This window comes from Rattus rattus, chromosome 7, assembly GCF_011064425.1.
Source record: "Rattus rattus isolate New Zealand chromosome 7, Rrattus_CSIRO_v1, whole genome shotgun sequence".
In the NCBI taxonomy this organism is placed as follows: Eukaryota; Metazoa; Chordata; class Mammalia; order Rodentia; family Muridae; genus Rattus; species Rattus rattus.
This window is the reverse complement of record NC_046160.1, coordinates 98029619-98099259: the sequence shown is the minus strand read 5'-3', so window position 1 is coordinate 98099259 and position 69641 is coordinate 98029619. Positions and strand designations below refer to the sequence as shown.

Sequence of the window (69641 nt, the reverse complement as noted above, 5' to 3'; positions counted from 1 at the left end):
TGGCCCTTCCATCCTGCCACACATCACTCGTGTTTTGTTTTCCACTTCTCCAAAGGACCCCACACACACATCCTCTCCTACCTCCTCAGCCTCTTGGGTCCCCACCCCCATGCGTGCCCCTCCCCCTCAGCCCTCCATACTGCAGTGAGAAAACAGAAGCTCCAGCAGGAATGCCTCATCCCCAGTCCACCTTTTCCCACAGCCGCTCAAACTCTCAGATTCCCCCATGATCTCAGCGGCCGCCCTCTGGTTGTGTCTGGGATGCTGTCCACTAATTTTCTCCAGGGATGGTGTCCCACACCTACTTCCGGCCCCCTCTCCTATAAACTTCTCTCTGCTGATCCTCCTTGGGTCTTCCCTGCTCTGGGCTCTTCTATTTTCTCACAGCCCTGGGTCCCCAGCTGTGCGAGCTAAAACTTTGTTCTCTGCCCTGGGTCCCTATAAAACCTGTGGGAAGATGCTACAGTGGCTGATTGTGTCAAATTGATACAAGCTTGAGTTATCAGAAAGGAAGGAGCTTCAACTGAGAAAAATCCCTCCATGAGATCCAGTTACAAGACCTTTTCTTAATTAGTGATCAATGGGGGAGGGCCCAGCCCATGGTGGGTGGTGCCATCCTTGGATGGTGGTCCTGCGTCCTATAAGAAAGCAGGTTGAGCAAGCTATGAGGAGAAAGATAGTAAGCAGCACCCCTCCATGGCCTCTGCATCCACTCTGCCTCCAGGTTCCTGCTGTGTTTGAGTTCCTGTCCTGACTTCTTTCAGTGATGAACAGCAATGTGGAAGTGTCAGCTGAATAGACACTTTCCTCCCCAGCTTGGCTTTTTGTTGTGTGTTTCATCACAGCCATAGTGACCCTGACTAAGACAGTGTTGTACTTCTCTTTTGTCCATTCCCTGCTTGGCGCCTTCTGGGAGGTTTGGGTTGGCACCGTACTCAAGGACTGCTTCTGTCCTGAGTCCCAGTGTCCTCAGGGCTATAAGCAAAAGGCCTTTTGGCTGACCTCTTATAGAAGCCAATCAATCATCAATCCCTTTCTTTCTCTTCCTCCTCCCTCATAGTCTCCCTCCCTGTCCCCTTCAGCAACAGTACCCCTGATCACTTTTAAAAGTCAATCCTCAGTAGAGTACAAATGATTCCATGATCAAATGATGTTTTAATTACCCTTCTATGAAAGCTTTGGTTCTAACACCAGGTAGACTGACCTGGGAAGGGAGTTTCAGTGAGGAACCTACCCTGAGTCAACCTAAGGACTTGCCTTTCAGGGAATTTTTTAATTTCACTAATTGAGGTGGGGATCTACAGCACGAGTGTAGGTGGCACTGTTTCTTGAGCCAAGCCTTAGGCTGTATAAAACCAGAGAGCTCAGTATTAGCATACTTGAATTCTCAGCTCTTCGAACCTGACCATGAATGTGACGTGATTCACACTCTGCCTCTGTGACTTCCTGGCTTCGCTGGAGTGTGAGCTAGAACTATGAGCTAAAGCAAGCCCTTTCCCCATAGGTTGCTTTTGTTGGGTGTGTTTTTTATCTTTAATCACAGCAACAAAAAGGAAACTAGGCTATCTACTTATCAAAGGAGAAGACAGACGTGTCAAAGTCGTGGAGTGGGAAACTGGCCAAAACAAACCTCGCACTTCAGACTTCTCTCTAGATGCATCCCACATGGCCTCCACTTCTCTAAGAGCACTGATGCTTCCAGATACATCAACTCCTGATTATAAAATTATAAAATAAACAAGGGTTGCCTGCCCAGCCTGTGCCATGCTGAACCTAGAAAGCTCAGAGCAGCCTGGTCTCCTGCTGTTGACTCTCAAGTCCCTCTTTCACACTTTACCCTGTGCTTCCCATAGGGACACAGGGACATGGGGACACAGACGGCAGAGAGCTGCTGAGCATATCATTTGAAAGAACACTGGCTGTCGATGGCCCTACCTCCTTCTTTCCATCTATTTGTATCAAACCCAGGGATCTCAAATCGGCCTGGGCTCTTTGGGAATTAGAGCGAGAGAGGCTGTTGTCAGTTTGCTTGTTCTGTGAAATGGAGCACACATGTGAGGCTTAGATAGGGGGCCAATGAAACTTGAGGGGATCTAACCTCAGGGTGGCCACGCAGGTAGTTCACGGCTTCTTCAAAGTACTCAATGCGTATGGTTTCCATGGTCTTGGGGAGGTCGTCGTAGTTGTAATAAGCCAGAGCCATGACGGCAAAACCCTTCCCAGCCAGCAGACTCGCCCGGTACTCCAGAAGGCCGCCTCCAACTCCAAAAAGGTCTATGATTCCAGGAAAGGGCCCAGGTTCTGGGGAAAAAGTAAAACTAAATATTACTAAGAACTCAACAGTGTCATCAAAGGCTTTCTTGTTTATGTGAGTATGACAAGGTTTAAACAGACAGTAAAACATGATGGAAGAGCTCCTTCAAGCATCTGGGGGATAGCCTGGGCTAAATCTGCATCCCCTTCCATACCTAAAACCTGAAAGCTCCATAAGTGTTTACAAAGACATTAAAGGGACATTTAGACATTAGGGAAAAAAATACGTGCCTAGCACGTGTGACCCGAACACACATACACAGACAAACAACCTTTATAATAACAACAATAAAAACACTGCCCTTTTCTGTCTCCCAAACCAAACAATGTCAACTGTCACCGAGGATGTGCAGCAACCAGAACTGTCACACGATGCTGTGTTGCATCCATAGGACGGTGCATTATGAAGAAACAGAGAGGCCTGATGGGTAGAAGACCTCATGAATCTCAAACGTACTCTGCCAAGTGGACGGACAGAGACTCAAAAGGCTGCATGCTTTTGTGTCCTAATGTTTCCCCCATTTGTATAAGGGAGGTTATCGTTCACATGTCCAAATTAAACGGTAACCCCACGTTATGGTTAATCATGATTTCAAGCTGGTTGGATTGAGAATCAGTAAGACACGTCCCTGGGCATTTCCAGAATGGATTAAATGAGGAGAAAAGACCCTCCCCCCAAGGTGGGCAGCACCTCCTACCCGCAGTCCGGATACCAAGCAGTCTGAGGGAAAAGCCTGGTTTGCCTGCTCTTCGTTTGCTGGTAAGTGCATCTACCCTGTGTGCTGCCATCTTGGCTGACACTGGGAACCCAGGTTTTGAGGCCTTCCAGCATGGCTCTCAGGAATTCTGCAGGCTTTCATGGTCACACTGGGATGGCGGAGGCATGCAGTGGGCTTGAGGAGCAATGATATGCTATCGGCCTCTCAAGTGCAAATGGCCTTTATTGGAGTACACAGCCCATAGCTAATCTAATAAAGCCCTTTGCACAATATACCGTCTGTCGATTCTATTCCCTGACTTAGGCTCTCAGCAAGCACTCCATAGGCGCTAAAAAGCCCCACTGTGGCCTGTTCTGCACCATTGTGGGTTTTATGTGCTGATGTCCCTTGGCAGCATGGCCTCTTACATGTACTCTTCACATTGTTTGTTTATAGCTACCAAGGCACTTTCTGTCAAGCCTGATGCCCTGAGTTCAATCTGCAGGACCCACATAGTGGAAGGAGAGAACTCAAGCAAACTGTACTCTGACCTCTGAACGTGTGCCCCACACACAGACTGAATAAATAGATATTTTAGCTTGCCTCCCTCATCTTACAGATGGGGGGGATCCACCCTCCCCCTCCACACACTTACACACATGCTGTGGGCATGGCCAGGTGATAAGCACTGTTTAAGTCTGTTAAAATTGATGTTACTATTAATAAGTTCCTTATATTGAGGAATATAAACTTGGTGTTCTCCTGGTGTCCATTTCCCATAAATGATCAACAATATCAGGGATAGGGGAATCTGATTCCCTAATCAACACCCATTGAGCTTTATTTTTTACATCTCGGCCACCAGGAACAAAAGGAATAATGGTCTAACAGGTAGCCTACCCTGCACCAGCAAGACTAGCCAGGTATCACTGCTCCTGAAGGTGTAGCTGTGGTCAGGGCCCTTTGAAACAACTTGTACCAGACCTTTTCTTGCAACCATTCCACTGCAGTGTGTGTTAGTGTGTGTGTAAGAGTGTGTGTGTGTTTGTGCGAGTCTGTATAAGAGTGTGAGTGTGTGTGTGAAAATATGTGTGTGAGTGTAAGAGTGTTTGTGAGCATGAGTGTGTGTGAGTGTGAGAGTATGTGTATGTGACTGTGTGTTTGTGTGTGTGTGAGAGTGTGTGTGTGAGTGTGTGTGTGTGCGAGTCTGTGTAAGAGTGTGAGTGTGAGTGTGTGTGAGAATATATGTGAGCATGAGTGTGTGTGAGTGTGTGTGAGTGTGAGAGTATGTGTGTGTGAGAGAGAGTGTGTGTGTGTGTGTGTGTGTGTGTGTGTGTGAGAGAGAGAGAGAGAGTGAGTGTGTGTGTGTGTGTGTGTGTGTGTGTGTGTGTGTTTGTGTTGGGAGGGAGGAGACACTTCCCCTGCTAATCTGGTTGTTGTACCTCGAGGTAAATCTGTGTTTGGTCTAAAACACATATCTCAGTGCTTGTGATTGGTACAAAGAGGCTAGGCTATAACTGATTAAATAAACTATGTAAGCAGGCTGTTCGGCAAGTCCTTGGGAGACACTCTTGGTAGTGCTTCCCCACCCCAGTACAGCAACATTAGGCCAAGGCTTCTCTTGATCCTCTTTTCTTGCCTGCTTTCAATGTAGGCTAAGCTGGTAGCAAAGACAACAGGGAGCAGAGAAGCAGAAAAGGCAGAGCAGTGGCTGTGAGCGCTGAGCACTTAGCAGACCAAGTCCTGAAGGCTAAGGTAGGCTGCTGCTCGCCCCTCAGCAGTCCCAGCAGTCCTGTGTGGTGGTGTGTGCCCAGCACCTGGCACCCAGTTCCTGAATGGATAGCTCAGCTTCCAAGCGGCTGGCACGTGTTTCAGCCTGCAATGCCTCCTCAGAGCATAGTCCTGGCAAAGTGCAGTCTTCCCAGGTTGCCACGGCAACAGGCACTGTGCTGTGAAAGAGTTCAGGCAGCTGGAGGAAGAAGCAACTGAACAACAGTTTAAGAGTAACCAGGGGAAGAAGAAGAGTGGGGATAAGGAGATGACAAGAGACAGCAGTGAGCCCAGGCTAAAGAAGAATAAAAGCTTGGCCCTCCCAGTGCTGACTCCAGACAGCTGTCAGTTCTGACGAGGTACACTGCCCAGAAGTGAAGGGACCTGATACCCAAGACCTACAGGACTGTGACACCAGAGGATGCCACCAATTTCTGCTCCTGTCCACTGCTGCAGCTCACCGGTATTGAATGCTAGGGGAATGGCCAGTGACTGCAGAGCCTGCCTCCCTGTGATTTCAGTTGGGTTGAGCACAAGACCCAGGCAGCTATGGGTCAATTACTCTGACTTCTAGAGATGCGACTCTATTATTCATCGGCTCCAATACTGGGAGTGTTTGCACTATTTTCAAGCATGTCTGGGGGCAGACATGTCACAAAAGGGCAGAATTACATATTCATCTACCTAGCTAAAAACTAATTGCTTCCCAGAATAACTGAAGGAAAGCTTCCTCTCTCTCTAGCTGTGTACTGAGCAACATTTCTCCAAGCAATTGACATTAGCTGGAAATGGCGGGCTTTGAAAGTTTTGTCACTCTTGAAAGCTGCACAACATATCCTGTAGTTTTGTTTTTTTGTTTTGTTTTGTTGTTGTTTTTTGCAGGATGCTTTTGCATTTGTCTTTGGTTACTAATGAGCCGAGACAGCAATCTCCTATTGCTGGTCTACAGAAAAAGGCCTCACTGTTCCTTTAACTGCTAGTCTTCGTAAATCTTAATGTAGTGCAGGAATGGAAAAAAAGATTGAAGAAGCAAAAAGGTCTCGTTTTGAAAAGGGGTTTTGCTGTGTTAACCAAACTGGCTTGGAGCTCCAAAGTCAAGATGCCTTTTGCTTTGGTGTCCCAACCTTCTGCACAGCTCAAAACAGATTAACATCTAAAAGAATATTTAAAGATTTGGAGACAGGGTTTCTTGGTGTAGTCCTGTTTGTCCCAGAATTCACTCTGTAGCTGTTCTGTGGACTAGAACTCAGAGATACGCCTGACTGCCTCCCCCAGTGCTGGGATCAAAGGTGTGCGGCACCACACCGGGTTTATAACCTCTAGTTTTCATTTTATTGTTTCAAGGGTCTTGTCCCTTTCCTTAAAACTTAAGGAAGTAACTTATCAGTGGGATTCTTCTTGTAACTTAGCAGTGGAAATGAAAGACCAGCTTCAGGGAGGGAAACAGCATCACCGTAGCAGGCCCCTTCCAGTCCAGTCCTGTCTCCTTCCCACTGAGTCCTAGATCATTGAGCTACCCTTTTCTTCTCTTAAAATCACAGGGGAACTTTGAGCAAAGGGACTGTAGGAGGCTGCTCACCTGGGGGCAGGAAGAGCGTGGCGCGCACCCGGCCCTCGCGCACGGGCACGCGCCGCACCCCGGGAGCCATGAAGTGACGCTCGTGCACCGCCCGCGCCAGCAGCCGCCCGCCGTCGGGCTCGTGTCCGTCCAGCACCTCCAGCTCCATCACGAAAGGCGTCTGCACGTCGCGCTTGACCAGACGCCAGAAAGGCCGCTCGGGCTCCATGGCCCAGATCAGCCCCATGGGCTCAAGACCCGTGAAGCTGCCGCCCAGAGCGGGCGCGCGCGCCAGGTCCAGCTCTCCGTGGGCATCGGCGCCATAGAGCGCGTGGGCTCGGAAGAGCGCGCCCTTCTCGTCGCGCAGGGCCGCGCGCAGCGTGACGGGCTGCTCCGGGGCCAGGCCACGAACGGTGATGCTCAGCGGCTCGTCCCAGCAGCTGCGGCCGGCCGGCTCCAGGCTCAGAGTCGCCTCCATCTCGAGCTGGACTAGAAGGAGGGTGGACTAGTGCTCCTGGAGTAGTAGTCGCGAGGCGGGACCACTCGCTGCAGTCCCATTGGTTGGCCTCCGACAGGCACATCCTAAGAGTTGTGAGACTTCTTTGTGCAAATCGTGGTTTCCCAATTGAAAGGAAGAATGTTTGCTAAAACATTCAAAGATTCAGCTGGACAAAGTGTATCTAAGTCGAAGCACAGTGACAGCCAAAGCTGAAAAGAGTAGAAGCTACAGTTCCTCCCTGAAATTCATGTGGTTTCCAAGAAACATGCTTGATCTGGTTCCCTCTTAACCCTCAGTCTTTGTCCAAGAATTTCCCTAGAGTTCTTGGTCTCTATCTCGCTTTCCAGGACCGCTTAGTGTTTATGGGATTTAGAGAGCTGGGTGCGGCTTGATTGTGCTTCTGGAATATTGAAGACTTTTTTTCTGGATGCGTTTCCCTTATCTGAAAGACCTGCTGGGGATATTAAATCATAGTCAAGCTGGTCCCTAAAACCCATTTGATGTCTGAGCCTGGATGGAGAAATCTCAGCAGAGTCAGGGATGGTCACTACATGATCCATGAACCAGACCCTCACATCTCACTGTTCCGACGGTCAAGAAGCCAAAGAAACGAAGCCAGGGAACTGCCTTTCGGCCTTGAGCTTTACACAGTTGTCCTCACTCCCCACTATCTTTCTGACAGCGTGACCAACCGTGTTGCTTTCTCACCACTTTCTTACTTTGCTATGTAAAAGGATACACTGCTTGAAAGTGCGTGTACCTGCTTTGCTTCTGGAGTTGAGCCACTAGTGCCGCAGTCCTGTCAGATGAGTGTGACCTCAAAGCCCCAGTGTGCTCGAGGTATCCCGCAGGCCATTTTTGCCATCTGTTAGAAGCATGTGAAACTAGATCATGGCTGTTACAGGGATGGCTTGAATTTGCTGTTGTGGTTTTTACCATTGGGTATTGTATTTATGATGCCTCAGGGCTTATGTGTCAATGTATTGGAAAATTTCCATTTTATCTGACCAATCTCTTCCATGTTACAAGCCTTGATTAAAGGAAGATTTTTTAAATATTTATTTATTATGTAATTATGTAGAAATATACTGTAGCTGTCTTCAGACATACCAGAAGAGCCTCAGCTCTCATTACAGATGGTTGTGAGCCACCATGTGGTTGCTGGGATTTGCACTCAGGACCTCTGGAAGAGCAGTCAGTGCTCCTAACCACTGAACCATCTCTCCAGCCCCAGATTTTTTTTTTTTTAATAATCTTAAAAAAAAAAAAAAGCAAAAACAAAAACCCATGCTCCACTGATATCCTGGGCTTCACTTGGGGGAGGAGTGTCAGATCCTCTTCCTCGACCCCCCACCCCCGCCCACCTCCCACCCCATCCCCCACCCCCTTCCTGCTCACACATCTAACTGCTCTCCTAGTCAGTTTGGGTTTCTACCACCAGGGTCTGAGTTCTAACTAGAAGTGGTCGGTGCAAACTGGACAACAGGAATCCCTTCGCAAAGGGACTACGGCCTTTTTGATTGTTTGTTCTGTATTTGTTTTTCTTTTACAGAGGCGAGGAAAGATTATAAACAAAAAGAAACACCAACTGTATTTGTTGCAGAACTGTGGCCTGCGACCTAAAGGAAAGAGGGCTGCCAGACAGGAACTGCAGCTTTCTGAACCAGAGACAGGTGACCTCGGCTGGAATGCCTATGTAGGCAGACTGACTGCTCCACTCTCCTTTGGTATCTTACCAGTCAGTGCCTCTCCTTGGCTGAACCCAGCTCTGCAGCTCTAAAACCCGAGTTGGGAGAAGCAAAGGTATGTCAGTATCTGACAAACAGAAGTTCAATAAATATTTGCAAAGTGAAAAAGAAGTTATCACACCGGACCCCAGGTTCAGGTTTTAGTGACCTTTCTCCCCATTCCTGCAAATGAAGCAACTGCTGCTGGGTATTTGAAATAACTGTTTCTAGGTAACAATAGCCTCTCATCTCATTCTGGGACCACTTGGTTTGCAAAAATAAACAAACAAGAAAAACCGGTTCCTGGCTCCCCAACCCCCAACACAGAAATGGAAATGTGCGGGCAGAATGCAGAAAAGCAGATTCTCTTTCCCTCCCATGATGCCCCAGATGATGTGAAGAGACACACACATGACTCTCTAGTGCATGAAGGAAAAGAACCCGGGGTGACGGCCTGAGACTGGCTATAGAAAGCAAGTCCACCCTTCGAGGGAGCCCCTGCTCCTCAAAGCTGAAACATGTTGTTGCTTCTCGGGCCCTTGTCAAGAGTACAGCGTCCATAAGGAAGTCAGCTGCCACTAGAGATTCTTTGTGCCCATGAGCGGTCAGTAAAACTATAGACATCCCAGTGTCTACACTAGTCAATGCCACTGACTAGAAGGAGGCTGTGCTCAGTACCCAGATATATGGCATGTCTCCAGGATTAAACTGAAGCACTGTTTTCTGTCCTCTTTAGGGCAAGGATTTCATGGAAAGATAAAATTCTCTGCCTGATCTAGTAATTTCTCTGGCTATCCCAAATTAAGGACATTCACTACATTCACTGACAGGTTTTCCCCCTAAAGTCCCCTGAATTTATATCCCTGATTAATGACGCAGGCTTTCAGTTCTGCGTCATTTCAATATGGAAATGTTCAACTATAAAAATTGTGGCATCTTGGTCGTCACTGTCAGATCCTCCTGCGCCCTCCTCCTCCCATTTACCCCCTGCTGAGCCTTGCTTTTTTTTTTTTTTTTTTTTTTTTTTTTTGTTGTTGTTGTTGTTCCTAACAAAGGAACATCCTGGCCTTTCTGTTTAGCCCTGGCGGTCAGGGGGTGGGGTGGGGATGGGGGTGGTGGGGTGGTGTTTTTAACACCTGGGCACTAACATCTTTTGGTGTCAGCTCTGGGCTTCAGTTTCTGTTTTCCTGCTGAGAATGTAAACTTGTTTCTCCATTGTGCTTCCGTGGTGGGCTTGGGGTATATATTCTGTGAACCTCAGTAAAAGCTTTGGCATTTTGAGTTTGTGTTTTCTTCTAAACCTCGCAGAGCCTGGGTTTGGGTTCTCTGGTTCTCTCTGTACTGTGATGGTGTGGGCGTTGTCAGGTCACCCCATCCCTACACTGATCTGGGTTTAAGGCGCTTGTTTATCTCTCCCTTGGCCAGATTATGATAAATGTGAGGAGACTTGAAATTAATATCTATCTTTCTTATCTCTCCATCTCTGTCTCTCTCCTGTAGCTGGGGCTGCCAAGACAGGTATGCAAACACAGCCTTGGACTCTAGATCCCCCAAGCCCCACCTCCTCATGCACTGAGATTACAAGGGTACGCCACCATACCTTGAGAGAGTTGAAATTTCTTAAAGCTAAACTTTAGGGTGAATCACTGACTGCCAAGTGAGACAACCTGCTGTTGTAAAATACAGAGACCAGAATGGGCGCTCCAGCAGCAACTGGAGGCGCTAGGTTGAAGCCATAGGAATCTGACTTTGGACGGGCATCTGCATTAGATCCTGCTCCCTTGGCCTGTGTGTCTGTTTGTCTGACGGTACCATGCTGTTTTGTTACCATGACTCCATAGTAGGTCTAAATTTAAATTTATTTTGTGTGTTTGGATGATTTTTGTTTGTTTGGCTGGCTGGCTGTCTTTTCACGTTTGTGGGTGTTTGGCCTGCATGTGTGTCTATAACCACATGCATGCATGGTGCCCAAGGAGGCCAGAAGAAGAAGGCACCCATAACTGGAGGTACAGATGGTTACGAGCTGCTCCCTGGGTGCTGGGAATCGAACCCAGATCCTCTGGAAGAGCATCTGGTGTTTATCAAGCCAGAGCCAACTCTTTAGCCCCTCGTGACATGTCATATAATACTGTATTGTGTTGCTGCCAAGATTTCTCTTAGTTTATGATTGGTTATTTGGAACCTTTTGTGCTTTTAAGGATTTTTTTTCCTAGTTGTGTTGTTAGGAACAAGCAAAAGGAACTTATTCTAAATACTGCCATTTCATTTTCAGACTCTACTTAATCACAGGGAGAAGCTAAATTCAAAGTCCCAGGCTCCAAGGGAACGTGGGACTTCTTTATAGCTGAACAGCTTCTGTTATAAAGCGTTGTCTGAATCCAGACATCTCAGGGACCATTTCTCTATCTTGCTGGCAGGATCAATTTCATGTTCCCAGGACTAGGAATAAACACTTACCCCACTGATCCAAATGTTTCTTTTTTAAAGTTGACTTTAAAAAAAAAAGATTTACTTTATGTGAGTACACTATAGCTGCCTTCAGACACACCAGAAGAGGGCATCAGATCTCATTACAGATGGTTGTGACCCACCATGTGGTCACTGGAAATTGAACTCAGAACCTCTGGAAAAGCAGTCAGTGCTCTTAACCGCTGAGACATCTGTCCAGCCCTTCAAATTTTTTTTTAAATTGTCTGCTAACCAGTAAAGAATATAGAAATTGGGGGTTGGGGATTTAGCTCGGTGGTAGAGCGCTTGCCTAGGAAGCGCAAGGCCCTGGGTTCGGGCCCCAGATCCGAAAAAAAAAACCAAAAAAAAAAAAAAAAAAAAAAAGAATATAGAAATTGTTGTTACCTTGGTCTAAACCAAGGTACATAAATTATAAAGCTATTTAACCAATTGCCTGTTATTCCCTAATTAACTACACACAGCTGACCCACTCCTGTGTCCTCCTTGTCACTCTGAGCTGCAGACTAAAGTCTAGGAGAAGATTTAAGGACCTTGAAGCCAGATTTACTGGTTAAGGCCCAGTACTCCCTTGCTTAACCCACAATGTCAAAATACAATCGGACAACACTGCAGCTCCCCACAGCTCCCCCTCACATGGTGTTCCCATCCTTTAAAAATGTTGTACAATCTCCCTTTGGGGACGCAGTTCAGATCCTGAATTGGCTGCCTCCAGGAGAACTCAGAAAACAAAGTTTTCATTTTAAGATTCCCATATCTGAAGTGAGTTTTCTTGGCTTCCACTCTGAAGCCAGCAGTATGAACGGCGTCACTGTCATCTTGATGGAGATGGCGTTGGCTCTGTACCTCACTCTCTAGACTAGACTATTGGTACAATCCTAATTCTCCTAACCCGTGAACACACAGGCTTCTCTATCTTCCTGCATCCTTCACTCCTGTCTTCAGTGCGTTTTACAAGGTCTATTGTAGACGTCTTTCCTCTTCCTGCTTAGCTTTATGCCTGCATTATTCTCACACCTTTAAGAAGAGAATCGTTTCCTAATTTTTCTCCCGGGAGGCTCAGTATTGACCTCCTACTGATTGACAGGCAAGACTGAGCACGGCTGTAGCCACAATACCAAGGAGAAGAAGCAGAAGATTAAGGGTTTGGGTCCAGCCTGGACTACTTGTCTGAGATCTTTCTTAAAAAAACAAAACGAACAAACAAACAAACAAACAAACAAACAAAAAAACACCCTGTACTTATTTTTGCACTTTGTTTTTATATTTTACTGTTCCGCTGAATTTGTTTCTTGGTTTGAGAGTCTCGCAGTAAAGTCCTTAGGATGTTCTAAGCACAGAATTAGGTCTGCACCTAAGGAAGATGTGACTCTAGCTTTCATGTTTGAATCCCATTCTTCCTTTTGGCCAACTGCTCCGGCTGAAATTCTAAGTGTTTCATTGAATAAGAACAGGAAGAGGGGACAGCATTCTCTTCCCCTCACTTTAGAGGAAATTCTCTCACTGATCCCTCATTCACTGTGATGCAGCCTATTAATTTGTCATGAATAGACTTTGCCACGGCAGGCACAATTCTGTACCTTATCTTTAAAGGACTTTCATGCGGAAAAGATTTTGAATTTTATCAAATGTTTTCTACATCTAGAAAAATGATTGTGTAATCTTCACCCTTATTTTCTTTGTGCGGCCTTATATCTAATAATTTGCATGTATTTGACCACTCATCCATCCCGGGAATGGAATCCAGCTGATAGTGATACATGTTTTTTTATTTGTTTCGTTGGGTTTTGTCTTTTGTTTTCGAGACAAGGTTTCTCTGTTTAGCCTGGAATTCTTTCTGCTGCCCTCAAACTCAGAGATCTTCTTGTCAGTGCCTCCCGAGTGCTGAGACTAAAGGCGTTGCCACCACTCTCCCACAGATGCATGATCTTTTAAAGGTGCAATCGAATTTTATTTGCAAGTATTTTGTTGAGGGTTTTTGTGTCTGTGTTTACTGTGGATATTAGTTTCTGACTTGCTTTTTTCCTTCCTCTCCTCTTTTCTTCCACCTCCTCCTCCTCCTGGTGCTACTAACACCAATAGTTTCTCAAGGGGAGAAAAGTCCTTCTGAGGGAAGAAGTGGGGTCACAGCTAGAGAAAGATCAAAGGCTGAATGCCCTGTTTTGAAGCTAGCGCTCTCTCTCTCTCTCTCTCTCTCTCTCTCTCTCTCTCTCTCTCTCTCTCTCTCTCTCTCTCTCGACTTGTTTGCCACAGAGGGCACAGAGTCTTAAACAACACAGGCTGTTTGTTGCCTTGGTTCCCCACCAGAACTAGATAATAGACCATATTGCTGAAGAAGTCACAGACTCTGGTTGCAGGACACAGAGAAATCACACAGGAACTGAGCTAGAACTTTCTTCAATGCTGGCTAGCAGGCAATCACAGTGTTGTTCTATATGGACTACACACTGCACACCACATCATCAACCTGTCAGGCAAGACAGGACCACTGATGCAAGAGAGCCAGCACTATTCTGAGAGTAACTATCTGCTTTGTAGTTGTATCATGGATTTGCCCCAACAGGAAGAAATTCAGGCCTGGGACTATTAACTCAGTCAAACATCCACGGCTGGGGAGGTTGTAAGCCCTGGGGGAGAGCCTACCATTGTTGTTTTGCTATATGGACATGTAGACATGTCAGTCTGCCTTCTGAATGTTTTTGTTTAGATCTGTAGATTAGTGCTCCTCTCAGTCTTGGACAGAGAAGTTTGTAGTGTCTGGCAGTTAATTCAAAGATTCATAACTGGTCAAAGTGCTGAGAAGAAATGAATGCTCTGCCCTAAACTAGGCATTAATATAAATCCCCTTCAAGGCTCAAGGAATATCATGGAAGAGGGGGCAGAGGAAGGTAAGACCCGGAGTTGGAAAGGTGTGCTGTGAAATGCTGTCTTCTGGATGTCGTGGGTGCTGCCCTCTTGAATTCAGACGTGGTAACACAGATCTACAGAAGGCTGGACCCGTCAATCTTCCACCCTGTACTGGGAGCTCATAAACCCTCATGTCTTAGTCAGGGTTACCATTGCTGTGATGAAACACCATGACCAAAACAAGTTGCAGGGGAAAGGGTTTGTTTGTTCACCACTGATAGAAACCAGGACAGGGACTCAAACACAGGGCAGGAACCTGGAGGCAGGAGCTGATGTAGAAGCCACGGAGGGGTGCTGCTTACTGGCTTGCTCCTCATGGTTGGCTCAGCCTGTTTCCTTTTAGAACTCAGTACGCCCAACCCATGCTTAGAACCACTCACAATGGGATGGGCCCTCCCACATCCTTCACTACTTAAGAAACCTCCCTACAGGTTTGCCTACAGCCAGATCTTATGGCGGTATTTTTTTCTTCTTTTTTTTTTCTTTTTTTTTTTTTCGGAGCTGGGGACCGAACCCAGGGCCTTGCGCTTCCTAGGCAAGCGCTCTACCACTGAGCTAAACCCCCAGCCCCATGGCGGTATTTTCTTAATCGTGGTTTGTTGGCTTATGTTTTTCGAAATCTACTTTAATATGGGTTCTTAAAAGCTATAACCTCCCTTTAACCTCACCACCCACAGGAGATAGTGAAAAGGAAAGGTTAATAAGGCAAAGGAGAACGGGGACCTGTTTAGAAATAGTTCTTCAGGGCAATTCTAGTCTTCATTGTCAGGATATCAGTAGTTCAGTTCACTGGAATCAGCAGCAGTAGCTCGATCCATCCTCAAACACCATTCAGGAATCAGCAATGGAAGTTTGATGCAGAAGAAACCACGAGGCTCTACCAATTGGCCTGAGTCTACAGAAGCAGCAAGAAGCTGGCAGAACATCACCGGAAGTTCTTTGGTGCGTTTCTGTCTATAAAGTCAGGACAAGTGATGGTCAGCTAAAAAGGCAAGGTCAACCAATACCACAGTGTCATCAGTGAAGACCAGGGTCAGCAAAGCCCAGTGGAGACCAGCAAAGAGTGGCAAGGCAACCACTGCCACACAGTGTTGTCCACTGTCTGTTGGGTTATATTTATTGTACCCTTTGCAAACATCACATGTTCTCTCAATCACCCGCTCTTGTAAAACATCACATGCCCCTTTTCTAGGCACCGTCCAGAAAACAAAACACATGTCTGTTCTCAGCAAAACATCCTCTCATAAGACAGTTTCCAGAAAAATACCACAGGAAACAACCGAGTATCCAAAGAATCTAGAAATTTCCACTTCAGTGGTTCCTTCCTCTCAGATGACTTAAGCTTGTGTCAAGTTGACATGGGACTAGCCCTCACACTCCACTTCTCCATGAGAAACTATAAGCAGCTATGACTGATGGTTGAGAGAAAATCATATTCCTCCATAGTATAGCCACTGGTAAGTTTCCTTAGATCAGATAGATCACCCCCAACCCACACTTATGGGTACAACCCAGAGTAAGCGCTGTAGGCTATGCATACAAAAAGGCATGAAAGTGGGAGGAGGTGTTATTTAGAAAAAAAGGATTTGGGGCGAGGGAAGAGGAGAAAGGAGAATCGTGAGAAGAAATATAAGAAATTTATATATGAAATTGTGAAAGAATAAATAATTTTTAATTGTTTTATCTTCATATAACGGTTCCTTTGATGCATATGATCTGCGCAGTCGGTCCTTACTGCTTTATCTTAAAGTGTATTTTAACGGGTATACGTTTGGCAATTCCTGCTTGCTTTCAGATTCATTTTGCTTGGAATAGCACCTCCCAATCTTTCACTCTGAGTCTAGAGCCTTTCGCTTTCTGTTTAATGTGTATCTGTATGAGCCACTCTTCTTGTGACCTGATAAGATATCCTGACCGAAAGCGGTCGAGATGATCTCCTCGTGCACTGTGTGAAGGTTGTCTTTGTATTATTATTTTTATGAAGCTTCATCCGTCCCTGTGTTTTGTGAACATCTTCTCCATCACCTTCTGATTGATTTAAAAAAGAACATATGACCTATTGCAGACCAAGAAAGGATAGGTGAAACTTTCGGGCAGAGATAGGAACTCTGGGAGAGAGAGGTGGAAGATTCACCAGCCAGACACAGCAAGAAACAGATGCCGGGACTGAAGGAGAGGTAACTCATGAGCGTGTGGCAGAACTTAGATCAGAATAATCGGGTTCATTAACTTATACGATTGGGCTAATTGGGAAATAGCCTAAGCTAACGCCTAAGCCGTAAAAAATAATAATGGTCTCTGTGTTGTTATATTAGGTGGTTGGCGGGTCCAAGACAGTTGAGTGATAAAAAGCAATGTAAAGAAATGTTTATTTTGGCTCTCGGTTCCACAGGGCTAGATATCATTAAGGGTAGGAAAGGCAAGAGCAGGAAGCTTCAAGATTGCTTCTTTATCAGCAGAGTGAGTGAGTGAGCAGGAAATGGGGCATGCTGTAAAGCCTCCAAGCCCTGCCCCCTATGATGTAATTCTTCCAGCAAGGCTCCACCTCCTCAAGGTTCCATAACCTCTCCAGGCAGTGCCACCAACTGGGAACCAAGTGTTTAAAACCATGAGCCTGTGCGAGACACTTCTTCAAATCGCTAAAGTATTTCTTCACAAATAAGTTTAGTAGGGAGCATTTTTTTTTTTGTCTTGTGTTGTAATCCATGCAGCTATTCTGGTGTTTTTTTTTTTTTTTTAACGTATATGTATCTGTGCGTCCACGTGTAGGTTTGTGTATTTGCGTGCAAAACTAGAAGAGGGTATCAGATCCCTTGGAACTGGAATTAGAGGCAGTTGTGTGCTGGGACCTCTTCCACAAGTCCACGTACATCCAGAGTTATTACCAGAAGAATGGACTTGCTCCTCCCGTTTAGTCGGCCTTCTCTGGGTTGTTTTGTGTTTGGCTCCTTCCTGTCATGCTCATCTTTGGAGATGACAGTTTACTGTATTGATAATGTTTGGTTCTTTCCTCCTCTTCTCTTGTATGTTGACTCTTCTAGTGGACTTAATCCTTCACACACTGCACATTGTCCTTCTTCTGGGTGTAGCACTTCCTTAAGCATCTTTTGGGGTGCCAGCCTAGTGATCAGTAGTCTCTTGAGTTTATTTATATGAAAAGATCTTGGGATGGAGAGGTGGCTCAGTGGTTAAGAGCACTGACTGCTCTTCCAGAGGTCCTGAGTTCAAATTTCAGCAACGGGGCTGGGGATTTAGCTCAGCGGTAGAGCGCTTACCTAGGAAGCAAAAGGCCCTGGGTTCGGTCCCAGCTCCGAAAAAAAAAAAAAAAAAAAAAAAAGAATCAAATTTCAGCAACTACATGGTGGCTCACAACCATCTGTAATGGGATCCGATGCCCTCATCTGGTGTGTCTGACGATAGATGTGGTGTACTTATATATAATAAATAAGTGAATCTCTTTTAAAAAAAACTATCTTTATCTCTCTTTTGAGTCTAAAGGAGAGCCTTCTTGAGTATAGTAGTGTTTGTTGGTAACTATTTTCAGGCTTGAAAAACATCATTCTGTGCCCTTGTGGTTTATGCTGTAAAAATATGGCCGTTTAATGGCTTTAACTATGATCTCTCTAGTGAAGAACTCAATACTCTTCCTTTGTCCTGGGAAGGAACGTTCGATAAGTCAGATGAGATAATAGTTTAGTTGAAAGTTGCAACAACCAACAACGAAACAGATTTAGAGCAAGAAAGAATATCAGAGCTTGGAGACAGAATATCAGAGCCTTGAAAACACCACATTCAGGTAAAAGCAAAGGAAAACTGAGAAAACAGCAAGAGAATGTTCAAGATTTCTGGGATAGCACTAAATGGGCAAATGCCAAGCTTCTTATGGTAGGTTACTTCTCTGATCCTAGAACTTGGGAGGCTGGGCTAGAAGGATTTCTGAAAGTCAAGGCCAACCTGTGCTACATGGAGCATTTTAAACCAGCTCTGATAGATCATAAAAATCCTGTCTCAAAAAAATAAATAGCTTGAGATGAGTCGAGTGGTGGTGTCACTTCTGTTTCTGACCCGCAGAAAAAAGTGACGACACAACGTTCTTCTCAAAGCAGTTTATTCAGGAACCTTTCTTTCTGCATGCAAGCAGCAATCTCTCTTTTCTTTTCTTCTCTCTCCTCTCTCCCCAGCCCCGAGCACACTCCCTTATATCCTCCCTCAACTCCACCTCCTCAGTCCAGACTGTGTAATCTCAGTTTATAGGTCCATGTCACATGGCCTGATCTTGCATCATGGTGCGCCTGTGCAGCTCTCACAATGGACGTGGCTAGTTTCAGGTGTGTGAGGAAGTCAGGTGCTAATCATGAGACTTAGCTGCAGTCCTGGGCGCCATCTCAGGACTGCCGCCACACCTGCTCCCCACATGGTAGCTCATGCCTTTAACCCTAGCACTCAGGAGGCAGACACAGGTAGATCTCTATGAGTTGGAGGCCAGCCTAGCATAAACAGTGAGTTCTAGCCAAGGCTACACAGAGAAATCTTGGATAGATAGATAGATAGACAGACAGACAGATTGCTTGATGATAGACAGATAAATAGCGCTGGCTGGGTAGCTAAGGTAAAACACTTAATGTACAAAGTCTGGTTACCCGAGTTCAATCCCTGAATCCCACCATTAAAGTAGAGAACAAATATAGTCTTATGACCTTCACACTGGTATCATGCCATGCATGATCAAATTATACACATATGTGTATATGTGTGTGTGTATATATATATATACAATAATATATATACAATATATGTATACATATATATATACAATATATATTATTATATATATACAATAATAAATAATAAGATTAAACACTGAAATAATTAAATGCCTGACTGCTTTGGCATACTGAAGGAAGAATGAAAAGCTGAGGTCATAGAAAATGGATGCAAGGGGTTGGGGATTTAGCTCAGTGGTAGAGCACTTGCCTAGCAAGCGCAAGGCCCTGGGTTCGGTCCCCAGCTCCGAAAAAAAAAGAAAAAGAAAGAAAATGGATGCAATAAAACAATAGAGGGGGGCTGGAGAGATGACTCAGAGGTTAAGAGCACTGACTGCTCTTCCAGAGGTCCTGAGTTCAATTCCCAGCAACCACATCGTGGCTCATAACCATCTGTAATGGGTTCTGATGCCCTCTTCTGGTGTGTCTGAAGATATTACAGAATATATAAAATAATCTTTAAAACAGAGGAAAAATTCTCAAAGCTTGGGAAAGACAGAGGTACCCAGGTAGAGGTGGCATCTAAGAACTCAAGATAAGCAGGACCAGTAAAGAATTTCTCCATGTTATATTACTAGCATCAGCCCTGTTCCACGGCCCCTATGCAATGTGACAACGTACTGATGTGATCTGGACAGAAGACCTGCATAGTTGTGCTATTAGCAAGCATGGTTTTCCTCCCTGCTGATATAACACGTGAGGATGTCTGCCCAGGACCTGTCTTCCCGTCACTGTCCTCTCTGGGAAGGGGTTGACAGCTAACACTTGGAACATGGGAAGTAAGTACTCTTCCGTTAGACATTGAAGTCCTGTGTCTCTCACTTTACAAAGCCCCTCTCTTTGTCCTTAAAGGATGGTGCCTCCATTCAGTGAGGCTAGCTTAAATGGACGGTATGGTCTTCCACACAGCCACTGGCTGCCTGGGTGCACAGACATTATGCAGTTAATCCTGCTCTTGGCTCACTTCCCAGAGCTTTGAACAGAAGTCACCCAGTTGAGAGCCTGCCATGAACTTTACCCCAGTTCCAACTCACCCCAAACGTTAGGAGGGAAACTCTACCAGGTGCCACTCTGGTGACTTTTATCAACAGTGTAATGTTATGCAATCAGGATGCCTGACCAGGTTCCCGGGTCAGTGCTGATTATATGAACAGATAGAAGGTCGGCTTACACTGGGCCTGTGCTCACCATTCCCCACTCCCAGCAACCATTCTGCTGGAAGCATTCAGAAACTAGGGGGCGAGTCTGGGGGTGGGGGACACGGAGTGCCAGTTCTCTTCATCTGAGTGAAGGGTGAACAGGGCAGTGGGACAGCCCACCTCGAACTGATGTCAAGGCTTCCTTTGATCACTCCTGGCTCCTTGACTGTGCTCTTCTCACATCCCCTAGAATCGGGGTCCTTGTGACCTCCATGGTCATCAGACAGAAAGCAGGTTCCTAACTCCCCTTCCAGGAGAGCCCCCTAGGAGACTCTGTCCCAACTCAGTCTAATCAGTCTGTCCTTCTGTCTTTGTGTGAATGGTTCATTCACTCTAGAATTCCCAGGGTTAGATTGTGTGTGGCACTCTCTATCCCATACAGTCGCTAGACCTGTTCTGTCCCAGCCCCCCAGTTGCTGAAAGCCTCCACCTGCTTCATCCTCTTCTCCCTGGCACTGTAGGGTGACCTATGGAGAGGGACCAAACAAATGTGCCATTCAGCTTCCTGTGGGAGTAGAGAAAGAGAGCTCAAGAACGTGGTGTGGAGGAGGCTCACAGTCTGTCCTGCTTTCTTTCTTCCTGTGAAGCCGAGAAACCAGCCAGGAAACACAACACACACATCGCCTATCTCCCTGCCTCTAGCTTTAGCTCAGGTTTTCTCCTCAGGTAGAATGCTCCTCTTGCAATATCAGGGTTTGGTTTTGTTTTGTTTTGTTTTGTTTTGTTTTGTTTTGTTTTGTTTTTACCATTCCAAGCCGTCTGCCTTCAAGTCTTGACAGAGAAAGGTTTGGATCTGGGCTTGCCTTGCCAAAGCTCGCTCCTCTCCTTACATTTAGATGAAGTTCCTTTGGCAATCACGCACTACGAAGTTCTCCTTGAGCCTGAGGCAAGGAAAACACATCTTTCCAGTTTTGTCAGTCTCTGGCGAAAGATCTGATGCCCTGTTGACCACTCGCAGAGAAAGAATTTCAATCTAAATTCTAATCACTGTGTGATGCCTCCTGTTCTTTCCCACCCAACAGACAAAGATTTTCAGATCATCTTGTCAAAATACGCTGTGTCAAAACGTCATGCTGAGCTTCGAATGCAAATGAAGGAAGGAAAGGAGGAGCATCACGGTCCTAACCGACTTTTGTACAAACAGTCCTTGCTGGTGAGCTTCCTGGGTTAGACACCTCACAGAGTGGCTGGGCGTGCCTGCCTGGGTGTTTCAGAAACACTTAATTTTCTTCCAGGCCTCAAAATTTACTGGTTTATTTTTTTTCATAAATCAGGGTGGCAGTTGCCACAATCCTAAAAATACCATGTTTTTTTTTTTTTTTTTTTAAGAGGGAACAGTCCCCTCCTCTCAGGTCATTCAATTGAAGGTGCTGCCTTCTCAGATAGGTGAAACATTCCACCGATTTTCAGAACTCAGACTGTTTTCTCTCTCTCTCTCTCTTCTCTCTCTCTCTCTCTCTCTCAGATTTATTTATTTATTTAATGTATATGAGTAGTATACTGTAGCTGTCTTCAGACACACCAGAAGAGGGCATGGGATCCCATTACAGATGGTTGTGAGCCACCATGTGGTTGCTGGGAATTGAACTCAGGACCTCTGGAAGAGCAGCCAGTGCTCTTAACCATTGAGCCATCTCTCCAACCCTGTTTCTCTTTTTTATAAGAGATATTTTATTGTATGTGCATGCATGTGTATGTGTTCATGTGTATGTGTATCTGTGGGGGGGGCACACATGTGCAAATGCACACATGTGTGCAGGAGCCACCCTTCATTTATGTCTGATATGGGTTCTAGCCAAGTCCAGCTGGCCCTCTCTGCTGTGGGACACTGGAGATTTCCTTCAGTCAAGAAATGGCAAAGCATCAGGCATGCACAGGACCAAGGAGACATAACCTCTGCTAAGCTTTTCTCAGTTCTTCATTCTGCTCCCATCTCTCTGCATCTATGAAGAAGTTACAACGATTATTATTATTTTTTTTTTTTTTCTTTTTTTGGAGCTGGGGACCGAACCCAGGGCCTTGCGCTTCCTAGGCAAGCACTCTACCACTGAGCTAAATCCCCAACCCCACAACGATTATTTTTAATTGCTTCGTTGACTAAGAAATTAATTTAGACCTACATTCTTTTTTTTTTTTTTTTTAATTTTTGACACAGGTTCTTTCTACATAGCCCCGGCTGTCCTAGAACTCATTCTGTAGACCAGGCTGGCTTCAAACTAACAGAGATCCCCCTGCCTCTACCTGGAGGGTTGAGATTAAAGGCCTGCACCACCGTGCCCAGTGGACTTAGATTCTTTTTAATACATAATGACTGTGCATATTTGTGAGAAACATATATACACAGGTGTAATATTCAAGTCTGTAATTGTTATATTCATTACTGCTAATATTTATCATTTCTCTGTGTTGAAAATATTCAAAATCCTTCCATTCTGTTCTTCCCCTGGAGCCTCTGCCATTGTGTACCAGATCCCCAACCTGACTTCTCTCCAGGACTTCTCACAAGACTTACAATCAAGAGCTTTCTGACCGGGGTTGGGGATTTGGCTCAGTGGTAGAGCACTTGCCTAGCAAGCACAAGGCCCTGGGTTCAGTCCCCAGCTCCGAAAAAAAAGAATAAAAAAAAAAAAAAAGAGCTTTCTGACCAAGAAACAAAAGCAAAACTATGCTATTCCTCAGTGGATTCTGGTGAAAACTGGTAACAAAATCAGATACAATTCTGAGAGAAGACGCTGGAGGAGAACAATGCTGGGTCTGTAAGGATTCACACAATGGCAAGACTGAGGGTTCACACTGAACCATGGTGATCGATCAATCCTGCCAGATGGAGCTCAACATTTTTAACCTGGGGACTTGGCCATGTTTAAATTAGGGGTGTGGTTTGCCCAGTAATAAAATGTAGAACCATTCAAAAAAAAAAAAAAAGAAAATATTCAAAATCCTTCCTGTAACTGTTTTGAAATACACAATAGGGTGTGGGGATTGTATTAGTTAGTGTTCTATTGCTGTACAAAGACAGCACACAGCAATTCTTAAAAAAGAACGCGTTTAATTGGAGTATACTTATTGTTCCAGAGGCTTAGTCCATTGTCATGATGGCATGGGACATGGTGGCAGGCAGGCAGACATGGTGCTGGAGGAGCTGAGAGTTCTACACCTGCATCTGCAGGCAGCAGGAAGAAGAGAGGAGACACTGGGTCTGGCTTGGGCTTTTGAAACTTCAAAGCCCACCCCCCAGTGACATAATTCCTCTAATAAGGCCACACCTACCTCAAAAAGACCACACCTCCTAATCCTTCTCAAGTAGTGCCACTCCCTATGACTAAGCATTCAAATCTATGAGCCTATGGGAGCCATTCTTACTCAAACCACCACAAGGGTATAATGGTAGATTCTATGCTTTGCTCATACTGGGTTTGATCTCCACCCTGAGGGCTGTAGAGATGACTCAGTGGTCAAATACAGTGGCTACTCTCTGAGGGGATCAGAGGTCAATTCCTGGCAAACACACTGCAGTTTACAATCATCTGTAAGCCAAGTTCCAGGGCATCCGATGCCCTTTCTGCCCTCTACATGCATGTACCCAGATATGCAGTTGGTGCACAAACATGCATGCAAGCAAAACACGTAAAATAACAAAACTATTATCTGTGGCAACAGCAACACAAATCCATCTATGCAATAGATACGGTGCTACAGAAGCCAAGAATCTCCACTTCCTGTCTTCATAACCAGCACACCCTACTGTCCTTCCCCTACTAACCTTCCCAGACTCTGCCAACTAATATTCTAGTTTTGTCACTGTGAAAAATGCTGTGACCAAAAAGCACGTAGGGAGGAAAGGATTTATTTGGCTGACCCTTCGAGGCCACAGTGCAGCACTGAGTAGGAAGTCAAGACAGGACCCTGAAGCAGAGCGCCCGTCGACTTACGCTCTGCTTTCGTCTCTGGGGCATGCTTAGTGTGCTCTTGACGGCGCCACCCTCCAGACCTGGGTCTTAGTGTCTGAAGGCTCTCATGCCATGCAACACTTTAACTTTTTAAAAATGATTCATTTGTATACTGGGGCACAGTTGTGTGCTGTGGTGCTCATGTGGAGGTCAGAGGAGGAGTTACAGGAATCAGTCCTCTCCTTCGACCATGTTGGGCCCAGGGATTGAACTCAGGTTGTCAGGCTTGGTGGCCAGTACCATTTCCCGCTGAATCATCTCATGAAACTGTTTGTTTTGAAGAAGGGAGCCCTTTTTTGAAATTTATTTATTTTATGTATATGAGTACACTGTAGATGTCTTCAGACACACCAGATCCCATTACAGATGGTTCTGAGCCACCAAGTGGTTGCTGGATTTGAACTCAGGACCTCTGGAAGAGCATTCAGTGCTCTTAACCACTGAGCCATGGCTCCAGCCCTCATGCAACGTTTTTATTAAACATGGTACTGAGGCTGCAGAGAAAGCCCAGCCCTTAAGAGTATATACTGCTCCCACAAAGAACCAGAGTTTGCTTCCCAGCACCCATGTTGGGTGACTCACAACTACCTGTAACTCTAGCTCCAGGGGAACTGAAATCATCAAGCCTCTGGGCATCCACACAGACACACACGGATTCATATGTGATTAAAAATAATAAATCTGAATAGGGTTCTATGGCTTCCTGTTTACTGCCTGCCTTGTGTTATGGAGGCTCAGTCATGAATCTTGCAATGGGTAAAGACATCCATTCCTCCTGTGCTCATAAGAGCACCAGCTGACTGGGAGATGCTGTGGCCTAACCATGTGGGGATGAGAGCATTTGCTCACACACATCTGGTTCCTGGTCTCATAGAAAGGTCTGAAGGTTGACACAACATGGGGTTCCCAGAATCTGTTTCCTTCCACAGCTGCTCTGTTGCCTCCTGGACTAAATGCTCGTCTTCCTCTAATGTTGCCATGACAGAGCTCATTGCACCAAGAGGTTCTTTTCCCAACGTTGGTTTGCTTTGTAAAGTTGATGTTCTTGTTGACCATGTCACCCGAAAGCCACTTCTGCAAGGAAGATGAGAGTGGGAACAATTCCCAAAAATTGAAGGACACCATAGTTTTGTCTATAATGATCCAATTTTTATTTTTTGTTTTAATAAGAATGTTTATACTTAAGGTTCCCCTTTAATTCATGATACAAAAGAACTCTATTTTTGGATAGGCACTATTTTTGAATTACATGTTATTTGTGTGTGCATGTGCAGGTGTGTGTGTGTTTGAGGACAACTTGTCAGAGTTGGTTCTCTCCTACCACGTAGATCCTGGGGGAAAGACGATCTCAAGCTGTCAGGCTGGGCAGAAAGCACCACTATCACTGAGCCATCTCACCAGGTCAATAGGCACAGTTTTATAAGGAAGTTTTAATTTCTTTGTCATCTTATGGCACTGGAGAATGAATTCAGGGCACTATAGAAGAAAGACAAATGCACTGCCACTAAGCTATATCCTCAGTCTTTCATAGGCACTTAATTCATTATATTAAGAGAAAAAGGGGGGTTGGGGATTAAGCTCAGAGGTAGAGCGATTGCCTAACAAGCGCAAGGCCCTGGGTTCGGTACCCAGCTCCGGAAAAAAAAAGAAAAGAAAAAAAAAAAACAAAAAACCTTAAGCTGGGTGTGGCTTTACTGCCAGCACTTAGGAGGCAGAGGCCGGCCAACCTCAGAATTCAGGCCTAGCCCCTGGTCTACAAAGCAAGTTCCAGGCCAGCCAGGGGTACACAGACAAACCCTGTCTCAAATAAACAAACAAACAAACAAACAAACAAAAAAACAGAAAGAAAGGAAGGAAGGAAGGAAGGAAGGAAGAAAGGAAGGAAGGAAGAAACTTAAAAAAATTAGTATGTGTTCAAATGAACTAAACTGAAGTGGCATTTTGATATTTGGGTTTTTCCCCAAACCACCACATAACAGGTTATATTTTAGGAGACACCTCCTAACTCTTACCACCCAACTGTTTGTGGAAGAAAGTCTGGAGTTGCTGCCATGCATCCAACTGGGCCACAGAGTGAGGCTTAGGCTGCCCTCCAAAGGTGATGTTAGCACCCACCAGGAGGTGCATGCCAGCGCTGCACAGTGGGAAGTAAGGGGGCTCGATATAGTGCCCTGCTTCTGGGTAGCAGATGATCTGGGGCTTCTCTTTCCCGTGGGCCTGCAAGCGTTTGGAGATCTCATTGGCATAGAACTCGCTCTTCCAGTTGTGGTCATCCTGACCAACGAGGAACAGGAAGGTCGTGTCAGACCTTTCCACAGGGATGAAGCTCTTCTTGTCTACCAAAGGGCTTTGCAGAGCTTCCACGACGTCCAAGAGACCATCTTTGGTCATTTTGACTTTGTCTCTCAGAAGGGACACAGGGGGTATAGTCTCATCCTTGTAGTATATGGTGTTCCCAACAGCAGCCACGGAGCCATTGATGACAACAGCAGCTGTGATGCCCTTCAGGAAGGAGGCCATAGCAAGGCCAAGTTCACCCCCTTTGGAAATCCCAAGCAGCCCAATTCCTGGTCCTTTTACCTGAGAATGAAGCAAATGAAAAATGGAGGTTTAGTCCAGGAACAGTATGATAATCAGAAAGCAGGGAGGAGGAGGAGACATAGATCTGAGTATCTACATTACAACCCAGGACATTTATTTATACCTAAGCCATATCTTTCTTTCCACAATTTCTCTATCATCATTCTTGGTGACTGCAACAACCATGACAATAGTCTACCACACAGACTTTTTTCTGTGTCTCTTTTTTTTTTTCGGAGCTGGGGACTGAACCCAGGGCCTTGCGCTTGATAGGCAAGTGCTCTACCACTGAGCTAAATCCCCAACCCATACCACACAGACTTTTAAAACTCCTCTGATGTTTTTTTCTAGCCCATGGCAACCAGCCATTCCCACTAATCTAAACCATGCTTCTCATCAGTAGCATGTACTCTTTTAGGCTCCAAATCTCGCTTGCATGCATTGCACCCTCTGGCCACCATCTTTAGTCCCTCCCGCTTAGCTCTTCTAGACACACTCCTTTCTACCTCACGGAGGACTTCGACTTCGCAGTCTCTTCGCTGGAGATCGCCCATGCTCACCTATCAGCCCCTCCACTTCAGAGTCTGTGCTTTATCCGCGAAATGCTCCCTCAAAAAGCAGTCTCCTATCCTTCATCACCCCCCACCCTTGGTCATATCTGCCCAGAAAAGGCCTAGTTCTGTTCACTCTCTCCAGGTCCGCGCAGGCGCTAAGAGAAATACACGCCTTCCCACAGCCCGATCTCCCATTGGACAGGAGCACGCTGTGGCCCTTCCATCCTGCCACACATCACTCGTGTTTTGTTTTCCACTTCTCCAAAGGACCCCACACACACATCCTCTCCAACCTCCTCAGCCTCTTGGGTCCCCCCCATGCGTGCCCCTCCCCCTCAGCCCTCCATACTGCAGTGAGAAAACAGAAGCTCCAGCAGGAATGCCTCATCCCCAGTCCACCTTTTCCCACAGCCGCTCAAGCTCTCAGATTCCCCCATGATCTCAGCAGCCGCCCTCTGGTTGTGTCTGGGATGCTGTCCACTAATTTTCTCCAGGGATGGTGTCCCACACCTACTTCCAGCCTCCTCTCCTGTAAACTTCTCTCTGCTGATCCTCCTTGGGTCTTCCCTGCTCTGGGCTCTTCTATTTTCTCACAGCTCTGGGTCCCAGTTGTGCTAGCTAAGACTTTGTTCTCTGCCCTGGGCCCCTACAAAACCTGTGGGAAGATGTTTGTTGTAATTCACTTTCATCCGTTCCCTGCTCGGCGCCGTCCGGGTGGTTTGGACTGGCTTTGGCCACAAGGAGGTTATTGGGATCACTCAGTGGGTAAAGCATTTGCTGCACAAGCATGACGACCTCAGTGTGATTCTCGGAATATACATAAAAGTGGAAGGAGAGAACTGACTCCATAACGTTGTCCTCAGACCTCCCCATACTTGTGAATACAGACGTTCTGATGCGTGCATGCAAATGCACAATGTTAATATTTTTTTTGAAAATTTACAAAGTCTATTCTTGGACTTCTCTCTAGATGTATCCTGCAAGGGCTCCACTTCTCTAATGCTTCCGGCCACTTCAACTCCTGATTATAAAATTATAAAATAAACAAGGGTTGCCAGCCCAGTCTGTGCCATGCTGAACCTAGAAAGCTCAGAGCAGCCTGGTCTCCTGCTGTTGATTCTCAAGTCCTTCTTTCACACTTTACCCTGTGCTTCCCATAGGGACACGGGGACATGGGGACACAGACGGCAGAGAGCTGCTGAGCATATCATTTGAATGAGCACTGGCTGACGATGACCCTAACTTTTTCTTTCCCTTTATTTCTCATGTCAAACCTTGGTTCTCACACATGCTGGTGGTTCTTTATGAAACACTACAACATTCTAGAACTCAGAGTCCCGAATGCTAACTAGCATGAGATCCAGGCACTCGTGCAGCATTACAGAGAAATGTCTAACCAGTAACCACACAAGGCAGTTCATAGAGACTGTCTCCCAGACAGGGGGGGGGGGGGCTGCCATACTGGCCTGGTCTGTCAAGGCAGGCATATGATGAGGAGCTCTGATAGGAGAGCCAATGAAACTTGAGGGGATCTAACCTCAGGGTGGCCACGCAGGTAGTTCATGGCTTCTTCAAAGTACTCAATGTGCATGGTTTCCATGGTCTTGGGGAGGTCGTCATAGTTGTAATAAGCCAGAGCCATGACGGCAAAGCCCTTCCCAGCCAGCAGACTTGCCCGGTACTCCAGAAGGCCGCCTCCAACTCCAAAAAGGTCTATGATTCCAGGAAAGGGCCCAGGTTCTGGGGACAAACCAAACCAAACCAAACTAAGCATTCAGGATGCTTAATTCAGGATAAACATGTTTCAAACTGATCATAAAGATACTAAAAGTCCTCCTGTCCGCACGCATCCAGAGTGGCCTGTGCTGAGTCCATGGTTTCCTCTCTACCCGCATTCCCCTCTATATCTAAGTCTCAAAGCTCTATGGACTTTTACAGAGAGAATATGCTACTTTTATCATTAAAAATACACTAAGGGCTGGGGTAGAGTGCTGTTTAGCATGTATGGCATGCCAGATATGATTCCAAACACATGTGAACACACACACATACACACACACAAGCACACATGCACACATACACTACTCTCCTCTCTGAACTGAAATTGATAGTGCCAACTGCCACCAAAGCTGTGTGGCAACCGCAATCAGCACACGATGCTGATGTAATGCAAAACCGTGTGGTTTGGAGGATGCAGTGGGAGGTAAAATGCAGTGGACACTTGCTCCCAGAAATTAAACCTACTCTTACCATACGGCCCAGTAACCCCACACCTACTTACATAAAAGAAATGAAAATTTTTATTCACACACAAACTTCTTTTTTTAAAAAAAGATTTATAAAAAAGAATGATGTTGATTAAAACCTTATTTTCTAAAAAAAAAAAGATTTATTTATTTATTATATATAAGTACACTGTGGCTGTCTTCAGACACACCAGAAGAGGGCATCAGATTCCATTACAGATGGTTGTGAGCCACCATGTGGTTGCTGGGATTTGAACTCAGGACCTCTGGAAGAACATTCAGTGCTCTTAACCACTGAGCCATCTCCCCAGCCCCCACACACAGACTTCTGTGCAAGCATTTGCAACAACTTCACACATAATCTCCACAGAACGCAAAGGAACCAAAGTCCTTCAACTGGCAAATGAATCAAAACAGAGGCTTCCTGGCTAGAAGACCCCAGGAATCTCACATGCATTCTGCTAAGTGAGTAGATATACACTAGAAAGGGCTACACGTTAGTTCTGCATGAATTTGTGCCCTAAACAATTTTTTCCATTTGTATAAAGAGTCTTGTCTGGGCTGGAGAGTGTTCAACCGTTAAGAGCAGTGACTGCTCTTCCAGAGGTCCTAAGTTCAATTCCCAGCAACCCCATGGTGGCTCACAACCATCTGTAATGGGATCTGATGTCTTCTTCTGGTGTGTCTGAAGAGAGCATCCATATACTCATATACATAAAATAAATAAATCTTAGAAAAAAGAGGCTTGTCTTCCACATGACCGGTTTAAACAAGAACACAGCAAACACTGGGCTGGCACCTGTTCAGGAGCAGATGGGGTCTAAGACGGAAGGAACCCGGGCAAGTTCCTTCTTCATCACCACCATGGGTTGTGTGCACCTCTCTTTAACCACTTATAAGTGTCATTTTAATATTTTGTTGATTTAGCCTACTTTGCCATTTTTTGTTGTTGTTGTTTTGAGGCAGACCATCAAATATCCCGGTATGATCCCGGTATTGCTACGTAGCCAAAAATGGCCAAGAGCTTCTGGTTCTCCTCCCTCGACCTGTGGGTGCTGGGATTGCAGTGCTGTGCCATCTTGCCTCGTTTATCCTGTGCTGGGACGAAACCCAAGGAAGCACTCAACCAACCGAGCCACACCCTCCAGCCCAAGCGAGTGAAGCTTGTCTCAAAGTCAGGATACTAATGGCCTCTCCTGGGAGTTGATCGTTTTACCCATCTCTGTTTTAGAGTCCTGTTGATTCTCATACCTGATTTGCTGGAACCTCGGCAGGAAAAATTTCAAATATTGGAAACTTATTAGGAGAGTGCTTGCCTAGTTTGAATTCCCACACTGCCACAAGAAAAGAACAGAAAACAAAACAAAACAGAAGACATTCTAAAAGAAAATTAGGGGCAGTGGATATAACACCGAGGACTTTATGATGAGGAGTCTCTCCCCTTTTCTTTTTTTTTTTTTTCGGAGCTGGGGACCGAACCCAGGGCCTTGTGCTCGCTAGGCAAGCGCTCTACCGCTGAGCTAAATCCCCAACCCCAACTCTCTCCCCTTTTCTTATGATGCCCTTTAACTTAGCAGTGGAATTGAAGGACCAGCTTCAGGAAAACAGCATCACCGTAGCAGGACCCTTCCAGTCCAGTCCTGTCTCCTTCCCACCGAGTCCTAGATCATTTGGAGCTACCCTTTTCTTCTCTTAAAATCACAGGGGAACTTTGAGCACGGGAAAGTGAAGAGCAGCTCACCTGGGGGCAGGAAGAGCGTGGCGCGCACCCGGCCCTCGCGCACGGGCACGCGCCGCACCCCTGGAGCCATGAAGTGACGCTCGTGCACCGCCTGTGCCAGCCGCTGCCCGCCGTCGGGCTCGTGTCCGTCCAGCACCTCCAGCTCCACCACATAAGGCTTCTGCACGTCGCGCTTGACCAGGCGCCAGAGAGGCCGTTCGGGCTCCATGGCCCAGATCAGCCCCATGGGCTCGAGCCCCGTGAAGCTGCCGCCCAGCGCGGGAGCGCGCGCCAGGTCCAGCTCACCACCGGCGTCGGCGCGGTAGCGCGCGTGGGCTCGGAAAAGCGCGCCCTTCTCGTCACGCAGGGCCGCGCGCAGCGTGACGGGCTGCTCGGGGGCCAGGCCGCGTACCGTGATGCTCAACGGCTCGTCCCAGCAGCTGCGGCTCCCGGGCTCCAGGCTCAGTGTAGCATTTGTCCGCGCAAAAGTGCTCCGGCCACCGGTGCTGAGCGGCGGAGGACCTGACAGCTGCGTCCAGCTCTTCCAACCCCGTTGGCACAACCTGCTTGCTCTCAGGACAGCGAAAGACGAGGCCACCATTTTGTGTCTTTGACTTCAGCCCTCAGTTTCGTAGGAAAAGTTAGAGATCCTCTAGTGGCCAGCTGCCTATCTGCAGTCCTTAGACTGAGCCGTAGGCTGAGCTGTGTGGGCTTACTGTGCTGGATCAGAGTGCTAAGCAAGCAACAAAAGCAAAAGTAGTGACGCTTTGACTAAGGCGTCTGTGCGTAAAGACTCCGTTATATCCGGAAGCCCCTTGCTTGGACTGTGTTTCAGGTGCTCTTTGCCCCAGGAAGAGTGGGCTGGACTAGGGCTCGCTATTAAAAGCCAGCTCACCAATGAGACCTTCAGTCGCCAAATTCGTAAGGTTGCAGAGTCAAGAATGTGATTGCAATTGAGTTTCATCGCGTCGTGGAGTAATAGACACTTGTTACTAATCTTAGGACTGTTCTTTCAAAAATGTGCATCATGCTGTTTTGTGTGCTGTCTGCGCGTGCTTAGCCTACACGTAAGTCCCATGTCCAGTGAACTTAATGCCTCATGGGCTGTGTGACCCTTTACCTGCATTCCGTACTGGTGTAAAAATAGGCAAATGACGTCACAGGCACAGGCATTCCTTTTTGCATTGAGCTCGTCTTCTGGCCCTCTAGGCAAACACTTTTTCCTACTAATCCCGGACTTTACACATTTCCCAACTGTTTCATCAGCTATTGTTTCCAATCAATGGTTAATTTTTTTCCTTCAAGACCTTGAACCTTTACAACAAGGATAATTGCACATCGTTATTATTATAGAAACTGGAAACTATATAAGCTGTACTTGCCTCTTATTCTAAGAATAACTAACTGTGTTAGTTTTTGTTTACTTGACCCAAACTGGAAACCTTGGAACAGGGAAGCTCACGTGAGGAAAAGCCTGTATCATATTGTCCTATGTGTCTCTGACGATTTGTGTGGGAGAGTCTACCCCACTTTAGGAGGTACTATGCTGGGCCAGTCAGCTAGGTTTTATTAGAAAGCTGGGGGTGGCAGAACCAGCTCAGTGGTTAAAAGCATAGGCTGTTCTTCCAAAGGACTTGAGTTCATTTCCCACAGCCACAAGGGAGCTCACAGCTCTCTGCAAGTCTAGTTCCAGGAGATCTGAGACATAGGCATGCCAGCCAAACACCCACACAAACAAAAGTACAAAGTACAGAGAGAGAGAGAGAGAGAGAACAAGCAAGCTGTCTGGCTGACCGTGGACAGAAGGAAACAAGTCAGTGTTCCCCTGTGGTTCCTGCCTCCTGGTTCTTGCTTAACTTTCCTCAGGGACGGACTGTAATCCAGAAGTGAATGCCAAATAAACCTTTTCCTCCACTTGCTGGTTTTGGTTGGCGTTTTATCACAGTTATAGAAAAGGAGGCTGGGGGTTGGGGATTTAGCTCAGTGGTAGAGCGCTGCCTAGCAAGTGCAAGGCCCTGGGTCCGGTCCCCAACTCTGAGAAAAAAAAAAAAAAGAAGAAGAAAAAGAAGAAAAAGAAAAAAAAGAAGAAGAAGAAGAAGAAGAAGAAGAAGAAGAAGAAGAAGAAGAAGAAGAAGAAGAAGAAGAAGAAGAAAAGAAAAGGAGGCCAGAATAGCTACCCTGAAGAACTTGCCTAGACAGAGCTTTTTAACCTAGTTTCAAATGGTCTCACACTGCACTGGTCACAGAACTGGGAAATAGCAATTTTTGTGTTACTACTATGGATTCTTCAACCATATTTTGTGCATACAGCCCCAGGAACCAAACAAAGTAAATAATAATAACGGCTAATCCGTAATCCCACTAAGAACCCTACTGGGGAAAAATAAAGAACCAGAGAGCTGGATTTGCTAAGGCACTCACAGCCAGACAACTGGAAATGCTGGTATCCCTGCCTATAAGTGCCTTGAAGGTCTTTGAGTGACTCTCATGCAATCATGTCCTATATGGAGAAGAGAATTTAGAAAATACACTCAGATACCTTCCCTCCACACCTAGCATTCTGCAAATAATAATAATACTTTCATTAAGAATTCTATTTTTAGGGGTTGGGGATTTAGCTCAGTGGTAGAGCGCTTGCTGCAAGCACAAGGCCCTGGGTTCGGTCCTCAGCTCTGAAAAGAAGAAAGAAGAAGAAGAAGAAGAAGAAGAAGAAGAAGAAGAAGAAGAAGAAGAAGAAGAAGAAGAAGAAGAAGAAGAAGAAGAATTATTCTATCTTTAGAAATATAATTCTCTTTCATTTTATTTTTAAAATCTACCCCCCCCCCCGACTGTCTTGAAACTCCTTATGTAGATCAGGCTGGCTTAGAACTCACAGAGATCCACCTCTCCTGAGTGCTGGGATTAAAGGTGTGTACCCACAGAGGCTCATAGGAATAACTAAATAGCCATGAAAGTGTGTGATGTTTATTACAAAAAAGTTAATCAGATTGTTGTGTTTGGGTTTTTGTTTGCTTTGGTGGACTGATTTTCCTGGTTTCCTCCTGTACTGGGGACTCAATCAGGGCTTCACCACTAAGCTCCATCTCTGGCATTTTTTGTGACTTTATTTGAGACAGGGTCTCACTAGGTCACCATTTTTCTCTCTCAGCATCCTGGGTAGCCAAGATTTCAAGCATGAGTCAATGACTTGTTCCATGTTTTAAAATGTAAAGGGTCTGGCTATGTATGTCGCAGTAGCCCGGGGTGACCTCCAACCAAATCTTTGCCTTCTTTCTTCCTTCGTTCCTTCCTTTCTTCTTCCTTCCTTCCTTCCTTCCTCCTTCCTTCCTTCCTTCCTTCATTCCTTCTTTCTTTCTTTCCTTCTTTTTTCCATCTGTAACTGAGAGTAGAGGCTGTTGGCTCACACAGTCTTTCAGTTCATTTCTTGAGAACTTTCAAAAACTTGTTTGTTTGTTTGGGTTTTTATTTGTTTATTTTGCTTTGTTTTTTGTTTGTTTTTCTTTTTTTTTTCAAGAAGGGGTTTCTCTGTGTAGCCCTGGGTGTTCTCGAATTCACTTTGTGACCTTTTTTCTCTCTCTCTCTCTCTCTCTCTCTCTCTCTCTCTCTCTCTCTCTCTCTCTCTCTCTCCAGAGAGGAAATCCCTTCTCACTCTTTTGTGAGAATCCGAGTGTGATAGTGCTGGCTGGTGCTCATATTGAAGGTTGCTCCTTTGTAGCCTCCTACTGCCTCACCACAGCCCAGAGACAGCAAACAGACAAGCACAGGCTTGGACCCAAAATAGACCTGTCCTTACGCTGATCTGTTGGGCACGTAGCCTCCTCTGCCGGACACTCTTGCCACTGTGATATTGTCTCGGCATAAATTCACAATGACAGAGCCTGAGGCCCATGAGCAGAGCACAAGAACCGTCGGTTCAAACCTGAAATCCGAAGCCTGATGCGTGAGAATCCTTTCACTTCAGCACCTCCATCAGTGGGGCTCTCTGTCTGTCCCTGTATTCACTCAGAAGCTGAGCTCTGCTCGCTTCAGTTTGTCATAGTTTCCAGATTATCACTCTGGCCTAAGGCTCTTCCTGTCAAAGGCAGTGCCCGTCGTGAGTGTGGTGCAGCAGTGCTGGTAAAGTCACAACCCATGTTTACTGTAGCAAGCTAGTCTGTATGATTAGAATATTACAGCTACAATAGAAAGCCAGGCACAGTGGCTCATATCTGCAATCCCAGCAGAGGCAAGAGAATTAGTGCAAGGTCAAGGTCAGCCTGGGCTCCACAGTGAGGGCCAGGACAGCCAGGACTACTTAGACAGACCATGTCTTTTAAAAAATAATAAATAAATAAATAAATAAATAAATAAATAAATAAATAAATAAATAGAGAAAAGGAAGCTGGAGAGATGGCCCAGTGGTTAGGAGCACTGACTGCTCTTCCAGAGGTCCTACGTTCAATTCCCAGCAACCACATGGTGGCTCACAACCATCTATAAGGAGATCTGATACCCTCTTCCAGTGTGTCTGAAGACAGCAACAGTGTACTCATATAAATAAAGTAAATAAATACTTATTTAAAAAAAAAAGAAAAAGAAAAAAAGGAGAAAAAAATTTTAATTTATTTTGTTCTGAAAGCTTACAAACTCGAAAGGATTGACTCTTTAGAACCGTGTATGTAAGCATCGGCAATGTCATGTTATAGCATGCCTCATTAAATAACTTAACAAAGTACTTGTTTTTAACAAAACAAGTAGTAAATGAATGCTCCTAAGTTTAAAAGCTTAAGTCCAACTGAAGAAGACAGAGACCGCGAGTGAGTTAGTGCTGGGCCCAGAGGTCTTTCTGTTGTTTGGACAAATTAATTTTCCAAGCAGATGCCTGAAGGCCAGCATTTTCATAGGCTTGAAATTGAGCTATCTGACGTACAAGATTTGAAGAAAGCAGTTGTAAACAGAAACAAAACAAAACACGGCGTCGTTACCTCATCATGCAGCCAGGACATGGGGCAGTTGGACTGGGGGTGGGGGTGGGGTGGTAGCAGAGAGGGGAATGGACCAGACCTGAGAGACAACCTTATCTCAGCACTCGTTCTACCTGCCTGGTAATCTGGAAAATGCCAGAGTTGCTAATCCAGATGTTCTGAGGTTGGCTCTTCTTGGCAGGGTGTAAGGGCTCCTGGAGTGGGTTGAGGAACGGAGCCTTATGAACTTATATAGACCTAGAAGGGCTTGTTGTAACGAATGGCTAGGAAATCCAGTGCGCTGCCAGTCAACAAATACGAAACAATTTCTCAAAGCTTAGCAGTTTACAAAGGAGATTTAACAAGCAATTGAAGATACCCCACCAGAACCCACAGCTTCTGTGAGTGGACTCGGAATTCTGAAGACTCGGTTGCTTGGGGACCACCAAGCAGCTTTGGAAGCTAGGCAACCAAGGAATTTTTACAATACAGAACCTTGCTTCTCTTTAAGACTGGACTGTGGGACAGTACAGCACTTGGGAGGTAATGTCAAACCACTGCAGCTTGGAAGGGATGAGAAAGCCTCCATCAGCATCAGCTGCAGGAGAGAGGACGGGCTGAGGTAACCCAGAAGACTGGTGCTATGTAAAAGGCTCAGCATCCACACAGCTGTGACCTTAGTTGGGTCTCTTCTGGCTGTGGCTGGGGTATGGATTTCGTAAGGTGGAGGAATTATATCAGGTTGTTTAATGGTATTATAAAGGAAAGAGATGGTTCTCATTGCCAAGGAGTTAAAGAGGTAGTTTATTCTGGAGTCAAATATTAGTGACCACAACCAGGGAATGTAGGTTTCTCTAAGCGCCATGTTTTACTTCCTGTTAAGGTTTGAGATGTGAGCTTTCAGTTGCTGCTTCAATGACATCGTGCCCTCCATGACTGACCATTAACCCTCTGAAACCATAAGCCCAATACAAAGTTTCCTTGTATAAGTTTTCTGTAGTCATGATGTCTTATCACAGCAATAGAAAAGTAACTTATACAGAAGCTGAGACCAGTTGCCCTTCAGAGTCAGCTTTATTCAGAGTGACGTGGGGCAGAGGGGTGGGGATGATGTGGCCGGGATGTGGAGAGCAGACAGGAGAAGCACAGCACTGGTGTGAGGGGGAAGGGCTGTGAGGTCCCAACACAGCATGGCTTCTTATCAGTTCTCTGTCCAGTAAAGGGAAGATGGGGAAGGGGTGGAGACAGACAGACAAACATTCAAGCATACACACACACACACACACACACACACACACACACACACACACACACACAGAAGGAGGGTGGGGGAGAACATGAAGGCTGGAACATTTTTTTTTTGGTTCTTTTTTTTCGGAGCTGGGGATCGAACCCAGGGCCTTGCGCTTCCTAGGCAAGCGCTCTACCACTGAGCTAAATCCCCAACCCCAAGGCTGGAACATTTAACATGAACCTATATCGTGGAGCCCCCTCCTTTCCAGTCAGTCATCATACCAGATGTTAGCTATTCTTTGAGAGTGTACTAAAACTGAAGACAACATGGTATTCTTTGCCAAAATTCCTTATGGCACAGGGTAAAGGCATGCCTGGGGACACCCTCCATAACTCTATTTTTTTTTTTTTTCTTCAGGAGCTGAGGACTGAACCCAGGGCCTTGCGCTTGCTAGGCAAGTGCTCTACCACTGAGCTAAATCCCCAACCCCCACCCTCCATAACTCTATGGGAGGGGAACCTTCCTCATCCTGTTTTGAAGGTGCTTAGGGGCTCTGTGAGGTGGCTCAGTAGGTAGAGGTGCTCGCCTCCAAGGTTGACCACCTTGTGTCCCACATGGCCCAGCCCAGCCTGCACAAGTGTACCTTGGCATATGTATCCCCTCCAATAAAATAAACTATATAAAAATATAATAAAAAATAAAATAAAATGTCAGGGTCAAATACTTCCTGGCACAGGAGCAAGACCCACACTAATGTGTAAGAATGTGAAATATTTCGTAAGAAGAACACTGATATCCCCGTAGAGTGGGTACCATTTCAGGAAAAATACCTCCTTGTGACCAACCTTTACCTTTGCCCTAATTTTTCTAATCTGGTTATTTAGATATCAAATGCCCTTGTGGCCATGTTCACCTCGTAGCTGTGAAGAAATGAAACAGACTAATGTCTTCATGAACATAAAATCCCAGAGAGATATAAAAATAATCCCGTGTGACTTAATTTGAAGGTCGTTACTGATGCTGGCCTGTCAGCAAACACTGTAGAGAAAATGAACCTGATGAAAGAAATAGCACAAGGTCAAGTCTCATTCCTAGAAGACAGTGTGAGAAGTCTGACTGACACTGGGGCAGTTCCCAATGGGCAGCAGTTGGTCAAAAGGAAAGAGAAGTGTTTCCCCTGGGAGTGACGGGGACCCGCTGCTAAATGACAGGCCAGGGCACATAAAGATTAAACACCACTTAACAAGTCAAGAAAGAGTTTGGGGGGGTTGGGGATTTTGCTCAGTGCAAGCGCAAGGCCCTGGATTCAGTCCCCAGCTCCGAAAAAAAGAAAGAAAAAAGAAAGAAAGAAAGAGTTTGGGGACAGGTAGGTATTGAGTTGGCCCTAAAGAAGTAGGTCAAGTTATATCAAATGTGGATGAAAACTCACTTCATGCAGAGAGCATGAGAGGAGGCTGTACTGTGGAATGGAAATGGGGTGGTCAGAGGACACCGGAAGTGGGGTTGTTGATCCAAAGCACAATATAGTCATCCCCAACCCCTTGTTCCTATGAAGAGTAGGGTCTAGCCTGGAACTCCAGCACTCACCCTGCTACTCTTCCTGTACCTCCTAGTAGTTGGGACAATACACAAGATGTGCCCTGCCACACCTAGCTTCTTATAAGCGGTTTAAACAGAGAAATGAATTGTTTAAACTATGGAAATGTGGGGGAAAGCCACAATCTCTCATGTAAGAGGCTATGAAGGTCTGAGCCAAAAGTGAAAACTTGAAGCAAGGGTCTGATACAAGAAATATTTAGAAGTTTGCATTATTTCTTCGTCGCTCCCTAAACTCCCAGGATTTCCTTACTTCACTATGGGCTTCCAATTAATTCCTCCTAGCCTAGACTATTCACTCTTCCTCTCTCTGGTGCCTGCAGGCTCTGCTTGTGAACCAGAAGTGTGGACAGAAAGATTTGAAGGAAGACATGACCAAGCCCAAACAGAAAAGGGGCTCCTCCTTCCGCTGCCTGGATCCACGGCTCCCTCGGCTGGGATGGGGCATGGTCTTCGTCCACTCAAAACCCACAGACAAGGCCGAGTGTGCCTCCGTCTCCAGAGTGCCACCTGTCTTCCACTTCAACCCACGGCACTGCGAGCAACTCAAAAACCATTATTTGAAAAGTGCAGCCGCCAACCTTTCCTTCTCTCAAGATGTGAGGTGGCAGCGAGGACTGCCCAGCATGCCTTTCAGCCAGTACAGTTTTAAGCACATCTACAACACAGAAGACATCGTGCCACCTCTGCAGACCAGGAAGATCCAAACTAAGAAACCCGAGCGCACTAGGATTCTGTATACTACAACCCTCTTGCCAGAAGTCATCACTCACTTTACAAAGACATATACCTCAGCCCTCTTTCCGGAAGACCTCACTGGCTTTGCAAAGACACGAAAGTCTGATGGTTCTAAAAAGGTGAAACCAAAGCCCGAAGGCCCGGAGCAGAAAGCATTTCCTGGACAAAGTCGCTATCACAAATTAAAGCCATCTCTGCTGGACCTGACACCCTCTCTAGATGAGAGTCTGGAAGAAAGGGAAACCTGGCTTCCACCCGCTGAGAAGGAAGCCCGAGGCTGGGAAGCCATCGTGTTAGAGAAGCTGGACAAGCGCACCTCGCGATGGATCCAGAGCAAACGACCAGTGAGACGGGGACAATCGCCCAACAAATGGCAGCCCTTTCTGCGCCAGCAGTACGACTGGAGCCACATTCGGGAAGAGCTCACTTCGTCCAGTGACTTGGAGCTCCTCAAAAAACTGGAAGCAGAAGAGACAGCAGAGTTTATGGGTGAAAGTGCCCCGCCGCCACCAAAGGAAATAAAGAAGCCAGAGCTGCTGCTTCCGGTTTACTTTAGGTAAACAGGCTTGGCAAAGTCTATGGCTCCCCTTCAAGGATTCCCATAGGCTCCTTATTTGATATCTTTGAGGTTTTCCTGATGCTTACAGTCAAACCAACCCCCTTGCATTTGCTAGGCAAGCCCACCATCCCTGGCTACACCCCAGTCCGCACTTCAGAATACACTTTCCGTCAACTTCCGCTTCACCACCACTCACTCTCTGAGATCTCATGTTAGGTTTCTAAGCCTCTCTACTGACGTTCTGGGCTGGACACTACTCTATGATAAGCTGCTGCCCGGTGCTGCCAGGATGTTAGCAGCTCTCTGTCTTTACCTGCTAGAAACTAGAAACCAGGAGCACCTCTCAGTTGTGGCAAGCAAGGATGTCTCAGACACTGCCAGGTATCTCTGAAGGGACAGCAATCACACCCTGAACGGGTCACAGTCTTTTTTTTTTTTTTTAAGGGGACCAGGTTTTATATTTTATTTATTTTTAAAGATTTATTTAGCACACTGTAGCTGTCTTCAGACGCACCAGAAGAGGGCATCAGATCTCATTACAGATGGTTGTGAGCCACTATGTGGTTGCTGGGAATTGAACTCAGGACCTCTGGAAGAGCAGTCAGTGCTCTTAACCGCTGAGCCATCTCTCCAGCCCCCAGAGTCACAGTCTTCAAGGATTCTGTCCTTAGCTTCCAGTAACTGAGCTCTCGTGCAGATGGTCCAGCTCAGTAGAGCTCCTGGAGATGTAGCCAGGTTGATGGTGAAGAGGGCAGGGGGTTCATGGCACTGCTGGGTCTGCCTCACTTTGCATAAGACTCACTGACCTCAGTGACATGACACCGGTCACTGACAGGACCAGACTCAGGGTAGAGAAGTAAGCGCTCCAAAAGCAGAAGATGGCCCCATGTTTCTTGGGTTAAATCCTCTTCATCCCAGCCAGAGTGAAGACAGGAGCTATCCCAATCTCCCTGTCCTCCAAAAGGGAACTAAAAAGAAGTCAAAATGTAGTTTTGTATTTATTGGGCAAATACAAGTTGATTTTTTTTTTTTTTTTGGTTGATGTTGTTAATTCAGATAGTGTGTGGAATGTTGGGAATAGAATACAAAAGGACAGATGTGTCCACCTGGTGAATAGACAATTCATTCCCACACAGACTCAGTGAGGTCACATAAAAGATGGTTTCCGCTCCCCACATCCGTGCAAATTTTTTTTTTTTTGGTTCTTTTTTTTTTTTTTTTTCGAGCTGGGGACCCGAACCCAGGGCCTTGCGCTTCCTAGACAAGCGCTCTACCACTGAGCTAAATCCCCAACCCCCCCCCCCCGTGCAAATTTTAATAGCATGGAGAACGAGTGGCAGACCGGGACATGGTGGCACAGGCCTGTAATCCCCACACTTGGGAGGCAGAGAGATGCAGAAAGAGCACAACTTTGAGGCCAGCCTGGTCTACATACTAAATTCTAAGCTAGCCTGAGCTACATGACAGGGTCCTTTCTCAATTTCCCCATGCATGTCAAAAAGGGAGAAGAAAATGGGAGGGGAGCGGGGTGGCAGGAGGGTCTCTTCCAGAGGCTCCATATTCAAATGGCACCATAGAGAATGCTGGTCGTCAGGCACAGCTGTTCTGATGCTCCCATGTAGGAGCAGAGCTTAAGCGCGCTACGGTGAAACCTGGACCTAAGGGGGAACATCTACCCCTTCCCTTCCCCCTCCTCTCGCCTCCACTAAGGTTACCTGGCTACTCCCCACACATATACGCTGCTGAAACCCTCGGCAACAACATGACAGCCAAGTGGATCCTAGAAGAGAGAAGCAACATCCAGTATCTCCCTAAGAACCCCTTCCGGCAGGTGAACCCCAAAGCTGGAGAATATGCTTACTCTACAGACAATGCCTTTGAGCAGGAGATTTACTTTGGTAATGCAGGGCCCTGGGGTGGGAGTGTGGGCTGAAGAAATAAGGCATCTTGGGAAAAGAATGGTTGTGGGTGGAGACGAGTCTCTGGGGGCATCAACCGGGGCTGTTAGCACGGGATTTGTGGCAGGGGTATCTAGTGGAGGGCACACGTTGTTTTTGCCTGCTTCTCTGTCTCTCCATCTTACCAAGGGGCTTGTGACTTTGGGAGGACCGTTTCTCTGTCCTATCACTTTAGGTATCCCCTCCCACCCACCTGACCTGCTGTGTTTTAAAAAATGACAAACAAACAAAATAAAAAACCCACGGGTTTTGGAGTCTGGCACATCTGTTTAAACACTGGCTTGATTCCTTCTTAGTGACATTCAGCAAATTACACAACGCACGCGCGCGCGCACACACACACACATACACACACGCACACCCGCCAAGGCAAAACATGATGCTTATTTGTAAAGCAACGTTAGCAAGACTGTACATTCAGTGCAGAAGATAAGCAGCTGAGGAACTTGTGCTTAGCACACAGAAGGTCATCGCGACTGCCTGTCCCTTTCCGTCCCTCCACCTAGCTAAGTTTTCAATGCCCAGCCTTGCAGAACACAAGCTATTGTGTGTTCCAAGTGGGCTTCTTTTTCTTCCTTCCTCTCCTCTCCTCTCCTTTCTTTCTTGACAGGACTTCTCTGTGTGGCCCTAGCTGTCCTGGAAGTCACTCTGTAGACCAGGCTGGCCTTGAACTCACAGAGATCTACTTGCTTCTGCCTCTGAGTGCTGGGATTACAGGCCTGCACCACCACGGCCTGGTTCCATGCTGCTGCTGCTTCACCATCACTTCCATCTTGCTTTTACACTGCTATAGGCCAGGTCTCCTGAAGGAGCTTAACAAAGCTATCCTAGGGGATTCGCAACTGGTGGAGTTAATTAAGTGCCCCTTCAGTGTCTAGAACTACTTAGAAATTAGTTTCTGCTTTACCACGGGAAAACATAGTCTTTGCACCTTCTAGGCCTTTATGAGGTGACCAGCTGTGACCATTCTAGTCTGGGGCATGGTGGCACATGGCTCTAATCTTGGCCCTTGGGAGGCAGAGAAGCAGAAAGAGCATCACTTTGAGGCCAGCTTGGGCTACGCGCATTCATTGAATTTGTCTCCATAGATGGAGTGAATATCGTTCACCAGATTGGTGGGAGGAAAGACCAAATTGTCCTGGAAAACCTCAATCGGTATGACAAGCACCTGACTAAGGTCTTCCCCGAAACCCCAGAGAAGTGGAGCCTCCAGCCTTTTCCTGAAATGCGTAAGGAACATTATCAGAAAACTAACAATGGGGGATGTGGGGATACGGAATTGAGGTTGTTTCTTTAAAGCCATGGACACTACCAGCAATGGGGCACTCCCTTCCTAACAATAAAAACATTGTAAAATGCTAATCGTAAGATGGCGGAACTTGCTTTCCAGTTGGAATCTGATATCACTTAGGTATAAATACATGGCTTAGGGTAATCACCAATCAGATGTGTGCACTCAGGCTACCACAGGAAGCTCATCAGACTCCGCACTCACCTATGTTCCTGGGCTGGTTCCGCCAAACGGCTTCTCTGTACCTCAGACCCTAGAGTCTTTGTTTTTTTTGTTTTGTTTTGTTTTTTGTTTGTTTGTTTTTTTCCAGAGCTGAGGACCGAACCCAGGGCCTTGCGCTTGCTAGACAAGCGCTCTACCACTGAGCTAAATCCCCGACCCCGAGTCTTTGGTTTTTTTTTTATTTTGTTTTTTTTTTCTTTCTTTTTTCTAGACATGTCTCTAGGAATGGTGATGTGTGTAGCTGTAGGTGTGAGTACACAAGGATGGGCATGTGTGTGGAGGCCTGCAGCTAATGCTAGGGAGTCTCTCTCTCTTTCCATCTTACTCATTGAGCCAAGGCCTCTCAATTGAACCCAGATAGCATTGATACAACAGTTACTCTAGCAAACTTAATTTTTTTTTCTTTTTTGGATATCTCTTGTCTCAGTTTTTTAAGCATTTGAATTTTAGGCAGGCTGCCATACTTGCCTAGGTATCTGGGTGCTAGGGATTCAAACTCTGGTCCTCACGTTTGCAAAGCAAGTGCTTTACCCACTGAGCCATTTCCCTGCCTTTTCTTTTTTAAAAAGTATATCATTCTTTATTTTGTAAGACAAAGGTGGTGACTAAGAAATGAGCTTCTAAAACAAAATGTACCAATCTTCTAAGAGACAGTGTCTCTAAATCCAATGATTCTTTTGTGCTGTTCAGATGGGCTGTCTAGGGCTGAGCATGGAACTGGGTGTCTTAATCACTATTTTGTTGCCGTGGAGAGACACCATGACCATGGCAACACTTATCAAAGAAAGCATTGAACCGGAGGCTTGCTTACAGTTTCAGCAGCTTGGTCCATTACCATCATGGTAGGGAGCACAGCAGCGAGCATGGTGATGGCATAGTAGCTGAGAGCTACGTCCTAGTCTGTAGGCTGGGAGCATGGGGTAGGAGGGGCAGGAATGGACAGATGGATAGAAAGACAGAGAAACTGGGCCTGGTTTGAGCTTTCAAAACCTCAGAGCTCACTGTGGGTGACAGAATTTCTCCAATATGGCCATACCTACTCTTAATAAGGTCCTACCTCCTAATCCTTCTAATCCTTTCAAATGGTACCACTCCCTGGTGACTAAGTCTTCAAATACATGAGCCCGTAGGGGACATTCTTATTCAAACCATCACACCGGGTATAGCACTTGCAAGCATGTACAAGTCCCTAGGTTCCATAGTCAGGCAGTGAGGTGAAACCCGATCCTTCATTTCACAGCTTATAAATTCAAGAAAGGAATCCAGCGTTGGACTGCACTGCCAACCCAGGCCAAGGGCCTTCTGCTGCAAGTAGGGGAGGAAGACCCATCTGCCAAGACTAGGAGACAAAAGAAGCAGGTCACACCCCTGAAGGAGAATGTGACTTGGGAGCTGACAGTCCTGAGGAAGATGCTGCAAGAGTGGAAGACTTCCTGGGCACTCAGTAAGTAAAGGGATAGCCTGAGGTAGTTGATACTTCTGAATATGTTTCTCAGTCTGGAAAACTCCAGCCCTAATTTGTAAAATGTAGAAACTGGTTGCCCCATTAAAGGTCTGGATAAGAGCCTTCCGTTAGCAGGCACTAAGTGAACATTATTTTCATCTACGCTGGGTTCTTTTTTACATGGGGAGGTCTGCGAGGGAACTTCAGTAATGCACGAGAACTTACTATGTGGTAGGCTTTCTGATCCGAGAAACAGGACACCAGGCTCTTTTTCAGGAAACCGTCCACTCTGTGCTAGCACTGTTTCTGTGGAATTTTCCTCAAAGGCAGAGCCACAGAAATCCAAGAACAAAGCCTTTTGACTTTTTTTTTTTTTTTTTTTTTTTTTCCCATCTCCCATATTGGTTGATTTACCTTCCAAATGAATGAGTACTTTAGATTCCTGGGCTGTGAGACTAAAAAGAGCTGAGGAGGAAAAGGAGGGGAAGGACAGGGGAGGGCTATGGGTGAGATGTGGGGGAGTTACCTTAATTATGAACACTGAGCAGGCCACATGGCTGTTTCCAGTTTTTCTTCTCTTTGGCTCTTGGGGTCTCCTACCACAATCATGTTGAGAAAACTTCACAGGCAGAAACCCTGTCTTACCTGTGTCTGAGACATGCTGGATAACATGTCCTGATTCATGACAGGGAATATGAAAGATACAGTCCCAGCATTATATGTGCAACTGTCAAAAGACGTATCCGCAGTTGACTGTAGGACAGTCTCGCTTGTGCAAATGTGGTTACCATGGATCTATTTTCCTTCAAAGAACATTAAGTAGGAGGCTGAATGCCTCTACCAACTGAGAACCTCATCTCTCACTAGAAGCTTCGACTGGCCTTGAACTCATGAGTTTATGATCTTCCTGCTTCAGCCTAACTAACTGACACTCAGTAACTGCGTGCTGCCCTAATCAGCGAAACATTGTATTTCATTCCCATTTATCTTCCACGGAAAGTTACTTAGGTAAAGAGCAAAAGCATATAAGATGAGAAGGGGGCAACTACCCGATAAGTGTATGACTCATCATAAAAACAACGCGCCAAAGGAGCCCTTCTGTGAATTCTCTACTCTGAGCTAAAGGGGTCCTTGCAAATGTCCTGGGGAAAGGGACCTCTTCTTGTCTTCCCATTTATTGCACAACATATAACCCTAACCAGATGGTTCCTTTTCATCTTTCTTCCCATGACATAGTTATTGAATGGCATCATGAGACGGTGGAGAACCTTCTACGGGGCATACAAAGCATGTACGATGACATTAGGATCCAGGCCATCACCACATGTGCTACCGCTGTTTTAGAAAGGCCCCGGGTTGCCGCCACCCCGGAGGACCCAGGTGAGAGCCAGGACTGAGCTGCTTGGGGACATCTGAACTGAGGGAGGTCTTAGAGGTAACCTGAGCTCATTTTCCAAATGTAGAAACCATGGCCCAGAGTCTGCCTGCACAGCTCATCTCCAGAGATGGGACTGAGGCTCCTGGCCATGGGCTGTTCTTACAGAGGCTCTGTCCCAGCACCCATATGGCAGCTTAAAACTGTCTGTAGTCCTGTTCCAAGGAATCTGATGTCCTCCTCTGGCCTCTAATGGTACCGGGTACTACGTGTACCTACGTTTGAACAAGATACTCACACAAAGAAAAAAAATGAGGACTGAGGGTGTAACTCAGTTGTACAATGCTGTCCTGGCATGCACAAAGCCCCAGTTTTAAGTCTCAGCAAAGAAAAGTAGGAAGAGAAAAGAAAGAAATACATAAATGAATTTGATAGATTTTAATCTTAAAAATGAATTAAGATTTTTTTCCCCCCATTTTTCCAGAGTTTGTAATCATTTAGGAAAAATAATGTTGGCATCATTCTCTTTATTAGCAGTTTAACAAGTTAAAAAAAAACTTCCCCTCAACTACAGCCAAAATTATAACCTACCGAAGATGATTCAACGATACAGGCTCCTGATGATGAAATGTTAAACCCCATCCACTCTTCCGCATGGGCCTTCTCAGAACCATTAGCCTGAAACCTGTGCCAACTTGCTCCTTCTCTGAGCTTAGACACCCCAAGCTCACTCTATCCTCACCTGTGCCTGCTTACGCTTCTGCTATCCCTCCAGTGAGGGGCTGGGACTGGCTGTACCTCTTCCAACTTGTCCTGCCTTTAAAGATTCCACCACTTTCTTCCTGTTTATTGACCTGTAGACATGGGCATTTCCCCCCCATGTGTCACTGTCTGATGGCCCTGGGGCACAAGCCAACTCATCTGCATCTTCCAGGTTCTGGAGTCTGCAGCTCCCTCTGCTGGAGAAGTCTGGCCTTGCCTGATCAACCTTCCTATCTACAACAGAGACACTTCCTCTGAGGAGCCTACTATAAACTTCTACACATATTTTGACGTTATTTTTTTTCCTTGTTTCTTTGGGTAATAGATATTATTATAATCCCATACCCAAAGCTTCATACAGTCTGTGGCATTTGGTCACTATACAGTTTCATCACTGTGCACACACCATGAGAAATATTTACTTGAAGACAGCTTCAGTGTCTCTTAGGAGACACAGCTGTGGTATACGTGATCTGTCATGGACTGAGACATCATGTGGCACCTTTGTCCTCAGAATTGAAATCCCTTCCACAGTTCCTGCCCTTGTATATTTCAGTCTTATTACTTACCCAAAGAAAATAACTTAATTTTTTAGACTACTCAATAGACATTTTTTATCTTTATTAACTTGAGTATTTCTTATTTACATTTCGGTTGTTATTCCCCTTCCTGATTTCCGGGCCAACATCCCCTAACCCCTCCCCCCCTTCTATGGGATTTCCTCCCATCCTCCCCCATAGACTTTTTTTTTTTTTTTTGGTTCTTTTTTTTCGGAGCTGGGGACCGAACCCAGGGCCTTGCGCTTCCTAGGCAAGCGCTCTACCACTGAGCTAAATCCCCAACCCCCCCAATAGACTTTTTTGCTCACTAGAAATACACACTTCCCGCAATCGACCATCCCTTATCTGAAATGCTTGGGACAAGCAAAAATGGACTATTTCCGGATTTAGAGTATTTGAACATACATGAATTATCTTGGAGATGAAATTTAAGTCTAAATGTGAAAGTTATTTTCATTTCACATATATATAAATATATATATATAATGAATCTCAAAAGGTAATTTCATACAATATGTAAACTGGGTCTACATTTTTATTGAACCTCTCACATGAGCATAGGTGTGGAGATCCCACCTGTGGGGGGTCATGTCTGTGTCTTGGAGCATTTGGAATATTTCAGATTTTGGATTTGGAGATCAAGGGTCTTCAACTAGCAGTCGGCATACAGGCCTACGATCTAAGTGAAAAAGACAGACAGACCGAGTGTGGATGTATATGCCTATAATACTAGCCCTTGGGAAGGAGAGGCGGAAAGGTCAGGAGTTGGCTTGGGCTATAGAGAGCCTCAAAAACAAAAGTACAAAACCACTCACAGCTCTGCTGTTTCTTGGGAAGACACTCGTGGGCCAACAGATGACAACCCTTTCTGCTTCAGCTTAAGAGTTTAAGCTTCTGTTAAGTGGCTGTCTCTTCTCTAAGCTTCTGTTTTCTTTTCACTGACAGTGGTAGAGACTTAATCCAGCACCTTATGCCTTCAAAGCAGGTGCTCGGGGCTGAGCTAAAACACTTCCCTATGTTTATAGGCAAAGTTTCTTATGATAAAGATAAATCACACCACAGCTGGGAAGAACTATAATTGACCAGTACTCTTCTTTGGGCCTCCCCAGATGCCTTATGGCGTGTGTGCCCTCCGTGACCCTAAATTGCACCAATGGAGTCGCTAAAGAGCTATCATACTCACGGAGCATAAACTCACCCTGGTTGAGTGCTATGGGATTCTTCACAGCTCCATGAACCCCAGACAGGCCTGGAGGGATGGCTTAGTGGCTAAGGGCACTGGCTGTTCTTCCAGAGGATCTAGGTTTGATTCCTAGCACCTACATGGCAGAGGATCCAAAGTCCTTTCTGGAGTCTGTAAGCACTACATGTATGTCGTATGCAGATAGATATGCATGCAGGCAAAACACCTAAATTAAAAGAAGAACAATTTTCCCAAGTTAAAAAAGAACCCCAGACAAAATGACCACCCAGCACTGCTGCTCTGAAGCACAAGCTCCTCCCATCCTCCTCAGGGCAGCGTTTCTGGCAAGTATCAGTGTTCACAGTTAAAGCTAAAAGACCCCCACTGGATTCTGCCACGATATCTACTCCGGCACAAACGCGACCCGAGTTGAAATGCTGAATTCGACGATGTGAGATGGCAAAGCACAAGTCTTATTGCCACGAGGGAGTAAGTGGGCTGGTGGTGTTACTAAGATGGATGGTGCAGGTTACTAAAACTAGCTGGAAATATGTTTCGATTTCAGTACTAGAGACTAGGTGATAAGGGATTGAAAACTGGTGTATCCGCACCAGTGTCCTTGGGGTGTAAAATCCTGCCCTGTAGATCCTGGAGGCAGGCATCTGACCTGTGATTTAGTAAGCCATAGATGTAAAGTTGACCTTGGTAAGGAAGCTGAGAGAAAAGCAAATGACTGGTACGATCTTTTGGATTGCAGGACCAATCATTGTGGACTTGCCAGAGGTCCTTCTGTCCGCTTTAGAGACTGCTCTGTCCGACAGCAATCCGAATGTGAGGATGGCAGCAGCAATATGCCAGTATTCCATACAGTCACATAATCCCACTGCCCAGGACATCATGGAGACAGCCCTCACGAAGGGTGAGTAACTGCCACTCGTGACCTGGGATGAGGGACAGAGGCCACCTCCCTGTCAGCTCTCTATCGTCCCCTTTTTTTTTTTTTTTTTTTCCTCCGGAGGTGGGGGCCGGACCCAGGGCCTTTGGCTTCCCTGGTAAGCCGCCCCCCACTGAGCTAAATCCCCAACACCCCCCCCCCCCCCCGTACCCCCCCCCCCCCCTTTTCACTGGAACGCTGGGATGTCCGCTGTTTTGCCTTTGAGTCTCTGTTCTGCTAGACACACGGAGACACTAGTTCTTCCTAGGCACTTTTACAAAACTGGTACTTGGTGTGAGCTTTCACAGATGCAGTCTATAAACCATGCCCCAAAATGGATGAAACGGGAGACAGCATCTCAACTAAAACAAGGTACAGACGAAAAGATAGCCCCCATCCCCTGTTTCTATGTGGAAACTATAGTTACAAGATCAACCTGGAGGTGAAGAGTGATCACTAGAGGTTAGTGGTGGGGAGCAGAAAGTGGATAAAGGCAAGTGGGTTTGTTCAATGCAACGTTGCACACATGCGTTGAAATAGCCCCCTCAACCCTGTTAATAATACAGTCAATGCATGACTAGCCAATGATTTTAGGCCTAGATGTCTAGCCCAATGGTAGTATGATTGCCCAATACTTTAAGACATTAATTGGATCCCTAGTACCAAGAAAAACAAATACACAATGGCCTCCTATGTAACATTTTATTATTGAAGAGAACATAACAATAGCTAAGTGCATTTTGTAAGGTTTTCCTTGTAAATCACCTGTACATCATGCTTCCGGTTTCTGCACAGTGACCCCTAGGCATCATCATGCTGGAGTTAACAGAGCTGTCAGGTGAGAGGCCACTGACCTCTCTTGACGCGCTGTTCCTTGACGTAGCATGAGAAAACATTGACTAGTCTGGCCTTCTATATCTAAACAATCCCCTGCCTGGTTCATCTGTTTTAGGGACTTCCTCCTGGCTCCCAATAGCCTTCCTGATCTGCATGGAGAGAAGCAGCCGCACTGCTTAGCTAGATCAGAAGTGTTACCCGAGAAGAGCTTTTATTCTTTTAGCCTGCACTTGAAAGGTAGAAGCAGAGGTATCAAAGGTCAAAGTCGGAGCCAGGAGGTGGTACAAATCTTTAGTCCCAGCACTCAGGAGGCAGAGGCAGAGGCAGGTGGATCTCTGTGAGTTCAAGGCCAGCCTGGTCTAAAAAGTGAGTTCCAGGATGGCCAGGGCTACCCAGATAAACCATGTCTTAAAACTAAAAAAAAAAAAAAATAAATAAATTAAAATTAAAAAACAAAACAAGAAAAGAAGTCAAGGTCAGGACTGAATCTCTAGCTTGGCATCCCCAGTACTGTCACCCATAATCCTCCCCCGAAAGGTTCAAGGTCATCTACTGCTACACGTGGGTTTAAGGCTAGCCTGGACCAAATAAAATTCTTTCTCAAAAAAATTTTTTTTCTGGTTTTTGTTTTTAAACTTTAAAATAGTCCACGTGGTTTAACTATGGGAGTGGATTTTCAGACTCAGAGGGATAATGGGAAGTAAGACACAGGCAGACAGCAGTAGTTGGTACCAATTCAAAGCGGCTGCTCTCTGGGAGAAAGCATCGTTCTGAACCCATGTCGTCACTTTCGATCCACGAGGCAGGTAACAGTGTGGACAGCTGGGCTGCAGCGCAGTGCTTGGCCCTGACAGGCATCGCCACCTATCCAGTGATTAAGAGGATTCTCCACCAGCTTTTCTACAAGAATAACGAGGCTACCGAGAAACAGGCTTGTGAGCTCCTGAACCATCTCAGGGTTAATTCGGTATGTGTCAACTTCAGTGGGGAGGAATGAGGCCTTGGGGAGCAGACCGGTGCACAAGGAGAGGACGCGGGTGGCTGAGGAGGGTGTTAAGCCAAGTGCACTGAGCCCACGTGAAACTGGGCATGGAGGTGTGAGACGCTAGAAGCAATAGGATAAAGGTTGAGTCATGCTGCGCGGATCCGCTTGTCTCAGGTTTATCACGGAGGACCGCACAACTGCGTTCATTACTCTGGGGAGAAACACAGACCGAGCCAGATGCGGACCATCCCAGGGACTGAAAACAGGGAGGGAAAGCCCTCATTTTCTGCTCAGATTATTGGACCTTTATTTTCCTTTCTGGTTTATAATCCGAGTCAGACTGCTTGGGAAGAGGAGTGCCCTAGCTCTTATTAACCCACTCTGTCCCTTAATAGGAATGGTAACTCATGACCTGGGGCATTTACACTGCTGGATGCCCTGTCAGCATATACTTTCTTCTAGATTCTATTACCTCTAAGGTGAGTGAGACTATCCATGCAAGCCTTCCTTTTCCTCAGACCCTGATCCACACGATGCTTGCTGTGGAGCTGAACAGCAGGCAATGGAGGGACCGCATCGTGGCCTGCCGTGCTTTCTCTCAGATCAGTGGAAAAGTCTGCATAGTAAGTCTCCGGTCTTGGCTTCCAGAAAGCTTGGCTGGCCTGGGGTCTTCCTACTTTTTGCTTCTGTCTAATATCTCATTGCTTCCTCTTATTCACGACTTGGATTATCTTTAAGTATTAGGTACTCCTCTGACTTTAAGCAGCGTTTCTTGTCGAGGGTGGTGATCCACAAGCCGTGACACTGCCACTCTCTAATATACGCACAAGCCAAGAGAAAGAGCTTAGGAACTTTACAGTAATTTCACCCTGTCTCAGTATCAGTAGACACTATAAAAGTATGTCAATGACTATAAAAATATCAGTCAATGATGCATTCCCCCCTTACCCTACACTTGAAAATTGGTCCTTGATCACTTTGAGAAGCAGACTGAAAAGACTCAACAATTGAACTAAACGGGTGCCTGTCCTGGTTCTCTGAACACTCGGCGCATACATACGAAAACATGGACCCTTCTTAAAAACAGTGGCATAGCAACTTGAGCAACAAGACTAACAATACGTATGACTCGATGGCACCCCTTCCCGAGGCCAGCAGAGCTGTCTCCTAGGGTTGAAGGACATACCAAAGACCTTCATGGAACACTAGGGGACTCCAGGCGTTCAAGCTCAAGGGTAGGGCGAACAAAGCACTTTGTGTTTTTGTTATTGAGGCAAGCAAAGCGTGAGTTAGCGTTCACAGTTAGCAAATATAATGCAATGAGGGGGGACGCCTGGTATTATTCGCCATCTTGGCCCATGGGAAAAGAGACAATACTCTTCCCAAGGCCTTAGCTTTTCCCACCGAGAGAATGTGGACATGCTAGGGCATCCCTTCGTGTCCTGGCTTCCACATGCATTCACTGATCATAGTTTATGCAATTCTTCCTAGAAGCCACCTTGTGGGAAGAACATTCTGTACCCTATCCCACCCACGGTTCACAGCTTTCTCATCTGGGCTCTTACGCCTTGAGAGCAGAGTGAATGTAAGATGCTCTCTTGAAACTTCCAGGAGCCAGTGTGCATTGGACAACTTGAAGGTGGGGGACTCGGCTACAATTGAAGGAATTTCCAGCAAGCGACACCTGAAACTCTTGCCACATTACAAAGCATCATTGAGGAGCTAGCGAGATGTCTCAATGACGAAAAGCACTCACTGTTCAAATATAAAGACCAGGATTTGTATCACAGCACCCGCATCCAACCGAGGTGTAGCCCCACACATCGAGAAATCGTGAGCTTCAGTTTTAGCAAGAGCTCCTGCGGGAAAACTAAGGCAGACAGTGGTGGAGGAAGAGAGTGAATGCCCTCTATTAGCCTCTATACATGTATGCATGTTTCCCTTCCTCATATACACACGTGCTGTGCACCTCACGTACTTATATGTACAACACTTAAATGAATCTAGGAGACTATTTAATCTCACCATTCAGTGCAAACTGAAAAATAAAACTCAGGGAATCAAAGATGGCTTCATGAGGGCATCCCTATGGGTCTGCTTTCATCCCTGTGAGTCCTGGGACCTGGGATGAAAGGAATTACTCGAAAAGAAATGTCCCTTTTATTCTCTCAAGAGTGTACCCTTTTCTGCTTTGAGCTGGGCGAAGCTAAGAAAATCCGCTCTGTCTGTGGGTTGCTGATGTAATCCCTAAACACCGCTTGCCTTCAACAGAGCTTACACAGCCCTCAGATCACCTCAATGTTTGGTTTACCCTAGAGCCTAATAGTTTGTTCTGACGATGATGCATTTGCATTTTGGAGAGGACTCGTGTAGCAGTGAAAGCCAGGATTCTGCTACTGGGGACTGGGCAAGGGCTAGATCAGAACTGGACTGAGCCTACCCTTGGACAGGAAAAGGAGGACCTATCTACTCTTGCATCGTTCTGGGGTTACTTGAAAGGGATCAGAGGATGCAAATGTGTGCGTGCAAGCATTCGAGCGCATGTGCGCATGCACACACACACACACACACACACACACACACACACACAATCTGCACCCACAAACACACAAATGTTCAGCTCTTCTGGCCATGTTTCTTGACCTTTTGAATGAAATTGCTTCTCATCTTTATATTAATGAAGAAAAATATAAGGTACTCATAAAGGAGAGGGAGAAGAAAGACCATGCTGTTTAAATGCCACTGCAGAATGCTTGCTGAGCTATTCGTGGTTTCACTGTAGACTTCATGGATAGTGAAGTATCTGATACTGGGGCTTATTTCCTGAGAGCTCCTGGGGTGTACCACGTTAGAGGAATAATGGTGCTTTGTTCTCCCAGAGACATCTCTCCATCTTACTGAAACTGAGACTATGGTAGGGAGACTAAGTTCAAGTGAACTGAAACTAGAAGACATAGTCCTTGATGGTTTTTTTTACAAGAACACATAGCATGGGGGAAAGGGTTATTGAGTGGGGCATATTTGTTCTTCAAAGTATTCTGGTTCAATTCCAAATACTAAAGTACTCCTCCTCCCGGAGCTGACACCCTCTCCTGTACCAGGTACCATTGTGTCACAATGCTTCCATTCATTCGGTACACAGACATGCAGACAGGCAAAACATACACATAAAATACAATTTAAAAAATACTAGAAAAAAAAAAAAAAGAGCACACAGCTCTGAACTGATTCCTAGACTTCTAAACACACGAGTCGCCTCTTGAGACATGTTTTATGTCCTGGATCTGGCCACCTTCACTCATCCCACCACGGCACAGGGAAAACATCTTCCCTTTTGTATTTCTGTCTGGGGTCCACACCTCTCTTGCCTGCAGAGGCTTTGACTTTGTCTTGGAGGTCAGTGTCCTGCCACTTTCTGATGTTCTTCAAGTGTTTAAATTTCATCTTTCCTTCTCTCTGTTGCTTTTTCAAAGGGGTGGTTGGGTGTAATTCATAATCAACCTTTTGAATTAGAAATGCTGATCTGACCCAGCAGGGAATGTTACAGTCGTGGTATCTGACAAACAAGATGACCATAAAATAGTACCTGCATGAAATACTTAGCTGCAGCACTGTCCCCAGGACACCCGCCCCTCTGCCCACAAAGCCCTTGTGCAAAGACAAGCGGTACTGATATATAAGCATCTCCTGGCTGCTCTGTTTACAATAACTAGGAAAGAAAAAAAATAAGTCCTTATTTTAGTGTGTTCATCTTTTTATGACACCAGGTACTGTCAACCAGTGCAGACAGGAACAGGCTATTCCTGCGGGAGTGGGCGCCCATCATCCTTTAACCCTCACATTTTGTTAAAGAAAAACCCAATCTGGCCATCCAGTGTAATAACCTAGAGGTCTGAGAACGGGCTCATCTTTTTCACGTGCTCCAGCTTCCTGCTGAGACCCTAGTGGTGGACAAGGTACAGATGATGATGTCATGGTAAACTGCAGGAGTTTAAAAGGGTAGCGTGCTTGAGTTCTTTCATTCACTCAGTGAGCAGTTTCCCCTCTGCATTGTAGAGGTCACGCAGGCATTAGTGGAGCAGAAAGCCATCTCTGCCTTGGTAATGCTGTAATGAACTCTTCAGCAAAAGCAGCTGGAAGACACTCTCGGGGTTTCCTACGCTTTCCTACATGGGGCGGAGGAGACTTTCTAAAGAGATGTCTTTTGAGCTAAGTCCTAAAGGGAAGTATCTGGTACCCGATGGAGGTAGAACAAGATGTTTTGGGCTGGAAAACTAGTTTACACATGGTTCCACCATCATCAACCACACCTGTAGTGTTTTCCTTTCCCTATAAGAGAAGTGACTAACTGCCCTGGTTTGTACAGGACGTGGACTTTTAGTACTACAACCAGAAAGTCTCAGGCAATCTGGAATGAGGAAGCTGCGCCATTATATAACACTTTCAAATTTCAAGTCTCTAACGCTTATTCTCTTGGCTCCAACATGATACAAGAGTTTAAGAGACAAGTTTGGGAAACAGATCTGGATGAGACCAGTTGTAAACACTTACCAGATTATCCTTGGGCAAGTTAACCAAAGCCTGTACTGTCGTCTGTAAACAGAGATACCACATGCCCAACTGGCTTGTGATTAAAGGGTAGGGAAAAACCTGGTATGAAGGACAAAGTTGATAGCCAATTATCATGCCTGTTTCTAGGATATGAAACAGAAAATAATCCAGCTGATGTGGAATGACTGGAACAAGGAAGTAAGGCAGGCAGCGGCCAAAGCCCTGGGGCAAATGAATCTTGGCAAAGAAGTACATGACATGATCAGGTAGGAACCTGTCACTGTAGGCTTAGACACTCTTCCTTTCTCAGAAGTGCCTGGGTGATCTGGGATACAGCCAGCATCTGTTCAACTCCCTAGACGACCAGCATCTTGCTAGGCCCCACCATAAAAGTACTAAGCTAGAACATACGGTAACTGCTGTAGAAAACTGAAATACTCATGGTGGGCTAGTTTCATAGAGATGCAGTCACACCAGGCTGGGAGATAACTGTCCAAAATGAGCGCTATTTGTAAGAGGGCTGGACAGGAGGAGCCACCAGTTAGAGATGCTGCAAGCTGACACTTTGTTTTGGATGTTCAACACGCCTGAATGTCTACCGTATGTTACATAATAGGGGTTCTAGAAGAAAAAGAGACACCTGAGTTCTGAACCCAGTGAACCTTGGATGTTTTAAGCTAACTAGGAATGGGTATGGCTATGTAACTGGGCCCACAAAGCTATCCTGAGAGCATGGTGGAAGGGAATAGGGCACAGAAAAGCTGAAGGGAAATAGAAGTCACTTGTGTTTTGCAGAATTAAACTGTGCCAAGGAAATTCCCAGGAGCGGATCAAGGCCCTCTCCCTGATCCGAGGGCTTAAAATCATGACCGCCAAGCTCCTCCCAAGCTTCCTGACCTGCCTCTCTGATGAGTTCACAGGAATTCGACAGGCAGCTTGCTTGGCAGCAGGTGCCTTAAAGATCCGTGACGAGATGGTAAGTCAAGGAAGCGTGCCATCCTCTCGTCTGATGGACCTTGAGCTTCCCTGTCTCTGTGGGGCCTGGTGCACTCACTGTTCTGTGGCAAGTGCCATGAGCAGTCAGTCACATCATCAGCAAGGAGTGCCCAGTTCTTAACGACCTCCAGCTTCCAGCCATAGCACGCTACATTCTGTTCTCTCAGTTAACTAGCTTCTAGTACCTGGTTGCTGGGAGGTTTTAGGGTTAATGCCAACGGATGGAATTTATACTCATTATCAGGGAGAAATTGGACACAGGGATTCAAAAGAGGTCTAAGCAAAGCACGGGGTAATCCTTGCACTTGGGAGATAAGGCAAGAGGCAGGAGTTTCGAGAATGAGCGAGGGGCTGAAGAAATGGTACAGTAATTAAGAGCACCGGTTGTTTTTCCAGAGGACTGGGTCGGATTCCCAGCACCTACATGGCAGCTCACGACCATACCTAACTAGTTCCAAGGGATCCTATGCCACCTTCTGGCCTCTGGGAGCACAGTACCTCTGTGTTGCATAGACAGACATACAGGAAAAACACCCATACACGCTAGAAAACATCCGAGGTGAACCTAAGCTATAAGCTACATAATGATGGTCTCAAAAACAAGAATGGGAAGGGGTGGCGAGTGGGAGTCTGGGACTGGTGGTATAGTTTAGTGGTGAAGCATGTAGTTAGTATGTGTATGGTTATAGATCTGTGTGCTGAGGAAAAAAACATAAAAAGTAGCTAATTCGGCTAGTTATGATAGAGGCCGATTCTCATGTGTTACTAGAATGAATAGGCAGGTGGCTGTTTTCCCAGTTAAAGCATCCATAGGAAAGAGGGGGCCCCCGTTTCGGATCTACTCTCATTCTGGTTCTTCTCATTCACCTTCCTCTTTGTCTACTGCAGGTGCTTGAACGCCTCCTGAATCTGATGCTCACAGATCCTTACTGGAAAATCAAGGCTTTTGCCATTCGAGGTATTTCGGAAATAGTAGCTCCAAGCCCTAGACTTGAAATACCCTCTCTTGGGGTTGGGGATTTAGCTCAGTGGTAGAGCGCTTGCCTAGCAAGCACAAGGCCCTGGGTTCGGTCCCCAGCTCCGAAAAAAAAAGAAAAAAGGAAATACCCTCTCCATGCCAACCCAGACGTCTCCAGAAACTCCAATAAAGCAGCTAGAGGATAGCGGAGGGAATTGGCGACTCAGCAGCCTCTGGGCTGAGAAAGGAAAGACTTTCTTTTAAAATTGTAGCTAAGGATCCTAAGTCTAGGTCTATTTAAACTTGTTAAGGAAAGAACAGACAACACAGTCCCCACCAATAGAATGAATACATTTCTAGTAGGCATCCACTGTTGGATACATCTTGCTTTCCCCGGAGACTGCACTGGCACTTGGTCAGAGTCAAACTAGGTTCCAGATGGCTGCAGAACTTCAACCTTGCTCTTTGATTGATTTTCTGAGATGCAGACCCCTAGCAGAACCAGAGTTAAACCTGAGAAGTTGTGCCCTCCTCCCCTACCTTAACTACACTGCTCTCCCAGGTTCTATCTGCCCCCTATCTAATTCCTGATAGGCAAGCTAGTCTACGTTTACATCCTAGCCGGCAAGGACAGCATGAAACACTGCCCTCTTAGAGTCCTTTGGAAGAAATATTCTCATGCAGAGCCATGCAGGCAGGCACACACCTGAGATCCCATGCTCAGGATGCAGAGGCAGGGGGATGCAAATATGAGGCCAGCCAGGGGTAAACAGCAAGACCCTGTCCCAAAGCTAGGTGTCAAATCTCACATGCTAGGCAAAGCTTTGCTAGTTTTCTTAATTCCCCTTTTAAACTTCACTACTCAGAAATACTTTTTCATTTTACTCCTGACTAACTGCCATCCCCAAGATGCTGTCTGTAATACTCAAATTCCCTCTGAATGCTAGGGTGTAGTCAACCCAGTAACTGTGAAATATGCTTGACCTCTCACCTATACAGCTTTGGGACAGATTGGACAAGTGAGTCCCCAGCTAACAAATAACTTGCTCTGGGCTGTCCACTACGAAGATGCTCCAGGAGTACGGCTGGAAGCTTGCCGGAGCATCCAAGCCCTTAACCTTCAAGGGGACAAGGTCAGGGACACTTTCTTAGATGTGCTGCTCCTGGAAAAGCACGAGGCTGTTCTTACGTAAGCACCAGACCCCTCATTTTCACCACAACATCCCGCATTGCCAACTCTCCAATCTTTGATCATTATATGCTCTGCTAAGTGGGTCACAAAATCCTGCTGCACTGAGATTGTCACAGCTCCCATATTCCTCTTCTTCCTGGGGGTTTTAAGTTATTCATATATTCAACATGTATCCAGTACTTACTGAGACGACAGACTATAGAGTCAATAATGCTAGTTTCAATGCAATAGCTGTGTGAGCCTGGAGGAGGCCCACATATACACTCTTTTAAGTGCTGAGCCTCCCCTCCATAAGTCCATGCGAACGCTGTGGTGACAATTTATGGCATGTGGTAAGTTTCGTAAAGGTGTTTAATAAACATTATCATTTCTGAAACTGCACAACAGCTCTGTAAATTATCACATCGTTTCTCCAGAGAAGACTCAGTGAAACTGTTGATCTGTGGAGTTTAGGATTCTTGCCTAAGTACAAATCCTATATTGTTTTCCACCACTATGCTTTCTTTTTGGGGCGGGGTCACAATCTGTCATTATCTTTCAGGGAAATTGACCAGACAATGACAGTACTCAACTTAGAGAAAGAAGGAAATCAAGAAATGATCCAGGAGATCAAGAACAAGGTAAATAAATACAGACTGTGTTTCCAGGGCTTCAAGAGGCTTGCTATTAAGCACAGTGTAATCAATCGCCTTATGAGGTTTTATGTTTTAGTTTCTCTGAGGCCGTTTTACTACACGGCTTAAAATGACCTCGAAGTTAAAATCTTGCCTTAGCCCCCCAAGTGCTGAGATTAGCAAGCAATACACGCTTGGCCTGATCAGATTACTTTAACGTTTTTTCTTCCCTCATACGGTTGGTCAGTTGCTTTTTAAATTTTTCCCCCTTAGATCCAAACACTAAACCAAAAGGACTTGCTGACAGAGAAAATACTGAAGATTGAACTGGCCATACAAAACTTGAAAAATACAGCTAAATGGGTTTACTCGCAACCCAAGGAGGGCCAGAAACCACTGGAATTCTACACTTTTCTTCAAAACTTCAAAACTTCTCAGAGTAAGTTTCTTAGGGTGGAGCCCATTCCCTGACTCTTCTCACAAAATGATCCCAGGGTCCCAGACATCTGAGGACCTCACAGGGAGCCCTGTAAGCTTTAAGTCAGGATGCCTGCTTATTCTCCTTCTCGGTTTCCACACGACACCCATCCCCAACCCCCGCCCCACAAACACACACTTCTCATCCACCCACAACTGCGTGTTATGTCAAGCGTGGCTCTAGCTGAACTGACTTTAAAGGGACATGTAGGAAAGCACGAGTCTTTATAAAAACAAGTAACTACTGTGTACGTTTGCTCAAGCACCCAATCTAAAGTCCACGCTTAATCTTTTACAGTGGTCACCTATGGAAAGTGGATCTGGAAGGAGAACGGCCATTTTATGTTCTTACTTAAGGGGAAAAAAAAAATACTTCCTAAAAATACTTAGCCTTAAAAACGGAACCTGGGAGTTCTGATAGGATCTTAAGAGGCCTAGACATACTAAACGGCAAGGGAGCCACACTGTACCAGAACATAACTCACACAATCTGTGAGCAGCAGCCTCAGGTCATTGGGCCAGTGGCTTATCAGCCACCACCCCAAACCCAGGTCTTCTGGTCCCAAGTGCTGTTTCTGGTGTACTAGGCTCTCTTCCACCAATCTCGAGAACATGCACTTGCCAGATTTGGGAAAGTTTCGTCCAACTGCAGCGGGGGTGGGGGGGTAAATGACAGCGGAAAATAACTTGAACACCAATCTTCCCTGTGACTTGCAAAAAGTTGGGTGACTAAAGCCTGTGAAAGCACTAGGCGGCGTGACACGCTCGGCTGTCGGTCCTTTTGGGAGCAGTGCCAGTAAGTCACTGATTTAAACCGAGCACTGAGCAAACACCATATGCATTCAAAGCTGACTCTGCTAGGGAAAGAGTTCCTGCTACGGCTGTTCAGCCCAGAGTTCAGGTATCATCACTAAAAGGAGAAAGCTACCTCCAAAGCTAATCTGTGGCATGCAGACATGCTTCCTTCTTAAAGGATTGGGATGCTCGGACGAACCCAGGACACTGCACCCACTTGCTCTACCCCAGCTCTCCTTCAAAAAAGTTAATACACTCCTCTGACATCCTAAGCCATGTTGTCTTTCATCTTGGCCATATTTCCTTGTCCCACACGTCTTCAAATCAATCTCCAAAGAAATCTAGACTTAGAAAGGAAAAACGGTCTCTGGAACTTTTTAATAAATCTAGTGTTCATACAAACTTAACTCGAGGAAGGAACTTTCATATAAACCCCCCCACTGTCTCACATGGAACGGCACGGCCAATGCTACCCAATACCCAGGACAGTGCAGGGAATGAAGTGGTGCTCTGAAAGGAGGGGGATCAGGGCTACTTCTGCAAAACAGCTTTTCCCCCTGCTTCAATTTCTGTGTTTACTTTTGTACCTAGGTGAAGAGGCTCTTCTCAGGCCTGAGGTTCTCGACACTGAAAAAATCATAAAGGTAAATGTAACCATAGTGATGCTTAGCAAGGTAAAAACATGACCTCTTTAAAAAAAGGAGAAAAGGTGGCGGTGGTAGCGGAGAATCACAACCGCATTCTTTCCGGCCATCCTCAAGAAACTAACTCAGAACTAGGGGTGTTTTGGTGAGCAGCAGCCCCTTATCATATAACATGGTCGCCAAGGAAAGCTGGTCTTCCACACTGTCACAGGGCAAATCCCCTACTCTCACAAACTCTGGGTAGGAGCGCAGCAAGAGTTCCATGGCATCGGCTTGCTGGGGGTAGATTTCTAAGCACTTGGGTTCCTCCAGATGATACACTCGAGAGTTTTCCACTGTGTAATACAGGAACAAGCGGCCCCCCTCACCCACCAGCCGAGCTATGCCATCCTGAAGCATATGGACTTGAGTTTCCGTTGTCAGCTGGGCCCCCACATTTACAGGTTCTCCAGCCTCCCAGCGAATCGGGAGCCCGTGCACACTTAGAGCCCTTTCCCTATCCGTCAACACAGGGGGCAGGGAATCGTGAATGAAGTCTTTTGCTCTCTGGTCAGCCACAGCATCGACAGGAGCAAAGTGTCCCAGGCGAGCAACCAAGACCCGCACTTTTTCCATGAAAGCTGTCCTTCTGGGATCCTTAGAGTCTGAATGCTGGGCCCCCATGTAATCCATGAAGTCTCGAGGCAGACCCCTGCGAAATTCCACATTTTCCTCTATTGCTGCCTGCATTGCCAGAGGCAGAACAGCCTCCAGGAAGTCGCCCCATGTGTTGCGCTGGTAGGTAGACAAGGTGAGGTGCAGAGAATGGACTCCATCCTGACATTCAGCTTGATGAATGAAGCCCCGAGGAAAATAGAGCAGGTCTCCGGGTTCCAGTACCGTTTGGAGTACCGGCTCACCAAGGTCCTCCTGGCTGAAGTTGGGACTTGATGTCAGTGCCAACTCTTCACTGGGATCCCGCGGTCGGTAAACGCGCCAGAGTTTCCGACCTTCCAGCTGTAACACGAAAGCCTCGATGTCGTCGTAGTGGGGAGCGAAGCCCTGCGAGTTGGGGGGCGTGAGGTAAACGTTGGAGCCTGCCATGCTTCCAAACTGTTCCTGAAGCACAGCCAAAAACTGCCACACCGTGGGCGAGAAAGCTTGCGGGCAAAGAAGGCGCAAGGAGCAGCCGGCTTGGTACAAGGACCACGCGGCGGCGGGAAGTGCCCGGCCCGGTGGGTTCAAGGTCTCCCGCCGCCCATCGATGTAGCGCGCAGCATCCAGGTGCTGCCCGAAGTGCACGTCCTCGTAGCGCAGCATCGAGTCCAGGTCGGAGGTAGAGAACAGACCTTCGTAGTAGCTGTGGTCCTGCCGCCGCACCAGCACCGCCTCCCGCTCCCACAGCCGCCGGTAGAAGTGGTCCGGAGGCAGGGGCGCCAGGAGCCACTCGAAGAGGCGGGCGGCGCGCCTCCGGCTGCTGGGGATGCCGTTCAGCTCCGCCAACACCTGCTGCAGCGGCGAATCCCAGGGCCGTTCCGGGTCATCCACGTGCGAGCCCGGCAACGGAGCGGGCTTCCCCAGGTTTCGGGAGAGCACGGCCCGCCCCTCCACGCGGCGCGGCAGAGTCGCCGAAGCCGGTCTCGGACGCACTGGCACCGGCCGCGGTTCGGCCGACCGCGAGGCCTCCGGTAGCTCTGCAGGCCTCTCCCGCTTGCCCCGGACCGATTCCACCTTCGAGTCCGAGTCTTCGCTCAGGAGCGCGCGAGCTCTCAGCGCGGCTACGCGGGACGCCGCACTTTTCCGGTGCCTTCGGACCTTCCGTGGCCGTAAGGGCAGGGCCAAGAGCGACGCGCCGCGGGGCTGCGGCTGGCGCCGGCGCCTCCCGCGTCCACGCTTCAGCGGCGCCGCGCCGTTGCCATTCGGAAGTTCATCCATGGCCGGGCGGCTGACAAGACCCACGCTTCCGCGGCCGCGGTGCTTTCTGGGAAGGGGGCGAGTCCTCCAGCATTTCCTAGGTAGATTAAGCCTAACGTCCTCCTGGGTCCTACAGCTAGCCGGTTTGTCACCTTTTTAAAACTGCGGTAGTATACACTGGCAAGGCAAAAATCTTTACCAGATAAGGATTCCGTGCAAGAAAACAAGGTACGAGGCATTTCAGAAGAAAACAACTTCATTCCTCCCTTTTTTTTTTTTTTTTGCGGGGGGCGGGGGAGGGCGCCGGGGGCGGGGGCAGGCGGGCTGATCTCTCTACAGAAGCCCTAGATACGTAGTCCTAGAACTTGCTAGGTAGGCTAGGCTGGCTTTGAACTCATAGAAATCCTCCGGTCTTGGCTGAGCAGAGCTCCTCTGTGTGCAGCGCCAAGCCCAGCTTCCTCTTTAGTCGGCTTTCTCATTTTTGGGGGGCAGTTATTCTTGCTCCTAAGCAGTTTCCTGGTAGAAAGAACGAAGGCAAAGTTTGATATTCTGTATGAAGCACAGGTCTTTTTGGCTCTCCTCACTGCAGAAAACTTCATTGTGAAGCCTCTCTTCATTTCATTTCCCTCTCTTTCTCCTCAATTACAAAGCCTTGCTGGGTATGGTGGTTCATGCACTGGGAAGTCTGAGGTTACAGAGTGAGACCCTTGTAATCAATATTCTTTCTCTGAAAAGGAAGTTTTGGACTTCTCTGCCTTGTTTGTCAGAGTATCGCTGCATAGTCATTCTTAGCCTCAACTCCCACTCTCAATCTGACATTGCAAGCATGTCCAATAGGCTGTTGTTTCTGTTTCTCCTCTTCCTCCTCCTCTTCTTCAAGCTTCTGGCTTTTTAAAAGGGTGTGTGTGTGTGTGTGTGTGTGTGTGTGTGTGTGTGTGTGTGTGTGTGTGTGTGTGTACGTGTGTACGTGTGCATGTGTGTGTGTGTGTCCCAAAGAGGTCAGAAAGGAATATCAGATACCTTAGAGCTGGATGGAGTTACAGGTTATAATAGTTTGTAGAATTCTATCTCTGGTTCTCGGATCGAGTTGTAAACCCCCTTTAACCACTGAACCATCATCTCTAGCCCCCTGTAGACACTGCTTCTGCAAGTGTTCTTGTGTGCGTGTGTTACATACATGTGTACCACCATGCCTGGCAGAACAAAGTTCTTGATTGGTCAGGATGGCAATAATTTCTCAGGGAGTAGAGTTTCTCAATAAGTTGATTGGTACTGGTCATGGCTAACACTGATTTTCAACCTGACAATAATAAAATAGTGTGTTGCAGTTTTCCTCATAACCCAGTTAACTCTGAAATAATTAGACTGAATTAGTATATTTACTTAAAATGCATTAAGAGCACAATTGAGCAGTATTATTCTATTTTAATCTATGCTAATCTGGCACTTGCATTTTAGTACTGATCTGGTTCTCTGGACTCCTGGGATCTGGTTCTCTGGGTTCCATGTTTTTGTTTGGTTGGTTGGTTTTTTTGTTTTGTTTTGGTTTGGTTTGGTTTTTGGTTTTTGGTTGTTTTTCTGTTTTTTCGCTTTCTCATGGTGGCTCAGACTCTTTCCTTCTGTCCAATCCCTACTTCCTCTTTCACACTTCCTCTGTCTGAGAGGAAGTCCAGCCCTATCTCGTCCCTGCTCAGTCATTGGCTCATTTTACTGAGCAATCAGGGAGCTTGTGGAGCAATTTTTACACAAGACAGAGATTCTTAGAATAAGGATTGCAAAAAGATGTGGGAGCACAGAAATCTGCATTTGAATACTATTCATGAATAATCTTTTTTTTTCTTTTTTCTTTTTTTCGGAGCTGGGGACAGAACCCAGGGCCTTGCACTTTCTAGGCAAGCGCTCTACCACTGAGCTAAATCTCCAACCCCAAGTAATCTTTTTTTTAAGACTTATTATATATAAATACACTGTAGTTGTTATTTTAGGTGAGTACACTGTAGCTGTCTTCAGATACCAGAAGAGGGCATCAGATCTCATCACAGATGGTTGTGAGCCACCATGTGGTTGCTGGGATTTGAACTCAGGACCTCTGGAAGAGCTGCAGTCAGTGCTCTTAACCACTGAGCCATCTCTCCATCCCCACATGAATACTCTTTAATACTCAATAATATTACACCTACAGAGAGGATCTAGAATCACTATGGAGGCAAGCTTCTGAGCACACTCTGTGAAAGATTGTTTACATTAGGTTAAAGTAGGAAGACCCACTCTAAAAGTGAACAGTACCATTCAGCCCATGGGCTGGTGTCCTAGAGTGGGTAAGAGGGGAAAAAACAAGTGGCCTGCACAGCAGTCTTTATTCTCTGCTCTGAGTGAGGATGAAGTGTGACTGACTACTTCCTCCCCTGCAACCCTTTCTTCCCTACCATGAGGGAATGGAAGTGCACACAAAATCCTTCCTCTCTTAAGTTGAAAATACCTTTCTTCAGGTATTTTTCATCACAGCAAGGAGAAAATTACTGTAACAAGTCTGATAGAGGACCATATCAGATAAAGCCATCATGAGAGATGTGAAGGGTCTGCCCAGCACAGAGGAGCAGGGTCTTAAAGCAGCCAGTGTCCCTCCAAGTTCTGTGCCCTATAAGGAGGCTACAGGGGCCTGGCAGAGGGGGGGTTCTCAGGAGGAATAGCCTTTCCTTTTTAAGAACCACTGTTGTTGTTCTTTAAGTTTAATTTAAAGGTGTTTTTGAGACTCATTGTAAGTGTATGGGTGGGGTTGGGGATTTGGCTTAGTGGTAGAGCGCTTGCCTAGGCGCAAGGCCCTGGGGTTGGTCCCCAGCTCTGAAAAAAAAAACCAAAAACAAAAACAAAAAACCTGTAAGTGTATGGGTGGTCTGCTTGTATGTATGTCTATGGGCCTTACGGTGCTGGGAATTGAACCTGGGTCCTCTGAAAGAGCAATTCGTGTTTTTAATGACCGAGACTCCTCCAGGCCCATTCTTCCTTTCTAAAGTGTGTGTGTGTGTGTGTGTGTGTGTGTGTGTGTGTGTGTGTGTGTGAGTGTGTGTGACTGCACGCGTGCCTGCGTGCGTGCATCTGCACTCACACATGTATGTGGATGCCAGATGTCAATGGCAGGAGTCCTCCTTGGCTCCTTGGAGACAAGAACTCTTACTGAACCTGGAGTTCAGGGCTTGGGTAGACTGGCTCTCTAGTAAGCTTAGGAATCCTCCTGGCTTTGTCTCCCCAGTGCTGGGAGTACAGGCCTGGCTTTGAACATGGATGATAGGGATCCAAACTCAGGTCCCCATGCTTGCCCAGCAAACGCTTCACCAACTGAGCCACTCCCCAGCCCTGAGAGCTTCCTTCCTGGTTGACATAAAGGCTGTGTGTCCTGTGTGTACATCCTGGTAGATGTCCCGGATAGATGCAGACAAAGGGCAGGTCATATTTGGCATAGGTGACAAGGAACATGTCATGTAGTGAACTGGGGGATATGCTGGGCTTCTCTGTCTGCGGAGCGGAGGAGCCGGTGTTTAGCTACGAGAAGACTGTTTGTCATTTCCACATGCTGTGCACATATCTCCTCCTCCCAGTTTTTCCTGTGACCTCATCCTTTTCTTTTTTTGAACACGTTGTGATTTCCTTAAATAAAGAGTCTTGCTGCTATCTCTGTCTTCTCATTTCCCCTGTAGCTGGGAGTCGCCCTTTAGGATGTGACTTATCTCTAATCTCATCTCTTCTCCCGTGGCCCTGCTTCGTCCTCACTACACCAGTGGCTATTAATAACTGTTTCCATATGTGTGTATCGCTGAGTGGTTTGAAATAATGCCCTTAATATACTGAGGGGGTGGAGCCGTGAAGTAGACTCTTACTCTGTAGCCCGAATTGACTTGGAATTTGCTGTGTAGCCAGGCTGACCTCAAAGTAATAGAGATCCTTTTGCCTCCGCTTTCTTGGCGCTGAGAGTACGGGCCAGAGCCACCACACTCAGCTCTGTGGTATTTTTATGAATGAAATTAGGGCAAGGGAAACCTGGCAAAGAACTACATCAGGATTTGTCTAGAGGTTACATGTGCCAGTATATATGTCTGTATTTCTGTGTTCCTACATACATCTATATATAATATGGACGAATGGGAGAGCCATTATGCTATGTTAATCTAACAGTGATTATTATTGGTAAATCTCAGTGTAAACTTTGGAGGATGAGATGCTGTTATTAATAGTCACTGTTATGCTTCTTCAATGACTTCTACTTACAGTAACTTAGCTTTTTAAAGCATTCACCCAGGGCTAGAGAGACGACTCAGAGGTTAATAATGAGTGCTGCTCTTTCAAGGGACCACCAGAGTTTGGTTCCCAGCACCTACGTAAGTGGTTCACAACAGCCTGTAACTCCAGCTCCAGGCTATCTTACGCCCTCTTCTGGCCTGCATAGACACCTGCACACATGTCCGCATGCACACTCATGGTCTTTCAAACACAAATAATAAACTATATCTCAAATTAAAGAACAAAAATATAAAATTCACTTCTATGATGTGCATCTGTAGTTCCAACTACTCAGGAGGCTGAAACTTGGAGGATCACATGAGTCCACAGACCCACCTGTCTCAAAAGAAATACTGTCTTACAAAAAAATCATTGCACATGCAAATATGTTATACGAATGCTCGTTGTTTATGGTTTCAAAACTGCCCATTAAGAGACAACCAAAAAAAATTTTTTTTGAGACCGGATTTCTCTGTGTAGCCCTAGCTATCCTGAAACTGTCTCTGTAGATCAGGCTGACTGATCTGCCAACCCAGAGATCTGCCTGCCTCTGCCTCCTGAGTGCTGGAACTAAAGGCACCAGCACTCCTCAGCTGACAGCCCCGTTTTCTGGAGGCATTTTCTCCATTGAGGTTCCCTCCTCGCAGATGACTAGGTTATGTCATATTGAAATAAGAGCATCGAGGATGAACAGGCATTTAGAAGTCAGAGAGCAACTAACAGGACTCAATTCTCTCCACTCCTATGTGGGTCTTGGGGAATCAATCAATCAATCAATCAAATAAAGCTAGCCCATCAAATCACCATGCAAATGGCCAAAGTGAAGCGAGCAATTCGGGGCTCTTCTCCACATCAGGCTGGCCAGAGTTGTGGGACACAGGTTTTTAATGTGCTCATCGAGTTTAAGAGCTTCTAGTTACTCCAACAACCTGGTTAAAGCGTCTCCTGTGTAGTCTGCTTTCTCACGTGAGACCCTGTGTTAATATTTCTCTGCAGAATGTGATGCCCAAGGTGCCAAACCCCTGGCTCCAGAGTCCCGTCGTCGGGCTCCCCACACACAGAAACCGCTCACCGTATTTCAGGGACCTACGGACTGCCCGGGAAAAAAGGATTGAAAGAGGACCCTTCGAATATGACCCGGTTTTGCAGTCGGACTCATTCCTCAAAGAAGATTGTCTTCCAACACCAAGTCTTCTTTCCTTTCGGGGAAGCCAGCTCCTGTCTAGGCTGAATGACTCTTATGATCTTTGACACTGGCAGAAGTGGACAAGGCATGTTCTGTCATTTCCACTGATACTCAACGATGTTCTCAGTATGTTTACAAAGATAAAGTACTTACTTATCAATCAACTTTACTTACTTATCAATCAATCAATCAATCAACTTTGCTATTTTTTTTTCTTTTCTTTTTTTTCAGAGCTGGGGACCGAACCCAGGGCCTTGCACTTGCTAGGCAAGCGCTCTACCACTGAGCTAAATCCCCAACCCCTTTATTTTTTTTTTTTAATGGGGCTTCTCTATGTAGACCAGGCTGGCCTCAAACTCAGAGACCCACCTGCCTCCGCTGGGATTGAAGGCGTGTACCACCATGCCCACCTTATTATTTTGAAACCAGGTCTCATGTAGCCCAAGCTGGTCTAGAATTTACTATATAGTCCCAGCTGAATACAAACTT

The 69641-nt window shown here is 46.3% G+C and overlaps 4 protein-coding genes across 7 annotated transcripts in view; 1 reads left to right on the top strand and 3 right to left on the bottom strand.

The window, feature by feature from the left end:
• LOC116905811 (acyl-coenzyme A thioesterase 1) overlaps positions 1 to 6821 on the bottom strand; it is a 7996-nt gene extending 1175 nt beyond the window's left edge. The window contains exons 1-2 of one of the 3 annotated variants that reach the window (XM_032908779.1): positions 6361 to 6821; positions 2099 to 2301 (exon numbers count right to left, since the gene is read on the bottom strand). In XM_032908779.1, coding sequence (XP_032764670.1) covers positions 2099 to 2301; positions 6361 to 6817 — 660 coding nt within the window. In that variant the 5' untranslated portion in view covers positions 6818 to 6821. The remainder of the gene's footprint in view (positions 1 to 2098; positions 2302 to 6360) is intronic. The other 2 variants (XM_032908781.1, XM_032908780.1) reach the window with 2 other exon arrangements.
• An 18156-nt stretch (positions 6822 to 24977) lies between these two features.
• Positions 24978 to 31993, bottom strand: LOC116905257 (acyl-coenzyme A thioesterase 2, mitochondrial). The gene is made up of 3 exons (XM_032908110.1): positions 30972 to 31993; positions 28522 to 28724; positions 24978 to 26430 (listed from the first exon to the last, which is right to left on the bottom strand). The coding sequence occupies exons 1-3, from the start codon at positions 31549 to 31551 to the stop codon at positions 25852 to 25854; spliced, it is 1362 nt and encodes a 453-aa protein (XP_032764001.1). The 5' UTR covers positions 31552 to 31993; the 3' UTR covers positions 24978 to 25851.
• A 7101-nt stretch (positions 31994 to 39094) lies between these two features.
• Positions 39095 to 69321, top strand: Heatr4 (HEAT repeat containing 4). 2 transcript variants are annotated; one of them, XM_032908106.1, is made up of 16 exons: positions 39095 to 40017; positions 41731 to 41918; positions 43067 to 43207; positions 44732 to 44935; positions 46172 to 46315; positions 49573 to 49734; positions 51393 to 51553; positions 52090 to 52194; positions 56270 to 56388; positions 56918 to 57098; positions 58007 to 58076; positions 59076 to 59265; positions 59810 to 59888; positions 60156 to 60321; positions 61746 to 61798; positions 68963 to 69321. In XM_032908106.1, exons 1-16 carry the CDS (start codon positions 39095 to 39097, stop codon positions 69215 to 69217), a joined length of 3141 nt encoding a protein of 1046 aa, XP_032763997.1. In that variant the 3' UTR covers positions 69218 to 69321. The 2 variants fall into 2 exon arrangements, 1 of the variants encoding a protein (XP_032763997.1); XR_004388505.1 differs by lacking the exons at positions 39095 to 40017; positions 41731 to 41918; positions 43067 to 43207; ... (10 more) ...; positions 60156 to 60321; positions 61746 to 61798 and adding an exon at positions 63791 to 63919.
• Positions 61514 to 64132, bottom strand: Riox1 (ribosomal oxygenase 1). Its single transcript, XM_032908109.1, has one exon. The coding sequence runs from the start codon at positions 63710 to 63712 to the stop codon at positions 61919 to 61921; it is 1794 nt and encodes a 597-aa protein (XP_032764000.1). The 5' UTR covers positions 63713 to 64132; the 3' UTR covers positions 61514 to 61918.
• Positions 69322 to 69641: the final 320 nt, after the last annotated feature.

Bases quoted from the DNA above. Each gene is read 5' to 3' on its own strand.
- LOC116905257 (XM_032908110.1), bottom strand. From the start codon at position 31,551: ATGGTGGCCTCGTCTTTCGCTGTCCTGAGAGCAAGCAGGTTGTGCCAA. The intron at 28,725-30,971 runs GTGAGCTGCTCT...GTTTGTCCCCAG, and splicing joins CACGCTCTTCCTGCCCCCAG to AACCTGGGCCCTTTCCTGGA. The intron at 26,431-28,521 runs GTTAGATCCCCT...CTTCATTCTCAG, and splicing joins ACCTGCGTGGCCACCCTGAG to GTAAAAGGACCAGGAATTGG.
- Heatr4 (XM_032908106.1), top strand. From the start codon at position 39,095: ATGACCAAGCCCAAACAGAAAAGGGGCTCCTCCTTCCGCTGCCTGGAT. The intron at 58,077-59,075 runs GTATTTCGGAAA...TCACCTATACAG, and splicing joins CAAGGCTTTTGCCATTCGAG to CTTTGGGACAGATTGGACAA. The intron at 59,266-59,809 runs GTAAGCACCAGA...ATTATCTTTCAG, and splicing joins AAGCACGAGGCTGTTCTTAC to GGAAATTGACCAGACAATGA.
- Riox1 (XM_032908109.1), bottom strand. From the start codon at position 63,712: ATGGATGAACTTCCGAATGGCAACGGCGCGGCGCCGCTGAAGCGTGGA.